Raw genomic sequence first — 72,089 nt, 5'->3', positions numbered from 1 at the left:
GAGGCTGGCGTGGGAGGAAAGGAAAATGATGGCAATACCAACTCAGTAAGTTTTTCCATGAAAGAGCACAAAAAGGGAGAGGTGGATAGAGGAAGATGTAGTCTACAGGTGTCTTTATCATTGAAATTAGTCTGAGATGGGAGAGCATGTTTGTATACCAATAGGAAGAATTCATTACAGCTGGAAACACTGGTCATGAAGGGGATAGGAGAGTATAGCTGAGAAAGAGACTCTTCAAGAACATGAAATGAAACCCAAAGTACTCTGGAAGAGGTGCCCTTTGAGAAGATCAGGGACTTTTATTTTCTGTAACAGGAGGAAGAGAACTCAAGCCACGATTCCAGAGATGTGTAATACCAGCAGAGTGATTCAGCCTATGAAATGGGATGCTCTGAGGTATTGTTGTGGGGGCTCAAAGAATTTGCCACTGGGATTCAGAGGCTTTGCTCAGTGTCCAGCAGACCCGACTTTTCACAGCATTTCTGAACACTCTCATACTTCTCCAAGTCTCCACTCTCTACTCCAATTTCTCATTGCCTTTAAAAGTGTAATTCAACATCCCTCTTTAAGAAGCAGCTTCAGCCTACGTGAATTTCTTCTTTCTCTGAATTCTAAAAGTTCCATACAGTCTACATTTGGTACTTTATTATGTACTATTTTGGTCTCTAAATGCTTCTTACCTTAAGTCTTTTTTGCACCATGGGATCAGAGTTCCATAAGACCATGATTACAGTTGGGTTTTTTGTTTGTTTGTTTTGTTTTTGTTTTGTTTTCTACATATCTGATCTCTCATGATGCCTAAATGCAGGCAAGGATGCTGTCTTGTCTGAAAACTACCTGATTGCTCGTGAACTGTAGCAAAGGTAAACAGAGGGATCAGGACAGGAATTATAGAACAGTCTTTCCAATGAATATTCATCATCACCACATCATTAACCCCAAACTCCAGTTAATTTAGGGTGAATTAATTCTGCAGGGATGTATGGTATAAGTAACAGGATGCCACAACCACCTCCACTGCTAGTTCTTTGAATACATCTGGCCAAGGCCAATTCTGCAGAGAACCCTGAGATGGGACTGTTCATTCTAAAATTATCATTTATTGAGGAAAGATTCTAACATTCATCACTGAAGGTCATGGCTCTTAAGTTTTAAAGTAGGACCTATCACCCTTATTCAATCCAGATAATAGACAGAATTGGCTAGTATATACATGCCCATATCTCGTAGTTCCCGTATTTCTAAGTGAAGAGCTCTCTGATTAAAAAATTATTTTTTTTAAAAAAGGACTATACATAATTGTCATTTCCAATAAAGGAAATATAATTTATTTTCTCAAGATCCTTAAGTATATTGCTATTAAATTATGAATGTTCCCTTATATAGTTTGAATAATATGCATCATCATGAAGTTGAGATGTACTAAAAACTACAGCTCCTTATGTCATCTCCAAGCTGTCCTTCATGACTGGTCATTTTCAGTTGGATTTAGACCATGTCAGTGTCACCTAGATCTATGGCAGTGCTGGGGATGATTTGCTATAGGAAATCAGTTGGGTATTCATTTGGTGATGGCTCCAGTAATGACAGAGTCAAGAAAGATGGAGGGGGTCAATTCCTACTAGTTAACTCCAAATCTGTTGTCCCTAAAAACAAAGAATAACAATTCAAAATAAACAAAAAGCTGATGTATCAGTGAATCACCAGCTGGATTACATTTTGCTTATTATAGCATGAAATGACAGCCAGAGATCCAGTCCCTGATTTCTTTTCAACCTACCCACCACTTTGTTCCTTTCTCTTAAATGTGCTGGTTGGACTCTTTCAGTTGTTTGTGTTTAAAGATCAAACTCTCAAAGTTATGAATGACTGACCAATATATACTAGATGCATTTGGCCCATCCACAGGATGGGTTGGGACAAGAAAATGGTAAGAAGGACTGGCAAAGAGACAAAGTGATATGGCAGTCATTCAGAAGTCATAGAAAACACAAAGGCTATCACACAGAAAGTTCTACAGAACATAAAGGTAACAGGGGAAATGCTATTGTTCCTTGTAGTGATTTTTACTGTTTTACTAATTTTTCATCACTGAGGGGTATTACTTCATATGAAAGAAATATAATTAACTTTTAAGCCCTGCTAAAGGTTTATTTAATGTTCTTGAAGCTATCTTAAAAATGTCTTCTTGTTTTTCCTTAAATTAATTCTTACCTCTGCCTTACCTTTATTCCCTAACCACAGTTCTACCCAATCCCTCTCAAATCAACTGGAAAAAAAAATCAGAAATTTCCTCTTCAGGGAAATCTACTCCACAAGAAACGATAAAATTTTGTGCCATTTGGAGTTTACGATTAATTATTTTGTTCTCTGAAAACAGATTGGAGCTGTCTAAAGAGTCTATCTAGGAAAGAAAATTTCCTTTTCTTTGAACTTCTTTTTAGATGTGAACATGAGAAAGGTTACCTTTAATGCAATTTATAAGCAGTCATTTCACTGAAGGTGCGGGAGTACATTTCTAAATTGGTTTAGGATCATTGCATCTTATATCTGCTCTAATTCCCTGAGAGACACAATTTCCAATTAACATTGGAAAGCTTGACAAATAGAAAAGGAACATTCTTTCCCGTGGTGAGCAACACCTTTCCAATGCTATTCCTTGGCCTTAAGTGACCTCTCTGCCCTAGTCCGTCTTTCTGTGTGAGCTTTAGTTGATCTACCCTTCTAGAGTCAGGCTTCCTGGGGAACCTCCCCAGACCCATTCATGCAGGGTTAATGACCCTCTCTTTTGTGTTGTTGGTGGACTTGATACACATCTGTGTGAGTTGCCCTTCCCACTTGCAGTGTCATTATTACTTTGCGTATTGAAACTCCCCACTATACCATGAGGACCCTGAGAACAGTGATTGTCTTTTACTTCTTTTCATAGTCTCATTGCACACAGCAGGTGTTTAACAAATATCTGATGAATGAATGATTCTCCCCTCTGTTAAAAACTATGTGATCCTGGATGAGTTATGCAGTCAGTCCCTCTGTGCCTCAGTTTCCTCATATGTGGCTAATGACATAAATCTTTTTGAATTGTGGACAGGATTAGAGACACTGCAAAATGCTTATCAGCATGCCAGGCCCTTTCGAGGAGCTTGTGGCAGAATACAGATTACCTCCTCCCAAACCATGCCTCTTGCTAATAAATGCTAGATGTTACTTTGGTAGGGGGCAGCAGTATGTTTTGAGAAGGTGAACCCATCCCTCAAACTCAGATAGGGAACTGTTTTGACAATGACAGGTTTAGGGGAGGGCCTAACACTTGGTCCTACTTCATACAACTGAAGGGGATTCTCTTGGGGGGTTTTTGGATTTTCCTCTTTGATAAAAACAGAGTCAGGAGGAAAATGACTGTCCCCTTTCCCTTCCATGGACATTGTTCTATGAGGTGTGACCTCCATCTTATTACCATAAGGGGAAATTTAAGAGAATTACAGAGAAGCCAACTCAAGGAACTTGACATATTTGAGTTGCTATATTAACAACCCTGAAATCACCTCTCTGTAGACATTTTAGCATGTGAGAAAATAAATGTCCCATTGTCAAGCCACTTTAATTGACTATTCTGTCACTTGAAGGGGAAAAAAATCCTAAATAATAGGATGCTTAACAAATGCTAGCTATTCATTATTATTATTAATCACTTCAGCCAGTACTAATGTCCTCTGAACAATTTCTGTTACAACAAGGAAGTAGGTCCTCGATGGAAATTACACCATACTTTCCCTACTGTTATTCAGAAAATAGGAATTCCATAAGCTAACACTTTCTTGTCTATTTGGAAAATAAGCTAAAGGTACCAGGTACTCACTGCCCCACTCACTTCCTTACTATCTCTCTAAAACCCCATGGAAACATAGTGCAAATAAAGATTGGTATGGCTTGCAAAATCTTTCAATATTTCATTGACTTTATAGGACCTGGTAGAAAACAGGTAGGTTATGCTTGTGTCAAGCCTCACTCAGAGAACTGAACTCTGACTGAATCAACTCAGTCAACAAATTCTACTTTATACTCCCAAGTAAGCTGTACCCTGTCTACCTACCCTATATCTCAGCAACTTACAGCCCACAGTAAACAGTAGATTAGCAATACAAACAGGGTGGGTTGATGTCTGCTTTGGGGGAGACTGTCTTAAGTTCTCATATTCTTCTTTATTTTATTTTTAAAAAAAATTTTTAATGTTTATTTATTTTTGACAGAGAAAGAGAGACAGAGCATGAGTGGGGGAGGGGCAGAGAGAGAGGGAGACCCAGAATTCGAAGCAGGCTCCAGGCTCTGAGCTGTCAGCACAGAGCCCGACGCGGGGCCTGAACTCACAGACTGCGAGATCATTACCTGAGCCGAAGTCGGACACTCAACCGACTGAGCCACCCAGGTGCCCCTCATATTCTTCTTTAAATATATTGGCATCTCTTGTTCTAGAACACTCTAAATAGGTTGTCAATGTTATCTACAATGTTACTTCACTTCCTCTTCACTACAACACCCACAACAGTACATCAAAGACCTCCAACAGAAATATACATACATATATAATTGGTATATATTATGTACATTATATATATAATTGCTGTACATGTTGAATGTCTTTATCTTGACAGATAACAAAAAACGAAGATTTTTGAGAGGGGAATGGTATTCTCTACCACACACATACCTTAGAGATTAGTCATCCCAACAGAAAATAAATGGCACACTCAGAACTAGACATAAGATGTGATACTTTGTGGGGGATTCATAAGAGGCTATGACAAAGGTGTAAGAGTAGGGTAATACCAAGGAATACTGCAGCAACTGGAATCAGTAACAGCCAAATCGTTACCATCCAAAGACAGATGGAAATGGGGGAAGAGTTCAATACTCTTCCATATGGTAGAGAAAGCCACCCTTGGAGTGACCTTCAGTGGATGGACACAGCCAGCTCAAAGAAATTTTTCGTGGAAGGATTTGATACTGGACTTCTCTTTCTCTTCTCTAATCTTGGGCTAAGCCTCCCCATTGACTAGATCCAATCAGAATCCAGAGGACCTGGGACCCTGTGATGAAATCTATACCCATCAGCCTGTGGGACAGAGAAAGAGGGAGAAGAGTGGATAACAGACCTGAAGAGGCATAGCCCAGGTCCAAAGCAGGGTTACCGTGAAAAGAAAAGGATTGGCTCAAAGCTGCAGAACCTTGGGAAATATATTTCATTGTACAAATCCTGGCAAGGTCTAAGGGCAGTGAGAGAAAAGGAAAACAAAATCAAAACCCTCTCACCTTTCACTCATATTTGCTTGAATATCAGGTCTCCAGATTTTTAAACATTAATAGAAATCTGGATTTGAGTGAAAGATGCTGAGCAAAACACAATCAGAGATAGAAAATTTGAAGGACAATTAGACGCCAATTTCTCTCGCTCTCTTTCTGCGGCAGCTGCAGTAACTTTGAAAAAGATATTCCTTGATTTAAGCTGTGGAGACATTTTAAACCACTCCATCTTAACTTATCCTCCACTAGATATTGACCTGGCTGTTCGCAGAGTAATGCCATCACGTTATAGAAAATCCACTTCTATGTATGTGAAGAGGGCATTATTCATTTCTGCCTCTGCTTATTTATCTACCTATCGAAGTTTTTTAGTAACTTCTTACAGAGAAAGTTGTTAATTTAGTTTTCCCCAGCATATGCCACTGAATATCAGTGAGCTTTCGCACTTAAATTGTTCAATTATATTTTGCATATTCTTAATTAATTTGTACTTAGTCAAGTAAAAACAAATTTTCTTTTCTAAAAAAATTGGGACATGACATATGTCATGAAAAAGCTCCAATCCTTCTCCTATCACCAAATATCCCAGTCTGTGGCATACCTCTTTCCAGACCATTTGCCCATGGTTTTGAATATACATCTATGAGTACGGAAATTATGTAGTATTACATAGAGTTGTACTATATATATAATTTTGCAACTTCTTTTTTTTCTTTCAATAATGTATACTGGCTACATATTGATGCTACTTTACATAGATTTAGTACATTCCTTTTAGTATTAACAAATTTACCACAGTTAATTTACGCATACAACCATTGATGAGTATTTAAATTAATTTGGGGGAGGGTATACAAACAAACTACAATGACTATTTTTATACATGTCTTCTTGAGTATAAGTGCATTCATTTTTATAAGGCAATTAGAAAGGCGTAAGATTGCCCATCCACAGATAGGAGGGGTAAATATTCTCTGAAGACGGCTACACCAATTCCTTGCACCTCCAAATAAACTTACGTAGCTCCTCACAAAGGGTGGAGTCTAATTTCCCATCTCCTTGAAAATGAGCAGATCTTACTTATTTACTTGAAAGTAGTAGAAAGAAGAAAGTTCAAGTAGAAGTTCTTGAACTTCTGAGGCCAGGTCATAAGAAGCCTTGCAGTTTCTTCCTGAGGGAAGCCAGTCACTATGTCAGAAAGTATGACTACCCTGAAACTACCATGCTGTGAGGAAGCTCAAGTTAATCATTTGGAAATGTCCTATGTAGAGAGAGAGAGGGAGGGAGGGAGGGAGGGAGAGGGATCAGTCAACTCACAACCATTCCAGATATTTAACCTGAGACACCATACATGCTATGAGTGAAAGACCCAACTTGAATGTCCAGCCCAGGTGAGTTTTTGTGTAACTATAACCCTAGCTGTCATCTGACCATAACCACATGAAAGACCTCAATGAAAATGACCCAGCTGAGCCCACTCCATCCATTGAGCCATAAGAAATAATGGCAATTTTGGGGGCGCCTGGGTGGCTCAGTTGGTTATGTCTCCGACTTCAGCTCAGGTCACAATCTTGCAGTTCGTGGGTTCAAGCCCTACATCGGGCTGTGTGCTGACAGCTCAGAGCCTGGAGCCTGCTTCAGATTCTATGTCTCCCTCTCTCTCTGCCCCACCCCTGCTCATGTTCTGTCTCTCTCAAAAATAAATAAAAACATTAAAAAAAAACTTAAAAAAAAGAAATAATGGCAATTTTTAACCACTAAATTCTGAGGTTTTTAAAATGTAGCCATAAATAACTGGAATAAAAGGTATGCTAATTTTCATTGTTAATCAGTGCTGCCCAATTGAGCTCCAAGATGGCTACACCTCTCCTACCACTAGTATATGAAAATTCCTAAGTACCTACAAACCATTGTTTTACACTAAGAAAACTTAAAGGGCATGTTTTTCGGCTGACCTTTTTACTTTAACTCCGAAGCCAATAAAACCCTTTCATGTTTTCCATTTGTAATAAGGAGATTTTGCTGTCCTCATGCTCCACACTGACAGACAGGGTCAGACAGACTCTTCTTCCTTTTCTTAAATAAACTAGTTAGAGATGTTTTTTATACTCAAAACTGTGAAAATAGCTCAAATGGTAATTGCAATCTCTGGTTATCACATGTTTGCAGACCATGATATTTAAAAGCAATGTTTGAAAATGACTCTGGATTGTTTCCTAGTGGTCAGTCCGAGGCTAACCCCAGGTCCACATATTCCTGGAGGGAGCTCATCTCAATGCAGACATGGTTCTAACTATGTAACTCCACTCCTTTCATCTCTCCAATCCAATTAAATACTAGCAACCTGTCCACTGTCAGAAAATGACTGTAGAGAATTGGGTCAATGCACCTCTGTGAGAATTTCTTCTGGGCCAATCAGAGGGTCAGTCCAATTATTTTCAGTGATTTGGAGAGTGACAGAAAGTCTATCCTTCAATCCTATCATTTAACTACCGGCAGCTAGACAGTCTCAGGGCTAAGCCTATAGAATAGGGTGTTCCCAGCATGGACAGAGTATGTATCTATGCCCAGAGAACATGTCCTTTCTATGTCATCTTCCTTTATGCACCCAGAGAAATCCACCACTCAGCCTCTCCAATCTTTTCTATAAAATAATCCCCAAAATGTCAGTATTTTATTACAAATGTAATGCATGATTGTTTTATAAAGACATACAATGCCGAATTACGTATTTCTCAAATCCTTCCCTGTTGGTCCCCCTTCCTTAATTATAGCACTTTTTTTTCATTTAAATTTTAATTAGTTAACATACAGTGCAATATTGGTTTCAGGCGTAGAATTCAGTGATTTATCATTCACATACAACACTCGGTGCTCAACAGCCAAACAATGGAGCCAGCCCAAAAGTCCATACACCAGATGAATGGATAAAGAAGATAGGGTATATACACACAATAGCACTTTTGACAGCAGGATGTTTTCTCCCAGAAACACTCCTATGCATTGTTGCATTACTATTCCTTTGTATTATTGTTGTACCAAATGGGATCATAATACTATTTTGCAACCATCATCATTTACTTAAATCATGTATAATGGACTCTTGCTATAGGTACAACAGTTTCCACCCTGTTTGTCCTTTCTAAACAGCCACACGGGATTCCACTGTCTCCTTTCTTTCTGGTGGGAACTGTGAAGGTTTACTGGAGAAAAGTGGATTCCCACCTTTTTATACCAATATCTTACCTCAAAATAGAATCAGTAAGGGCTAGACAGCAGAGTAGAACAACAAATAATTTGGAAATGGAAAAAAAGAAGCAAAGGCAAAGCAACTGGGGGCATGGATTCTGTGTGTATCCTGTGGTTTTTGACTCAGGTTAGGAAGGAAAAAGAAAGAATGACACTGTCAATGCTGATAATTTCATGTTGGCACCAGCATGTCTTAGCTGGAACTTGAGAACACTGATAAAAAATTCTTTTCTTTTAGACCATGGCAGGCTGTTATTTATAGGAATATGATGGAATCCCATTAAAACACAGGAATTATTACATATTCTCTTTCTGATACACACTCTACATTGAATTAAGTTCTCCAAAACTGAACTAAAAGAAAACAAGCAAATCTTTGTTATTAGAAGACCTGCCAGTAAGACATCTATGAGGCTTCACCGACATCACGACTATTAAAAAATACTAACAGGTAAATTCACCATTCATCTTATTAAGTCATCAAAAAAGCCTTTATTCACTTTCTGAAAGACATTTACTTAATACAGCTGGTATTAATAACAGAACGACAAGATGCCATCATGGTTTTGGGCTTGAGAGTCTTTGGACCAGTGAGGAAAGATAGATTTCTAATGGTTGGAATTTTTTAGTTATCATGAGAGAAGCAATAAATTATAAACACAGATTATCTAAGAAGCATCCCATGAGTAAATTTGGGAGCTATTCAGGAATTAGCTTGACTACTTCAGTAAACCAAAAAGAATTCAATGACTCTGAAAGTATATCTGGCTCCGCAAGTCAAATTAATCCCAACCAAAGCAAAGCAGAAGGATAATAGGAGCTGCAATGTCCCTCAATATGTATTTCCAACAAAAAGCAACACAGTGAAAGCTGACTCAGTCCCTCCAGCACCCATCTAGCAACCTCAACTGTCCAAAAGACAGACAAGAGCCAGAAAAAAAGAAACTGAAAAAAAAAAAAAAAAACCCAATTCTGAGCATCCAAAAGAGCTGCCATAAAATCAAAACATTAAATTCTGTTCAATTTATTCAGGGGCACCAAAGCCTTCAGGCAAAATTGTGCAATTTGGAGCCAATTTTTAAGAGCTTGCTTATCTGGCTTCTCAATTCATACTAGATTAGAAATGGCAATTAAAAGGCAGTGGAAAAGACTGGCTGCTAATGATAAACAAGCTGACATTAACAAGAAGTATGAGAAAAACGACAACAACAAAAATCCATGAAGGAAGACACATTAATTCTAAATCCTATCAGCTTAGGGTTGTTTAGTGCAGGCACAAACAACCTCAGAGATCTCATAGCATGGAAAAAAGTGTGCTCATATTTCTCGTCACTAGAGTCTGTGTAAGAAGGCTGAAACTTGTAGAACTCATTTTCAAAAGACTTTCATTTAAATATCATACACACACACACATACATATACACACACGCTTGGTGCTAAAGTTTGATTAGGATACAACTTCATGTGACATCTCATGGGGGGCTAACTTTCTATAGCTCATGTATTTGAAAAAAGAATGAAGGAGATTTTCATATACTTTTAAATTTATTTCACAAATAGACAAGGACCTGGAAATTTAATGAATGAGCACAGCTCAGTCCACTACGTATGAAATTTAATTCTGTCTTATGTGGCCTTTCCAGTGTAATAAGTGAAAGTATTCAAAGAACTGTAGGGCTGGGAGAGCTCTCAGCTTGTCTATTTGTGAAATAAGTTTATCACAAAGCAGTTTGGAGATGGGGTAGAATGACAGCAGTCCATAATTGAGTCTATGGGGAAAATACAGGTATTCAGGGTATGCTTTAATGGGTAGTTCTGGAACGCATAAACAGTAAACTCTTGGATTGTCCGTGTGGTGATGACACAGACCATAGCTAATTATCATTGTATTCCCAGAACTGAGAACAGTGACTAAAACATAGTAGGTGCTCAAAAAATGTCCAAATCATTTATGAGTCATAAAACAGAGTACACGGCACTCTGTTCAGGAGAATGAGAGGTGAAAATGATTGCAATGACTGCAATGAAAATAATTGGCTCCACCAATTAATCTGGCAAAGACAGGACTAATTAGGGTTTGAGCAGAAAAGATACCACTGGGATACACTGTACTTTTGGAGGAAGAGAACACTTGGAATGACTTTCTGGCTCTTTGGAAGAGTGCTGGGTAGGAATGCAAAAATACAGAAACAGGAATAAGTATGTGGTGTCAGGAGGATAAGACATCAAGCTAAAATGATGCAGAAGGGTGATGCTGGAGCCTAGTGGAAGTCCTATTGAAAAAAAAAAGCTAGGGCCGTGCATGCATGCACATGCATGTACACACACCCAGGTGGAAGGGGGCAGGGCTTGACTGCCAGTCGAGAGAGTTCAGCTTGGGCCATAAGGCCCAAGTATGTGTGAGAGGCTTCCAAGCAGGCAAATGACAGATGCAAACAAGGTTTAAGCAAAATTAACCTAGTAGAATGACAAATGGAATGGATTCAGAAGAGGCTGGAGAAAAAGGAGTACAGGGCTCGGGACATAGTAAGAATGTCTTGGGTACTTACTCAATTGATGCACGAAGCCAAGGAGATCAATGTTGAGCAATGTTGATTGGCCATGGAATATACACAGGTTCTTTGAATCAGGTGCTTTTATTTCAAGGGGTATATCCTATGGAAAAAGAGTAAAGAGGTGAGCAAACATTTACCTACCTGCCTGTGAATTTCAGTATTCTTTGGACAATGGTTAACGAAATTATGGAAAATTATACAGACTCATAAAATGATACATACCTACAATAACAAACTGGAGTTAAAATTATTTTTACAAAGAATAATCAGGCTATAAAATTCTAAAGTTGAGGATTAGGGTAAGTAAAAAGCCAGGATGTCAGGCAGGTGCCCCATAATCTCTTCTGTGTTCACTTTTTTTCCCCATGGATGTGGGAGGTAATCATCAGGGGGGAAAAAATGGTGCTGGACCTTGGTAGCTCAAGTCCAATTCTGAGAGATATGTGCACTGATGTCAGAGACTGTGCTATAAAAATTATTCTTCTTCAAGGGAAAGTTTAAAAATCAAAAAGAAAACATATAGAGAACTAAAGACTGAGATCTTGGGAAGAGATCAAAGTTGGATAAAAGAAAAGAAAGCTGAATGTATGGAGAAAAAAATCTTTAAAAAAAGGATGGTGGAAGGGTGCTGAGAGCACAAGAATTTAAAGAAACAAGAGTAGACAATGGAACCAATACTGTAGAAAGAAGTATGCAAGTTGATGAAAAGCCTCTAGATTTGAAGTCATCAGTCTTTTATGAAGTCCAAGGATCTTAAAAAGTATAATTTTCATGAAGTTGGAAGACCAAAATTTCAAAATTTTCAGCAAAGGTCAATGGTTAAAAAAAAAAAAATCTATATGCTGCCTACAAGAAACTCACTCCAGATCTTAAAACACACGGCAAGTGAAAGTAAAAAGATGGGAAAAGATACTCCACACAAAGGGAAATGGAAAGAAAGCTGGTATAGCAACACTCATACCAAACAAAACAGACTTTAAAACAAAGGCTGTGACAAAAGACAAAGAAAGACATTATATAATTACAAAGAAGTTAGTCCAAGAAGATTATACAACATTCCTAAATAATAATGCACCCAGCATGGGAGAACCTAAATACATAAAGCAAATGTTACAGACATAAAGGGAGAAATTGACAATCCAATAAATTCAAGAAGACTGAAATTAAATTAAGCATCTTTTCTGACCACCCTGGCATGAAACTAGAAATCAATTACAAGAAGAAAACTGGAAAAAAGCCACAAACACATGAGGACTAAGTAGTATGTTCCCAAACAATTAACAGTTTAACAAAGAAATCAAAGAGAAAATTTAATAAAATACCTTGAGAAAATGAAAATGGAAACACAAAATCTCTGGTACACAGCAAAAGCAGTTCTAACAGGGAAGTTCATAGCAATACATGCCTATCTCAGGAAACAAGAAAAAACCCAAATAAACAATCTAACACTATACCTCAATAAACTAGAAAAAGAACAAAGCCTAATGTCAGTAGAAGGAAGGAAAAAATATAGAGCAGAGCAGAAGTAAATGAAATGGAGACTCAAAACACAATAGAAAAGATCAATGAAACTAAAAGCTGGTTCTGTGAAAAGATAAACAAAATTGATAAACTTCTAGAAAGACCAAGAAAAAAAGAGAGAGGGCCCAAATCAAAAAATTTGAGAAAAGAAAAGGAAATGGTACAACTGACACCACAGAAATGCAAGGGTCATAAGAGATTACTACAGTTATACACTAACTGAAAAATCTAGAAGAAATGGATAGATTCTAGAAACACACATTCTAAAACTGAATCACAAAAAAATAGAAAATCTAAATAGACTGATCACAAGTAATGAAATTGAATTAGTAATTTAAAAACTCCCAAAAATCAAAACTCAAGCTTTAAGAGATGAGCTCTACCAAACATTACAAGAGTTAGTAACTATCCTTCTCCAACTAGTTAAAAAAAACTGAATAGGAAGGAAAGCTTCCAAACTCGTTTTATGAAACAGGATTATGCTGATACCAATACCAGACAAAGACACCACACACACACACACACACACACACACACACACACACATTATAGGCCAGTATCCTGGATGAGCATAGATGCAAAAGTCTTCAACCAAAGATTAGTAAGTCAAATTTACTGATTTGTGATTTATTCCAGGGATAAAAAGATGTTTCAGCATCCACAGATTAATCAATGTGATACACATTAACAAAAAGGAGAATAAAAATCATATTATCATCTCAACAGATGCAGAAAAAGCATCTGACAAAATTCAACATTCATTTATGATAAAAACTCTCAACAAAGTGGGTATGGAAGGAACATACTTCAACATAATAAAGGCTATAGATGATAATCCCACAGCTAACATAGTACTCAATGGTCAAAAGCTAAAAGCTTATCCCCTAAGATCAGGAACAAAGACAAGGATGCCAATTCTCACCACTTTTATGCAACATAGTACTGGAAGTTCTAGCCACAGAAATTAGGCAAGAAAAAGAAACAGGCATCCATATTTGTAAGGAAGAAGTAAAACTGTCATTCTTTGAAGATGACATGATATTATATATATAGAAAACCCTAAAGACTCCACAGAGAAACTATTAGAACTAATAAATGAACTCAGGAAAGTCACAGGATATAAAATTAACAGACAGAAATCAGTTGTGTGTCTATATACAAACAATGAGCTATCAGGATGAGAAATTAAGGCAACAATCCCATTTACAACTGCATAAAAATGAATAAAATACCTAGGAATAAAGGATATGAAAGATCCAAGGATATGAAAGAACTGTACTCTGAAAACTGTAAGAACATTATGAAAGAAATTGAAGGTGACACAAATACAAGCATACCTCGGAGATATTACAAATTTGTTTCCAGACACCACAAAAAAGCAAACACCATAATTAAGCTAGTCAAATGAATTTTTGGTTTCCCAATGTATATAAAAGTTATGTTTACACTTTAATGTAGCCTCTTAAGTGTGCAATAGTATTATGCCTAAAGAAAGCAATGTACATACTTTAAAAAATACTTTATCACTAAAAAATGCTAACCATCGTAAGAGCTTTCAGCAAGTGGTAATTACTGATCACAAACCACCGTAACAAATATAAGAAGAAGAAAAGTTTGAAATGTTGCAGGAATTACAAAAATGTGACACAGAGACATGCTATTGGAAAAAGTGGTGCTGACAGACTCACTCGATGTAGGATTTGCCACAAGCCTTCAACTTAAAAAAAAAAACACACAATTACATGTGAAGTGCAATATGGTGACATACAATAAAGTGAGGTATGCGTATAAATGGAAAAAATATTCCATGTACATGAATTGGAAAAATTAATATTGTTAAAATGTCCATACTACCCAAAGCAATCTACAGATTCAATGCAATCCCCATCAAAATACCAATGGCATTTTTTCACAGAACTAAAAAAAAGAAAAATTTGTATGGAACCACAAAAGGCCCCTAATAGCTAAAGCAATCTTGAGAAAGAACAGAGCTAGAGGTATCATGCTCTTGGGTTTCAAACTATACTACAAACATATAATAATCAAAACGGTATGATATTGGCACAAAAACAGATACATAGATCACTGGAATAGAATAAAGAGCTCAGAAATAAACCCATACGTATATGGTCAATTAATCTATGACAAAGGAGGCAAGAGTATACAATGGGGAAAAGACAGTCTCTTCAGTAAATAGTGTAGGGAAATCTGAACAGCTACCTGCCAAATAATGAAACTGGACCACTCTCTTACACCATATACAAAACACATTCAAAATGGATTACAAATTTGAATGTAGGACCTGAAAGCATAAAACTTCTACAAGAAAACATAGGCAATAAGTACTTGGACATCAATCTTAGCAATATTTTTGGGATCAGTCTCCTCAGGCAAGAGCAACAAAAGCTAAAAAAAAAATGGTATTACATCAACCTACAGCTTTTACACAGGGAAGAAAAAAAACGAAGAACATGGGGGATCAACAAAACGAAAAGGCAAACTAGTGAATGGGAGAAGATATTTGCACCTCATACATCCAATAAAGAGTCAGTATCCAAAATATATCACTTAACATCAAACAACCTGATTAAAAAATGGGCAGAGGACTTGAATTATTTTTCTAAAGAAGACATAACAGATGGCCAACAGGCACATTAAAAGATGTTCAACATCACCAATCATCAGGGAAATGCAAATTAAAACTACAATGAGATATCACCTCACACTTGTCAGAAGGGCTAAAATCAAAAAGACAAGAAATCACAAGTGTTGGCAAGGACGTGGAGAAAAGGGACGCTTATACACTGCTGGTGGGAATGTAAATTGGTAAAGCCTCTATGGGAAACAGTATGGAGGTTCCTCAAAAAGTTAAAAATAGAACTATAATACAATCCAGCAATTCCATTTCTGGGCATCTATACAAAGAAAACAAAAATACCAATTTGAAGAAATACATGCACCCCTATGTTTATTTTGCTATTATTTACAAAAGCCAGAATATGGAAGTAACCTACGTGTCCATCAATAGATGATTGGATAGTGTGTGTGTGTGTGTGTGTGTGTGTGCGCGCGCGCGCGCGCGCGTGTGTGTGCGTACACACTGGAATATTACTCAGCTTTAAAAAAAAGTGAAATCTTGCCATTTACAACACTTGGATGGACTAGAGGTTACTATGCTAAGTGAAATCAAGTGAAAGACAAACACTGTATGATTTCCCTTGTATGTGGAATCTAAAAAAATGGACAACAGAACAAAACAACCTCACAGATACAGAAAACTGTTGGTTAGCAGAGTGGGGAGGTGGTGGGGTCCAGGCAAAATAGGTGGAAGGGATTAAGAGCCACAAACTTCCATTTACAAAATAAACGAGTTAAGGAGCTATAATGTATAGCATGGGGAATATAGTCAATAATACTGTAATAAGTTTGTATGGTGACTACACTTACAAAGATCATTTGAAATGTGTAAGAGATCCAGTCAGTATGGGGTATACCTTAACCTAGTAAGATACTCTATGTCAACTGTATTTCAATTTAAAAAGAAAAGAAAAGAAATAGATGCAGAAGAAGAGAGAACCAGATTTGAGCTGCTGGAGGCAGGAGGATGTCAGGAGGTAATGATGATTGTAAAAGCTCACAGCCCTGCTGCTGAGGGACACCCTGCAGTTGTCCTGAAGGTACCGTCACATCATCCTACCGGACCTTCACAGCAGAAAATATAAAGGCAGTCGTATTAGACCAGATGAACTGAGGATTACTTAGGTGTCTTACAAATGAGGAAACTGAAGCTCTGTTAAAATTAAGTCATTAGTTAAAAAAACTCTGCCCAGTGAGGGATCCTCGATCAGATAGGTAAAGGGTTTTAGCTATAAAAACCCTTAATTTTCTGTGTGACTTGCAAGAGAAGTCATAGACTATCTCACAGCAGTGGTTCTCAACCAGGGTATGAGTTTGTCTCTCAGGGGACATCTGGCACTCTGCAGATTTTTGGTTGTCACAACTGGCAGCTAGGGTGCTACTGACCTCTGGTGAAGATAGCCTAGGATGCTGCTAGACTTCCTATGATGCACAGGATAGTTCCCCACAGGAAAAAAAAATTACCCAACCTAAAATACCCATAGTAACAAGATTAAGAAACTGTTCTGGAATATTATGTGAGCATCCATAATAAAATCTGATTTCTAATTTTAATAAAACTTAATTGTGAGGCTAATCTGCAGCAAGTTTGACTTTGACATTAGTCCATCATTTCAGTATATTTACTTTTCTGAAATCTCATTTTGTCTATTTTTGGAATCTCAAATGTCTAGAGTGAAGTCCTATGGAGAAAGACAAACTCCCCGATAAAGTATGTATTAATTGAAGAAAGGCCCCCGGGAGTTGGGCTTATACTTACAAAATTGCACACCATTGAAAACTGAGATTTACCAAGGACAAAAGTCACTGCACAAATCAATAATCTCCTAGGGTAAAAAATGCTCGGCTCTGCATGGATGTTCTGTTTTCACCTTAAGATTCATAATTGTTTGCCATGTTGATCACCTCCGTAGGGAAGGAGGAGGGGGAAAATCTATTGTGTCAAAAGAAGTCATAGAGTTTTCTAGCTGACTTGAACAACACTGGGGTGGAAGCAATAGTAAAAGTGTATTTCGCTGGTACAGATGGAGGACAGAAGATTACAAAGGACGTGCCATCCTTAACCAAAGTCTGGGTTTGTTCGACTTCACGTGGTTTTCTTCATAATGTCTCCCTGTTCTTCTTAATACCCCGTTATTAATCTCAGCGTGCTAAGGAGAATTTTCTTTTTCCTCTTTTCATTTTGCTCTCATTTTTAGTTGCAGGAAAAGACATTGTTTATCGTATTAATTCTGACAGGAGTATACATTTAAATGCCACATTGGGGCTTATGTACATTTATATTCACACTGCATATACGCACAGGGGTGAATATCCTAGAACTATGTTAGTGGCAACATATCATTCTTCTCTATTAATAATTTCAGAGGAAATCTTAGATCTATTAAATACTCTGGTTTGGACTTCATAGATACTTAACAGAAAATTTAGTTATAATCATTGATAAATGCTTGTTTAAGATGCATACTTTGTTCTTATAGGTTCCCATAGATTTTTCGAGTCTCCTCCCCTTATTAAATTAGACCATCGGCCATCCCTAAAATATTCTTACTGAGGTAACATTTAATGATGTCACCTATGTTTTCGTAAGATCACTAGAACAACTAGGTGTTTGAACAATTTATAAGTCAAGGCATCATTCCCTATGTCACCTAACATCCTTCCTTTATACTGATGTCTGATAAACCTATCTTTATGTTATAAGTGACTATTATGCAACATTGGCCCAGGTTATGAAATGCTAGTTTTTCAAATTCAATTTTAATAAACCTACATGTGATTGTAAAATACCTATGTAAATAGGTGAACAGAAAGAGGACAAGGAAAATAAACAGAACAGGCAGGGAAGGAAAGGGGCTTTTAAGGATGAATTAGGAGATCATGGCTTGTTACCAAAAGATCTCTAACTGCTTGAAACTTAAGACAACTCTGAAAGCTCATTTGTTTTCTAAATAAGGACAATTGTGTAAAATAAAACAAAAATGGGAATTTAGACCTGTGAAGAAAGTCACAACGAAAGTTAGTTCGCCAAAGTTATGTCCACAGTACAAAGATGCAAAGAAAGCATGTCTAGCTCACGCTACCCATGAGAAAAACTTAACTGGTTTAAGGGAGAAATGAAACACTGGAAACTTCTCTAATCCTGACCCAAAAAAGGCAGGTAGGGTAGGTAGTAGAGCTCATTAACAGAACTGCAAGGAGCCTGAGTGAATGTTGAGACGATTTTAGAGAAAAATTTTAATATTAATGAAGTAGGAAACAATTTTAGTTTTTTTTAATGTTTTTCATTCCCTCATATTTTTATATCAGTTTATTATTTATTAATCATTATATAAAGATGCATTTTGGAATCATAAGTACACGATGCAATTTTGTACATAACTGGACAATATCTTAATCATTGCCTTGAATTATTTCCAAGAACTGATTTCACCTTAATTATTCAAGCATCTATGTTGCAGTCACAGCTCAGAATCCTGTCACCATGGTGGTAGTGTTCCTCGTTGAATTTTCATAATCAGGCCATATCAAGTTTCTTAACATACAAATTATGATCCTTTGCAAGGTGTTTTACTCAAAGTTCTAAATCAGGGATTCACAACTGATGAAAACGTGACCATGTAATCCAAGATGACTTCTTTAATTTCTTTAGCCACTTTTTATTTACAGTCAAACTCTGCCTAATTGAGATAACTCTCTTACCATGTGCCTAATATCATCTACTCCTGCTTCCTTGAGCCTTCTTGGATCTACTTTTTTTTTTTTATGTTTATTTATTTTTGAGAGAGAGAGAGCACACGTGACTGGGTGAGGGGCAGAGAGAGAGCAGAAGACTGGAAGCAGGCTCTGCACTGACAGAAGAGAGCCTGATGTGGGGCTTGATTTGAGGAACAGTGAGATCATGACTTGAGCCGAAGTCGGAGTCTTAACCATCCATCCAGGCAGCGCCTTCTTGGATTTACTTTTAATTGTTATATCTAAGTGTATAAACTGCCTCATGTAGAAAATAAACAAAATAAATACCGCGTTTGATGTTTTCAAGGAAGCAACTATACTCAGATTAACATCTATAAGTGATGAATAATTCAGACATAATCAATATTTCCATTCATATTAATGCAAATTAGCCATGCAGATTAATAAACCCGGCAGGATGAGGATGCAAAAGAAATTGGTTACACTTAAAAATATTATACCCTGAAAGTAGAGGATCATCAGTAATAATTGAAATTGTGACCCAAATCAGTAATATTATAATTATCTGGGCTCTTAATATTTCCTTCCACAGGATACATTAAAATGTGGATAAACTAGGTAAACGTGGGAAGTCTGAAAAATTCATGCACTGCTTAAATTATTTTGCAGAACAATGGATTTTTAAAATGTATTTGCAAGTTTCTACATGTTTACATGTACTAGAATTTCACAAACTCAACCACGTTAATGTGGAAGATGTACCTCAATTAGCAAAAGCATATATACTGTAAAGATGCTTAAATGAGCGCACCAGAGTATATATGGTAACTACAACCAGAATAACAATGAGCTGTCTTTTAGAAGTCCCAAGGGAGACCTATTTTTAATGACTAGGAGAGAGAGATTCGCAATTAGCATATTCATTATGTGTATGTAAATGCCTGATTCCAACAGCTGCTTAAGGGTGTTAAACAATTTGTTCTATTAAGCAGTTTAAATATTCTTCTTAAAATCTTGTTTACCTGTTTCATTTGCTGAACAATGTCTTCCTTCAGAGGACTGGGGGGGGGGGGGGGGAGGAAGATGTAGATTGCCTCTCCTGCTGTCATTTCTTCTCTGGTGAGATTCTTAAGCAAAAAGTGAGAGGTAGAGGCCACAGCTCAACGGTAATATTTTGGTGATTTGCTATGTTCTTTCATTATTGCAGCGGCATTTTTTCTCTCTGGCAGGGATATATTTTGCAGTGGTAAAGATCAGTGCTCTATACTGCGCCACCTCTCTTCTAGTCATGGATGTCTGGTAAAGCTCAGAGGAAAAAAGGTGGAGAATTTAAGACAAAGTACCTCTTTTTTTCCTCCAGGATGCTTGCTAAACAATCACCGGTGACCTTCCTCCTGGCATCCGATCAGCTCAAGTCTCAAAATGGATGCTGTGAGAGTACTGAAGGCTTTGAGGCCGGTCCCCTACTCTAGGATTCCAATTACATTTTATTCTTAAGCAAACAGAAGTGCGAGTCTTGAACAGAAAGCCCAGCTGTAGGCCCCAGTATCTGCTCTAAGCTCCCTCATCTCCCTGTTCCTCTCCCTGCGGGAAAACCAGGGCAAACCACCCCTTCTGCCAGTCCCTGTCAACCTGTGAAAGCAAACCAGTGTTAAGTCTCATTCTCAGGATAAGGACAGAAATCCTTTAACTTCCACCCAACACCCATTCCCTTCCCTCTACCTGTAGTCCTTTGATGTAGCCCAGGGCTTTTCAGACTTCACTGTGGCCTTGTTAAAATGCAGATTTTGAATCAGGAGGAGGCGTGGGGCCTGACATTCTGCATTTCTAACAAGCTCCCAGGAAGGAGGTCTGGTGGATGGACCAAACCTGAATGAGTAGCAAAGGGGCTAGCGCTGAATCCCAAGTCCCCTGATTTTATAATAGTAAATATAACAGTAGCCATTAACACATATATTAAATACATATACAGCACTTAGTTTGCTATTTTCTCCATGAATGTGGTAACTGAGGCAAAGACTGATCAATAATATGAGTAAAACCACACGACGAAAGACAGAGTCAGGTTTCAAACCGAAGCAGTCCAGCCCCAGATCTGCTACATGGTGGGTCCAGATCTGCCAAACTGTAAGACTTTCTGGTTTTCCTTTCAGCCTCTGGACTTCAGCTTTCCTAAGGTTTGCTGTTTCCCTTGTGCCTCTGGCCCCAGCATCAGCTAGTTCTATGGCAAAATATACCTAATCAACCTTCTGGAACCATTGGACAACTACTCCAAGGAGATGGGGAAATAACAAAAAAGAAAAGGTGCGGACTCCCTTCAGTTTAGACTGAAACATTTGATAAACTTTTGGGACCTCTGAACATGTACTTCTCACTAGTACTAATCAGACATAAATGATATAGAGGCAATCAACAACTCTGTTCTTTCTACCCCAAAGCTACATTAGCCCTCTCTGCACACCAAGTCTGGGATTTATTGGATAATATACTGTGGGATCCCAACATGTCCAATGGCTGGCAGAGTCCTTTAATGGCATTGACAGTTGTGATGGCCCAAGAAGAAGACTTTAACAGAATGACTGCCACCTAATCTGTGCTATTAAAGAAGATGCCATCAGTGATACTTCGATGGACACTATAACCTATGGCAGATGGATAAATATGGTGACACAAAAGTAAATAGCACCAGTCAACAGTCACCAAGTCATGGAAAATGTACATCCCACCATATCCAGTTGTGTTCAGGCTGGGGAAGCCAATCACCATGATCTGTATGCTGATTCTAGGATGTAGATTGAAGCTCTAATGCAGGGTCACCTTGAGAACTGTATTCTTTTTTCAGAAATCATAATTAAGGAGTTGTAGCACTTCTCTCATAAGATACTCTTTGACCTTGAGTATTTCTGTGACAGTGGAGGAACATACTACTCAAAATCTCCAGGGGAAGATGCCTCAGGTACTGGCATATTTGCAACAGGGTTCATAAGAATACCTCCTGTGCAAGACAGAAAGGGTCTCTCGTTTTTGGTATAAAAATAGCCAGCAAAAATGCTTCATGTATTATTTTTCTACAGGGTCCTTTGCCCGTTGTCCTAATTCTAATGGACTATGTTTATTGTCCCCCATCTGTTTCTAGCATTCCCAGTGTATAGCCACACCATTATTTATGCCCAGAGAAATATGTTTGCAAACCTCAACTTTGACAATGCTTCTCCATTGCTATTTGAAAAATGCTGTTCCATCACATACCCAAAGACTCAACTTTTCAGTTTGAAATGTATATTGCCCCTGAAATATTCCAATGGTTCGTGTTCTTTTTCAAAAGAATCCCAAGACTGATACCGTGTTTTGATGATGTCCTGAATGTGAATGCAACAGAAAGGGAACTGAAGGAAAAATTTTAAACAGCCCACATTGTTTCCAGCCGTCTCAGAAAGAAGAAAAAGAAAAAGATGAAGGGAGAGAGGGACTGAGGGGAGGGAAAATGAATAGGATCTTCTAGAGCTGTCTTCCTAAACAGCACTGCTGATATTGGGACAAACTGTCTAACATATTTGCAGTGCGTTCCTTCACTCAGTAAATATTTACTGAAAACATTCTACTTGCCAGACCGTTTCAGGTGCTAAGGATACTGCAGTGAACAGGGCAGACGTGATCCTTGCCCGTAGGAAGCGTATAGAATAGCAATTCATGCAATCCATCTTCAATGTACGATGAAACCACTTCAAACATGTTTTTAAACTAGTTTAGTTCTTCTAGGGTTTTTATTTCCTGCCACCATTTTCTTTTCGGAGACAGTTGTTCTGTAGATCCTTTCAAAAGTCTAGTGAATACTGAATACCACATTTGCACAAAATCATTCTTATTAAACCTATCCTATTTGGGGGCACTTAGCAAAGAAACAAGCTGGGAGCCCTTGAAGTTGGTGAGGCAGAGTTAGAATGGCAAAGCTGAAAACAGAAAATGGGCCAACATGATATACTTAAAACAAGAACGACAATAATGGCTGATTATAGCATATTACATACAATATTTTTTAACTCCCATTACAACCCCTATGCAAGCACCTTCATTAAAACCACTTTTGAGCAATACAAGAGGATTCTCAGGGTGAATAATTTCACGATATTTTACGATAGTAAAACAAAAGCCAAGGCTTAGATCAAGCCCAAGTGCTCTAGTCCAAAGACAAAAATCTCAAATGACATGATATGCTGGCCTCTCAGAACCTGGCGTACGGTGAGAGAAAAGTAGAACAGGGACCAAAGTCATCTCTTAGTCAATTAAAAGAAGATGCCAAGTTCAAGAATAATAGAGATTAATAAATCAGATGCCAAAAGCTAATCTAAAATTGTAGATGGTAGGGGTTGGAAATGAAGTAAGGCGAACAGCAAGCCACAAAACCCAGACAAACTTTCTTGGGTTAACATTCTCTGACAGGGTCCCTTCAGAAATCTATGGTGTTACCCCTGAGCGTGTACTCCAATCTCCAAAGCTGTGCCTTCCCACCCCAGTATCTGGTAAATCCACAATTTCTTACCACTAATGCTTCCCTATAAGATATAGCCACTGAGCTTAGTCACAAAGTAGTGTTAGTGAAGTGGCCACTACTTTTCCAAAGTCACTTATAAAATACAATGGGACACAAAAGGACTTTTCTATTGTGGTGAAAGCTAAAGGAGTCCCTCATAAACTCTACAACTCCTTTTAAATCTCTACCAATGCTAAGTCTATAATAACTGGAAAAGGGGGAGGCGGTAATTCCTTACCCTTAAGTATGTCACAGCATTTGCAGGCCTGAGGACTTTCCCAGGTGCTTTGGATAATGCAATTCTCTGTGACGTGGGAGATAAATATAACCCAGAATCATCTAGGGCACTTCCTCTAGCAACTTTAATATATAGACACACACCCCCTTCCCCAATACCTTTTTCTCATTGAGCAAATGATATAAATAACTATTTGGGATCTTAGATAGGCCTTGAATTATTTGTGGAAAGGGTGACCAATAGTGGAATTTACTGAGAAATTCAAGAAAATGTACAAAGCATCAACATGAGTTATCTGTCTATAAGGATACCTGCCAAAGAAAAATCACATTATTCCAGAAAACTTTATCTTGGTCATATTAGATGCTGTATATCCAGAAATAGGCCACACAAAAACACTGACACACAACAAGGTTTTCTGATTAGAAATTAATGAACAGAAAGTCTTTCTGATTCCAAACCCCTTACTTTTAGCCTTTATACTGGACTGAATAGACTGATCTGACAAAATGAGAAATACAGGCTGTATTTTATTGAGGTAGATAGAGTGAGCAGTATTTTAAGGTAAAGGGTAAAATAATGGAGCTGATTTTAGGTAAATGTGTATGTAACTCTAGAAGTAGAGAAGATTACTCTATGGGAGAAGGGAATGGAGACAAGATTTGGAGCTATTGCAAAGATATAATATCTTAATCTATAGTTTCCTTTTAGTTTAGATTTTCCTACCAGCTTATTCTCAGCCCAAGTCCTTCACTACCTAGCCTCCTGAAAACTCTTTTTATCCCTTCCAACCAGTTTCTAATTAGCCTCAGATTTGTCTGTCAAAGAATCCCCATCACTCAGTTGCAGGTATTTTCTCTGTTGGTCTTGCCTTAAGGCAAAGGACAACGATATGGTTATAAGGTGCTCCAGGTAACAAAGTACCCCAAATTTGTTTTCCTTCATGATTCTGTGGGTCAGGAGTGTGGGCAGGGCTTGGATAGCTCTTCTGTTCCTTGGGATATTAACTGGGGCCACTCAGCAGTACTCAGGGGGTGGCTATGATGGTCTGGAGAATCCAAAATGGCTTCACATACTGAATGTGTGCCTTGGCAGGGATGGTTAGAAGGTGGACTCAGCTAGGACGACTGACAGGAGCCTCTAGTATGGGTTTCCCAACATGAAAGTTTCAGGGTAGTCAGACTTCTACCATGGCAACTGGCTTTCCCCAGAGCATGTGTCCCGAGAGAATCAGGCAGAAGCTGCATGGCCTTTAGGTCTTTCCTGATCTAGCCTTGGAAATCATGCATTGTCACTTCTGCCATATTCTATTGGCTACAAGAGAGTCATAGGCCAGCCTAGATTCAAGGGGAGGAGAAACAGACACCACCTCTTGATGGCTGATTGGCCAGGTCACATTGTAGAAGAGCTAGTAAGATAGGAGATGATGTCGTGACCATCTTTGGAAAATACCCTCTGCCGCAAAAACAAAGAATTGAAGTCAGGCAGGCCTGAGCTCAAATCCTACTTCTTTCCCTTAATTGTGCAACTCTTGGAGAGTCACATAATCTCACAGTTTACATCTTGTCCTACAGAATGGGATTTAGAAAATGCTACCTCTCATGGTCAGATGATTAAATTAAATGAGAAGATATACACAAAGCAGCCTGACTGTAATAAATGCTCAATTGTGTATGTTTTGTTTCCTCCCTGCCCTAGAGCCTATAACACTGCACAAGACAATCCCAAATAATCCTTCTAGGACAGAGGTCTTCATTGCTTTCTTACATCCAGTGATTTCTACCAGCTGACTCATTTCTACTCTTTCTCTCTTTTGATTTCCCCTTCTTTTCTATACATTTGTTCAGAACCTCATCACCCAGGATGCTGACAAATGGGTTGTTCGCTACAAATCAGCCCGCACAAACACATCCATTTCCTCAGGAAATTGTGAGCAATCGTGAGCCGATGGAAAAAGTAATATTCAAAAACTTATATATAGAATAAGGAATCTGTTTATCCCTTGACAGGGAGCAAAATTTCAGACAAGCCCCTGTCTAACTCATCACAAATTCTAAACGTATAGGTGCATATTCCAAAAGTATACATTATGGTGCTAGTTCTCCAGTATGTGGTAAAAGGACAAATTCCAGTTTTAATACTGAATGTAATTATTGAATCATAGTATAAGATTCTGTGCAGAATTTCAAATCCAGCCCTTCAAAAGCACTGACAGTAAACTTGTTAGTGTAGGTTTATGAATCTTGTACAATAAAAGCACCATGCTCATTTCTTTCTATTGTATATTGACAAAGTACTTTGATTCTTCCTTCCTTCCAATCTTCCTTCTTTCTCTCACTTTTCTTGCTTGCGACAAGATGCCTCATTGTCAGCGATGTATTTATATTTACTCATTCTCTGGAGCACATCAAATTGTGATGAAACACAAAATCTGGGCCAGCCCAACATGGGGCAACCCTAGACTCATTTTTCTTTTATTTGAATAATACAGCAAGGAGCGCTGATGGAAGTCAGTCTCCTGTAGCTTGGCTCTCTAAATGTTCTGCGACATGGTGGGAAACCTGAGTGAAATGATGCAGATCAATACAACTGTCCTAGGAAAGTGTTGTGATGTTTTCTTGCCGTCACCCATGAAACAAGCTTAAAATCATTGATGATTCTTTTTGCTGGAGACATGAAGCCACATTTGGTCACTTTAAAGAAACCAGAGAAAACTCACTAGGACAGTGGCCGAGATATCTTGAGCCTTATTCTTCATAAAACAGTATGAGCTCTGAATACCAATCAGATCAAAAGATGACTTCGCCAGCGGGGGTCTCGAGCCCAGAAATGCTCAATGCGATCAAGAACAACACCGAACGGTGCTCTCCGGGGCACATGCCACGAACAGTCACATAAACATATATAGTCTCCACCATCTTTGTGTTTTTCTTCGAAGAAAGGCAAAGATAACCATACTCCTTTCAATGGCTTGTCTGCATTCTGTCCCATCAAAGTGTGCTGGCAGTCCTGTTGGAGCAGAAATGTTGTGGCCTCAGACCAGGAATAATTGGAAACTAATTTACCATGGAAATCTTAATGATATTTGAAATCACAGATGAGTGCTTTAGGGAGATAACAGAAGGAATATTCAGAGCAGACAGCAGAGACACCAGTGACTATCAGAGTTTTTTTCCCTTATGAGCTACAAATGGCCCCCGTCACTCTCTCCTGTGCTCAAACTTCTTCCAAAATGACTGATGTAATTTTTTTTAACTAAGTTTATTTTCATTGTACATGCATATGGAAAGGGAATTAGGTAGTGCTGAACAACAGGAATACTTCTGTTCTCTTTACCTTTTGTTCACCAGGTCTGGCCTGCAGCCATTTGTTGACGGAGAAATGGGTACAAAAGGCTGTCCTGTTACATTTCATAGACTGATAGGCTTAGAAGGGCCTCACAAGCTGGGCTGGTACAGAGAGGACCATCTTGAGGCTTAGTTGTTGTTGTTGTTTTTCCTCACCTAACAGCGTGCCACAGAGGCAGGTCTCGAACTGCTCGGGGCCATCTTGCAGAAGAGCAAAATGGAGACCAGATCCAAGTCTTCCTGTTTCCCCCCCAGCCCACATAGATTCGCCATCATAATGACTCCACATTGAATCCATTCACTCTGAAACCCAGAACCATCTTTTTCTTCTCAGTTTGCTTAAGTTCCGTATCTCAGCATTGGAGGAAGGACAAATAACCCTGACATTTGATGTTAAATCTCAAATGTAGCCTTCTACAACACTTCTCTCCTGCTCTGCACTTTTCTTACTCCACGAAAATACAAATTAGGAACAGGGGCTGCACTTTCTCATCGAGGCCCTTCTTTCTCCTTGGGTCTAGTGGAAGAGGTCCAGATGCGAGTTTCTGAGAAATGTGATGCTGTATGTTTCTATTTTTCTGTTAAGTAGATGCTAAGATGCTTGAAAAGTACTCATTAGTGATATAGAAGAGACAGTTTACTTGATATAGCAGCATTGTCAATGGTTAGGAGCCTCGGCCTTGAATCTGGCCTGCCTGAACTCAAATCTGGGTTCTCCTACTTCCGCTGACCAGCTATTTCAACTGACTTGTCTCCGTTTCCTTATTTCTAAAATCAGGATAATAATATTGCCTTGAGGGGTTATTGACAGCATTGACTGAAAATGTGTATAAAATCTTGTCAGAGTGAATAGCACATGATATGTGCTCAATAAATTTTCTTTTTATCCGAAGTGAGTACACAGTGCATTTTATTGGGTGTGACAAATGCATGAGCACAGTACATAAGATTGCACAGAAAATGAGGTTCCTCAGTTACTAAATACTAAGAAAAGGTGTGTGTTGAAATTGGAAGGGCGAAGTGAGGGGTCGGGGGGTGGTGAATGCAAGAATGAAGGCTGACCTCCAGAGAGTTCAGCCAGATACATCATAGCGTGTTGTCACACGTCACCATTGGACCAGTGCCCCAAGTCTCTCCTGGAGAAGATACATGACACACAAAAGGGACACATGAAAATACTACCCCAGAAATACACCAAAGCCTTAAAATGGTCAGAACTAAATCCAGCAGGACATAATCCACCACAAGGGAAATTCCGCCCAGTCACAGACTTTCAAAGAGAAATGTTCATGCAACAAATACTTGGTTAATTCTCCCACCTAGATTCAACACATGGTCTCACAACCAGCAAGGGCTTCCTGAAAGGGACAGGAGATTTCACATTTCATCTACTCTCATCTGTGAAGTCGTTCTACCACGTGTGGCATGAAGGGTGGGAATGGAGAAGAGGAGGCTTCTTCTTAACCTCCCTAATAGGAGAGAGGAAGGATACATTTTGCCTTAACATTAAAGATATAAAAAACGTATCAAGGACAACCAGGGAAAATTGCTATGTAATGGCGTAATATTTTAAGCTACATTTAAGTTTCTTTGCTACTTTACCTAAGTCAAACAATTAAAAGAAAATAAAAATAACCCTTACCTTAGCTGTCTTGTCTATGCAACTAATGAGTGCACGGACACCCATCGTAGTTGTCTTAGCTTTTGCCCATCTACAAACAAGTGATTCATTCATATACTTTTTTTTCCTCTGGTGCCAAGAAGACATCCTCAAACTGTACTTTCTGGAATGTATGCAGTCAGGGGTGCCTGGGTGGCTCAGTCGGTTAAGCATCCAACTTCGGCTCAGGTCATGATTTCATGGTTCGTGAGTTTGAACCCCTCATCCAGCTCTGTGCTGACAGCTCAGAGACTAGAGTCTGCTAAGGATTCTGTGTCTCCCTCTGTCTCTGTCCCTCCCCCCTCATGCTCTGTCTCTCTCTCTCAAAAATAAACAAACATTTTAAACAGCTAAAAAAAATTAAAGAAAAGAATATGTGCATTCAGACGTTTCTAATATAATGCTAGCTAACAACTACAGCAGGAAAGAACAAAAGACAATTCTTTATTCGCTCTGTTCATATTTCTACTTTTAAAGCTAATTCTAAACCTACCAAACTACCCTTATTACAGTCGTTTTGAATACAAAAAATTGTATTCTCCAGTGTTACACCAGTGCCCTGCAAACCAAGGTGATCGATTATTTCCAAGTGGTAATAATATTACTGGTAAAAATAGGCTTTAATTTGACAAATAATTAGCTTTGCATTCAGAAATGGATAATAAAGCACCACACTAAAAGGCAAACTGTTCTTTTTTCTTTCCCTGCTGTGGATATTAGGAATATTTCTTTAGTCGTATGAAACAATACACAAATCACTTATTTTATTACTTTCCCAAGACAGGGGGTCTCAATGATTGAAATACTCTTAAGCTAAGAATTTGCCTACCTAATTGGTGATTCAGAACTGACTCTGTTTTTCTGAATGTTAATGTTGGGAGTCCTTCTAAAGACCAACCTGCTTTGTACCTTTTAATATCCTTCCTGATCTGGCTTCTGACTCCCTTTTTAGTCTCCTATCTTACCTTTCTGCTTCTTGTGTTTCCTGCTTTGCCGTCTTAGCCTTCTTTTGGGTTCCTGGGACAAGAAATGCTCACTTCTGCCATGAGGCCCGTGCACATACTTCCTCCCTCTTTCTGAATCAGTTGCCTTTACCACAGACCCCTCGTTGGTGATGGTGAAATCTTCCCTTAGCCTCCAGACCAGTAGTCTTTGTTTAGCATTTTATTTTAGATGTGGCATCTAACGTGGTGCTCAATACGCATACGAGAAACTCAATAAATACCTGCTGAATGAATAAATGTCTTTCATTTGGGGGGAAACTCATCAATCGTCTGGCATTTTTCCAGATAGGGATCCAATCAATGCCATTCTAGCTATACCAGCCTTAGCAAACACCGAACAGATTACAAATTAATATCTATTAAGTCCTATGAGGCAATATATCACGTCCACCCAATTTCATCTCCCCTGCTAAACGTATCTTTTGTTTAATGATGCAAATTTGATGGGGACATGGGATCAGGGTTCGTCAGTAGCCTATTGCAAGCAATGCACTAATAGAATTAGCTCTTCTGTAGGTTGTTAACTTCTGTAATAATGTTACCACAAGACAGAATGTAATGCAGAAATGGGCAGAGATGAATCACTTTATATGTTCACTGATTCTCAGGGCACTCTATCCACTCTGGGGAACTCTAAGTGCAATATCCGACAGAGTCCTAGGAAAAGAGAAGGTATTCTGCCACCTAAAACTCTCTCTCCGACCCTGTGGTTCCTAAAGAAACTTCCACAAATAGTAAAAATTGTCAACTCATGATCCAGCATTTTTGGAAGACCTACCTCCTCACACAAAAGCAGAATGTATGAAAAACCTTCATTAAGTTCACCCCACATACACACAAAATTTTCCCATGGTCTTAAAACAGCTGTCAAACTCCTCTGTACTCTTTTCTCCTACCACAAAATGAGACTAACATCCACTAACCTTAAAGGAATATTTCTAAAGTATGAATCAACAGAATTGAGAAATTATATATACGTGTTATTATAGAAATGTCTAAAATGATTAAGAAGGAATTTGTTTCAGCTTCACAAATCTTTGCAGCTTTCCAACATCATGGAAAAGTTAGCAGAAATAAAATACTTCATGACATTTCTCAGAAAATAAAAGAGAAGAACATAAATTTCAGAGAAATAAGAAAGTGTCACCAAGAAAAATGCAGAGCAAAGATTTAAAATAGAACTTCTGAAACTTAAAAACAAACCCTTTGGATGCCTTGGTAACAGTAATGATAATATTCAAAATGATTAATAATAGAGCCAGTACTCAAATAATGTGAGTACAAGCAAGGCATTCATGGATAATGTCACAATAATAGTAGAGTCACAACTTAATCTGGGATAGAAGGCTTTTTTTTTTTTTTTTTAAGAGTAAAGCCTATTAGGAAAACCAATCTTGGGTCTTGTCAGGGCAATTGTGCTCTCTTTTTCTTCTCAGCTTTATTTATTGTAAACAATGGAAAAATGAAGCAGCATATTATTAGATTGTTTTCATTTTTCTTCGTTGAATTTTGTCTCCTCGTGGCTAGTACATAATTTAATTCAAACCTTCACATAGACATAATTTTTAAGGTATGCTTTTCCAAGTATATAGTTTTGGTTCCTTGGACGTCTGAATCAAATACTTGGACAACATTCTTAGGAAATTTAGTCATAGGTTTGAAATTGTGACCTACAGTCCACATCAGGCATGTAAACCATGACCTGTCTGCTCATATTTATCTAAGACGGCAGAATCGTCATCAATCACAGAGGATTATCTATTTTCTTCAAACAAGTTATGCAAGGTAGAATATACCCATTTTGCATGTGTGAAGATTCACATTGAATTTAGCATTCCCAAACCGAGGATATAGATTGTTGATCAGGTTCCTACTTTATACTTTAAGTAAATTTTCTCATCTCATCATAATCAAACTCCTCCTAAATGCAGGGAGAGGCCTTGATTTCCAGGTTAAGAGCCGTCTTCTCTTCTTGGCAAAGTATGACTCTCTCTCTTTTTAATTTTATTTCAGAGAGAGAGAGTGCAAGTGGGGAAGACAGTGGCGGGGGTGGGGGAGGGAAAAGAGGGAGAGAGAGAAAGAGAGAGAGAGAGAGAGAGAGAGAGGGAGAGAGAATCCCAAGCAGGCTCCACACTCAGCATGGAGACCGATGCAGGGCTCAATCCCACAACACTGGGATCATGACTTGAGCCAAAGTGAAGAGTTGAATACTCAACTGACTCAGCCACCCAGGTGCCCCTTGGCAAAATCTCTTTATCCTTGGTGAGAGGTTCTTAATGAGCTAACTTACATGTTTAGAACTCTTGGGAAAAGAGGAAAAGAACATTTAAAGGTTAGAAGGCAATTCTTTGGCCTGAAATGACACAGATGGTAACTCCAATACACAAGAAGAAATGAAGAACCGGAAACATAGGTAAATATGGAATGTTTTAAATGCATATTTTTTCACATTTCTTCCCTTAACTTCTTTAAAAGACATAAGGTTATATGAAGCAATAAATGTAACACTGTATTGTTAGATTGATAACCATAGATGTAATAAACGTAACAATAATAGCAGAAAGAAGGGGAAAGAATAGAGCCACATTGCAGTGAAGTTTCTGTATTTTACCAAAATTAAGTTAAAAAATAAAACTAAAAGTTAGTTCTTTGAAAAGTTCAATAAAATTGACAGATCCTAACTAGACTAACCAATAAAAAGTGGGTGGATAGAGGACATCAGCTACCACCTTCAGGTCAGAGAAGAAATCATAAGGTAAATTCAAAACATTTTCTATTGAATGAAAATAAAAACACAGTACACCAAAATTTCTGGCACGAAGCTAAAGCAGTATTTACAGAGAGATTTACAGCTTTAAAGGCATATATCAGAAAAGAAGAAAATTCTGCAATCAATAATCTATGCTTCTACTTTTTTTTTAAATTTTTTTTTAACATTTATTTATTTTTGAGACAGAGAAAGACAGAGCATGAGCAGGGGAGGGGCAGAGAGAGAGGGAGACACAGAATCCGAAACAGGCTCCAGGCTCTGAGCTGTCAGCCCAGAGCCTGACACGGGGCTTGAACTCACGGACCACGAGATCATGACCTGAGCCAAAGTCGGACGCCCAACCGACTGAGCCACCCAGGCGCCCCTCTATGCTTCTACTTTAAGAGCCTAGTAAAAGAAGAGCAAACTAAACCTGACGTAAACAGAAGAAACAAAATAATAAAGGTTAGAACTGAAGTCAATAAAATAGAAAACAAAATGAAGAGGAAAAAGGCAATCTTGATCTTTCAAAAGATCAACAAGATTGACAAATCTTTAATTGAACTGAGGGAAAAAAGAGTGAAAATACAAGTTACCCAATTTAGGAATGAAGGAAGAAACATCACTACCAATGCTACAGAAACTGAAAAGATTTATGAAGAAAATTATAAACAGCTATGCCAAAAAATAAAACAAATGAGATGAAACGGACAACTTCCTAGAAAATAATGAGCAACATGTTTAAATAGATATTACACAAAAGATAAACAAGTGGCCAATGCACATACGAAGGAAGATATGTTTAGTTTCATTGGGCATTTGGGAAATACAAATTAGTTAAAATACAAATTACTACAAACACAATTAAAGTCACAATGAGATAGAACACCTACTAGAATGGCTCTAATCAGAAAGACGGTCCAAAGTGTAGGCAAAGATGTGGAGAAATTGGAACTCTTATTTATTGCTAGTGGGAAGGTAAAATGATACAGCCGCTTTACAAAACATTTTGGCAGTTTCTTATGAAGTTAAATATAAACTTACCATATGATCCAGCAATTTCACTTTTTGGAACCCATCCAAGAGTAATGAAAACATATGTCCACACAAATATTTGTAAATGAATGTTTTGTTTATAGCAGGATTACTCAAAATAGCCAAAACTGGAAACTATCCAAGTGTTCACCAAATGATGAGTAAATAAAAGTGGCACATCCATACAATGGAATACTGTTCAGCAATAAAAAAGGCACAAAGTACCAATACATGCTACAGCTTAGATGAATCCCTAAATATTATAATAACTAAAAGGAGCCTGATCCAAAAGAATGCATATTCTTTTATTTCATTTATATGAAATATCCAGAAAAGGTAAATTTGAAGAGAAATCATTAACATGCTTTCTTAGGTCAGGTGCGGAATAGAGGATTTTCTGAAAATGGTCAGAAGACATCGTGAAGTACTGAAAATGTTCCAGAACTAGACTGTGTTCATATCATAGCAAATTTACACACACACACACACACACACACACACACAACACACTGAATTGCACATTTACAATGGGGAAAATTGTATACCATGTAAATTGTCTCTCAATAAAGCTATATTTGTTTTAATGGCTAATAAATAATATGTAAAAGGAACACAAATGGCTCTGTTTGGATGAAAATGCCTGATTTCTTTATAAAGAATTATATATCAAAAGCATAATGAGATACAGTTTTTACAACTCAGGTTACTAAGATTAAAAAGTTTACAACACACCCAACTGATAATGATATGGAGAATAGGCAGTCTTATTTATGGCTGGGAGGAATATTAATTTGGTATATCCTCTATGGAGAGCAATTTTGCTTTATCTATCAAAATTGAAAATTACATGTTCCTTGACTCAGTAATTACGTTCCTACTCCCACTGATGCCAAGTGATGATGTACATTATATTTGGTACAAGCAAGAGATTGCAAACAATCCAAAAGTCCATCAATAGAAGACTAAGATAAATTGTAATAGAACCAATGAGTGGAATCTAATGCAGCTGTAGAAATAAACAGCTCTATTTGACCTATTAGGAAATGATCTGTACTCTTAGTGCTAAAAAGTAAAAGCAGAACGACGTGTAAACTGTATGTTACCATTGTGAGTATGAACAAATATAGTAATACATAGTAAAAACATTAAAGATATGTTCTGTGCTTGCTTGCTTTCTGGGAATAGAGGTGAGTTCCTTAAAAAATACGGAAATGACAGAGGTTTATTTTCTCTGTCTACTTTTTTATACTTTTTCAGTTTTGATCATGTGCAAAATTCAAAAACAATACCATGTAAAGTATCTTTAAAAGAGGGCTTTGAAGCTGTAATCATCAAAACAGTATGGTATTGGCACAAAAACAGATACATAGACCAATGGAATAAAACTGAGAACCCAGAATTGGACCCACAAGTGTATGGCCTATTAATCTTTGACAAAGCAGGAAAGAGTATCCAATGAAAAAAAGACAGTCTCTTTAGCGAATGGGAGAACTGGACAGCAGCATGCAGAAGAATGAAATTGGACTACTTTCTTATACCATACACAAAAATAAGCTCAAGATGGATAAAAGACCTAAATGTGAGACAGGTAACCATCAAAACCCTAGAGGAGAAAACAGGCAACAACCTCTCTGACCTCAGCTGTGGCAGCTTCTTACTCGGCATGTCTCTGAAGGCAAGGGAAATGAAAGCAAAAATGAACTACTGGGACCTCATCAAGATAAAAAGCTTCAGCACTGCAAAGGAAACAATCAACAAAACTAAATGCCTTTAGTTTCAAGCCAATGGAATGGGAGAAGATATTTGCAAATGACATATCAGACAAAGGGTTAGTATCCAAAATCTATAAAGAACTTCTCAAACTCAACACCCAAAAAATAGACAATCCAGTGAAGAAATGGGCAGAAGACATGAACAGATACTTTTCCGAAGAAGACATCCAGATGGCCAACAGACACATGAAAAGGTGCTCAACATCACTCATCATCAGGGAAATAGAAATCAAAACCACACTGAGATACTACCTCATACTGGTCAGAGTGGCTAAAATTAATAACTCGGAAAACAACAGATGTTGACAAGGATGTGGAGAAACGGGAACCCTCTTGCACTGCTGTTGGGAATGCAAACTAATGCAGCCAGTCTGGAAAACCGTGTGGAGGTTCCTCAAAAAAATTAAAAATAGAACTATCCTAGAACCCAGCAATAGCACTACTAGGAATTTATCCAAAGGATACAGGAGTGCTGATTCATACGGGCACATGTACCACAATGTTTATAGCAATACTATCAACAATAGCCAAATTATGGAAAGAGCCCAAATGTCCATCAACTGATGAATGGATAAAGAAAATGTGGTTTATATATACAATGGAATACTACTAGGCAATGAGAAAGAATGAAATGCTGCCATTTGCAACAATGTGGATGGAACTGGAGGGTATTATGCTAAGTAAAAGTCAGAGAAAGACAGACATCATGTTTTCACTCATATGTGGAATTTGAGAAACTTAATAGAAGACCACGGGGGAAGGGAAGGGGAAAAAGTAGTTTCAAACAGAGAGAGAGGAAAGCCATAAGAGACTTTTAAATACAGAGAACAAACTGAGGGTTGATGGGCAGGGGAGGAGGGGAAAATGGGTGATGGGCATTGAGGAGGGCACTTGTTGGGATGACGCTGGGTGTTGTATGTAAGCAATGAAATCATGGGAAATCTACTCCCGAAGCCAAGAACACACTGTATACACTGTATGTTAGCTAACTTGACAATAAATTATATTAAAAAAAAAAAAGGGCTTTGAATAAGTGTAAGAGGGATATGGAGAGAGAGTACAGGGCTCATATTAAATGAAATGATCTTTCCATCTGATTATAAATATGAAACATTGAGACATTCATTAATATAATGGTTACAAATTCTTATTTGTCCCTAAAGCAATAACTACAAATTTGACTTTAAAATGCTTATATTTGGGAGAAATTTCTATTTAATTGGAGGAATGTTAGTTAATTTGAAGTTGATTTTTTGCATAGTATAAACTGGTTTTAAAAAATTAAGCATGGCATTTTAAAGTAAATTTCCTTTTAAATTAAGGATTTATTCCTATAATTTTTAATGATTTTTTAAAAAATCAGCCACTCAGAGTATTATTTGAAAATGCTGGGAGTTTAGACAATAATTACACTAACGACTAAAAATGAGTCTTTGACACAAGCTTTGAGAGCAGAAATAAACGATTAATGGTAATTCAGCATACCTGAAGCAAGGATTTCCCCCTGGATAATCTCATATAGACATATGTTCCTTTTTGAACTTTATTACACATAAATATCTCAAGGTCTCAAGCTTTTTTTGGTTGTCCTTTCTTTCTTGCCCAAAATGTTTTACTTTGCTATCCATGTTGCCCCTCCAATCAACTTTATCTCCTTGTAACTTGAACCTTTCTGATTAGCTTAACAAAACCTCCAACACGGCAATACTAACAAGCTGAAGAATGGCAGAGAAAATAAAATGCCAAAACTCACACAGAGTAGATGGGAAGAAAAGCTGGTATCACCATCTCTCGGAAGGGCCTTTTCTACCGCAGAAGGTCCCCACTGTCTCCTAAAGATCGAAGACTAACCATTGACTCTGAGCCTCAAATGTTTTTCTCTTGTAAATACAGCCGAATTCACTTAGAATTTTCTCCCATGCCATTTAGCAAACATTAGTCAAGGGTCTGTATGTCAGAGATAGTGTACTTAGCATTAAAGATGGGAAAACAAATAAGATCCAGTCCCAAAGTGCCAGGAACTGAGAGTCCAATAGGGAAGTCAAACATGTACACACATGATTATAATAAACTGCTATTTGGGCAGTAACAGAAATGTGCACACAGTAGAGGGCATGCAAATAAGGTGATTAATTCTGGATGCAGAGGGAAGGTGCATGCATAGGGCTGATGATGTGCGAATAGGTTTTAAAAGATGAGTAGAAATACGTTAGGTGCTCAGTGCAGAAAAGCACTCGCTGGCGGCAAGCAGGAAGCTGTGAAGCAGTATGATGTGTCAAAGGAAATGCCAAATAGTGATGCACTGATGAAAAATAAACATGGTTACAACGGCAGCCATGGGAATGGGGGCCTAACCCCTCCTTAGGTCCACTGAGCTAGCTTCTCTTCACTTACCTATGAAGCTGTGTGTTTCAGAGCCAGGAGAACTTTACAGAACTTGGGGAAATCCAGATGTTATATTTATATTTATAGGTAGCTTATAGGCTATAAATTAATATACCAACATCCCTTGCAGGATCGCCTGCCATGGCAAAGGGTGAAAACAACCTAGATGTTCATCATTTGGGGTCTGATTAAATAAATCATGGCAGCTTCATAAAATCCAGTAGCATGAGGTTATTTTTTTAATTTTTTTAATGTTTATTTTTGAGAGAGGGAGAGAGACAGAGCGTGAGTGGGGGAGGGGCAGAGAGAGAGGGAAACATAGAATCTGAAGCAGGCTCCAGACTCTGAGCTGTCAGCACAGAGCCCGACGCAGGGCCTGAACTCACAGACTGTGAGATCATGACCTGAGCCGAGGTGGGATACCCAACCACCCTGAGCCACCTAGGCACCCATGCATGAAGTTATTTTTTAAAATAAGACTGTGTTACATGTATTCAAATGAATCTCACTCCAGTATATAATACTCAGTGGAAAAACAGAAAACAAGGGGCTGATCAGGCATCAAGCAAGGCACTTACTGTCTTTAAGTGGTTTCTGAAAATACATACACATTACTAGACTGTGATCTATTAAAAAAACAGCCCAGGAATTGATTCTCTCCCCCTATTCCCTTTCTTTCATCTGTGGAAATGAACAAGATACTAAGCGGGACAGTGGGAGGAGAAGAGATAATGCAATCAAGAATTCATACTCAATTACAGATTGTCCCACAGAATTAAATATGGTCAACAAAAATACTCCATGTAACACTTCGGTTAGAGTTTGTACCAGCACACTGTTCTTTTGATCAACAAATAAGACCTTACTTTCACTTCTTCTGGGAATACACACAATTGTGGTGGTGTTGGAGCCACGGGCAGGGGTCAAGGGGAATGTCAGGCTGGAAGACTGTATGTCTCCTGGAACATGGAGGCTCGGCCCTCCAAATAGAAGAGTCTGACATCAGGGAATCAAGTGGTTCCATTTAACAAAAGCCTGATGCTAAAGGAGGGCAAAATGAATAGTGTGGACGTTTTTATAGATGCTGTAAGATTCTGCCGTACTGTGGATGTAGACTGTGTTACAATTATTCCTGTCTCGGCTAGTGTCGTTTTGAATTCTGTGCTAGCAAAACATCCTAAAATTTGGTATCTGTCATGTACCAAAAAGCTTGAGTCCACTGGGTAAAATCATCATCCTAGCTTTCAACACTAACACTTTTAGACATTTGACCTATTCTAAATTAATCCTGAATCTAACTGTACATATCCATGGAAATAAGCTGAATTTAAGGAGGAAAAAAAATGTCTTATGGGCACAAGGGCAGGACCTGACTACATAATACCCAGAAGTAATTTGCAAGTGCACCAAGTTAATGTCCAGAGCTCTGTAGTCTGCTGTGAAAGAACCAAGAAAAGAAATATACTGTGCCCATCTCACTATACGCCATTTCATAAAACACAGCTGTAAATGCTATAAAGAGTTATGGGCCAAAACGGCATGGTCAGTTCCACCTATGCACTTTGAAGTTGGAGAGCTGGGCTCTGTAGATGCGTCGAGGAGAGGCGGTAATGGAGGACACGGCCTCTGCCTTGGCCTGACGAGGCTCTTCCCAGGCCCGTTGGGATGCCAGCTGCATCTGCCTGCTCTTCAGCAGGAAGCCACAGGTGAAGTTCCTCGTTCTATAGACATCCTAGGTGCTAATGACCTCACTCTTTCTGATTAGTGACTTTCATTTCCAAGTTTCAGGGGCCATATGGAATTTTTCCTGCTTTAACTCCTTTAAATAACAGTTCCTGCCTGAGGCGCCTGGGTGGCTCAGTCAGTTGAGCATCCAACTTCGGCTCAGGTCATGATCTCGCAGTTCATGAGTTCGAAGGTCATGACCTTGGGTTCGCGAGTTCCAGCCCCACGTCGGGCTCTGTGCTGAGAGCTGGAACCTGGAGCTGCTTCAGATTCTGTGTCTCCCTCTCTCTCTGTCCCTCCCCTGCATGCACTCTGTCTTCCAAAAGTAAATAAATATCAAAAAAGAAAAAACAGTTCCTGCCCTAGTGGACTCCAGCATCCAGAAGGAGCCTAACACCACTCATTTGTCTATTTGTACCTCCCTCCTTCTAACAGATTCCTCATTCTCATTATATAGTCCTCAATTCACTCTCTGAACCAATTTCTGTTCAAGTCCTTAGCTTGAAGATTCAACTGGCCGCCTCGCAGAAGTCCATTTCTTATCTCTTCTGAGGTTAGGTGTGATCTAAACTAGGAAATGTCAGGGCCTTTGTCTGGGTGACTTTAAGGTCATAGACACTTGAGTCTTCCTGTGTAGATGATCTTTTTTTTTTCAATTTTTTTTTTTTTACATTTATTTATTTTTGAGAGACAGAGAGAGAGCACAAGTGGCGGAGGGGCAGAAAGAGAAGGAGACACAGAATCCGAAGCAGGCTCCAGGATCTGAGCTGTCAGCGCAGAGCCCGACGCGGGGCTCAAACCCACAAACTGCGAGATCATGACCTGAGCGGAAGTCAGACACTCAACCGACCGAGCCGCCCAGGCGCCCCTAGATGATCTTTTTATATTTGTTCAACACTGTAGGCCATACAAGGACATGAAATACCATCATACCTTGAGCTTCTCCTTTGCTGTTTAAGCTTTAAACTTGCGATCATCCTCATATCTCAGCCCAAACGGTTTATGAAGACAAACTTCAAACACAAAAGGGGACTTTAGATGACTCCTTCTGATTAAGTTCCCTGGAAAGCAGTCTCTGAGACAAACACTAGCCTGTGGGGTGTTTATTACAGAATGCTTTTGGAATCAGCACCTGTGGAAGGGGAAGGAAGGAACAAGATTGGACAATGGGAGAGGCTGGGCTGTGATGCAGTCCCAGCAAAGGGCTCAGTCAATTCAACCTGGTGGGAACTCAGGAACTGGAAGAGCCCCTGAGAGTTGTTCTCACTTGGGGCAAGTGGACAGAGCCTTCACACTCCTGCCCCTGTTAGTCACCGAAGAGGACAGACCGCTGAGGGACTGGGGGAAGAAGTCCTTGATTACCAAAGGGAATGCTGGGCAGCAGTATGGCGTCTAAAATGGGACCATTTGGGATCCTTCCCTTTGCCTCTTCTATTTCATCTGTTTCCTACCTCTGTTGCTTTGTCTCTTCTGGTTACAGACTTTCACACGTGCCTCTGCACCCTTCATGTCTGGCAAGTCTCTGCCAACCCCTCGCCCACATACATCCTGCCTATGGCTTCTTGGACCTTGGCACCCTGGCACAGTGGCTTTGCTCACAATCTCAGCTTTGCCATCCTGGGATTCTTTTCCTTTCTTGGGACCTCAGAATACCCCCCTGTTAAAAGGGCAATTAGGTTGTGGGTTTTGTGGATCATCTAATTCAGAGTGTGCAAGGTAAAATACCTCCTCCACTGAGAAAACAATTCTTTCAGTCATTGAAAATAAGTTACTTCTTTCACTAAATTCGGGGGTTAGACAGAGTAAGGAAGGCAGGAAAAGATCCCTTATAGATTTTTAAGGTTCTTGGAACATAGCTCACACCAAGAGACTTACAATTTGGGGGTTCTGAATATCAAATATTCCAAGAGTGAAGCATAATTTTGGGACAATCCTGAAAATCTGAAAGATAAATTAGAGAGGATGATTAACCAAGGAGAGAGAATTCACTCTAAGCCCAGGCAAAGAAAGCCTCCAGAAACGTACCTTTTCTTTTGAAAGGTCACCTGCTACTCTCTGTTACTATTTATCCTCAAACTTACTAAGATAGGTTCAATGTTTCAGCAAATATAATCATCTAGGAAAATGATATGGCCAACAGCTAGTGATGTGGCACCCCATGCACTAGTTAGAAAGGGGTAGAAACTTGGCTCTGTTGGATTCAACACAGCATCAGTCTAGAAGTCAGAGATGAACTACTATTATTAAGACTTAATTGTAAATCCAGGAGACAAAGCTACTCATATTAAAATGCAATAAACTGGAGGCATTTTGTGTAATAGGAAACACTTTACAGGCAGCAGTAGCATTGAACTATCAGGGCAAGTCCAAGAACTCATGATCATGGTGATAATCTTAAATCATCCAAAAAAAAAAAAATCACGATTTTTATTCATGCTGTTTAACAGAGAAAAAAAAAAAAACAATGTTTTGTTTTCAATCCCTATTTGGATGGGTTAAAAGAAAAGAAAATTTAAAACAAGAGACAGAGACAACTCTTCAAGGACAACTGGAAAACTGAATTTTGGGTACAGGCTAGGTGAAATATCCTGGGGTGTGAGCCAAAATGTGTGCCAGTTACTAGATGGACAAAGGTCTACTGCTCCCAAAGGAGATTCACTCTGAAGCCAGAAAGGCTGTGGCATCCAGTCCTGCTGCAGGTAAAATGAAAGAGAGCTCACATGTGACTGCCCGGTCCTTGAGCTCTATTCAGAAACGCCCTCTTGCAGTAACACAGGAGTGTCCAGACAGCCCCCAAGTTGACCAGGCACTGACAAAGAAGATGAGAACCACGGACGGTCGTGCACTTACTGGACAGGAATCAGTAGCCACATCTAGATCATGAAGCAGGCTTCTCAAACTACCTGAAATTTTGGGGGGAAATGGTGTGACCAGGGATGAGAAGGATCCCCCCATTTACAAACCCTATTCTTCATTCTCAAATTTACTCTCCACTCAGATGCTTTTCCAAGGTCTCCTGGGCCGTTGTGCTACCTCAGGGAAACTCCCCTTCCCACCTCCAACAAGGAGAACGGCCCTGGGAAATTAGGGTTACTGTGATTCTGCAAAGGTACTATTTGAATTGCTTTAACCTGCACTGATTTTCCAACACTAACAAATGCCTCTCCAGAGTATACATCTACACTGGCAACTACAGGCTCCCAAGCCAAAAAAGGTATTGTTCCTCTTATTCACAGGACGACTTTCTATTACCCTTTTGAATCGACACTCTGATTGCAATCCCCACTGCCACAATCACAGTTCAGGCCGCTACCGGCTTTTGTTGGAATCAATGCTCAGCCTCCATCCCTGGTGAAAATTCTTTATGGGTTTCCCAATGCCTTCTAAATAAAACCCAAACTCACTTATAGGACATGAGAGGCTTTCCTTTGAGTCTGTGTTATAACTGTGCACTTACTTACATGTTGGTTTCACCATTTACTTGTGAATTTCTTTGGAAAAATGGCCATGCCTTTATTCCTTTTAATCTTAATGCCCTAGCTCCTGAAACACTGAGCAGCAGCCTGAATTCGTGCCCACAGAACAACTGGCAGTCAGTCCAAGGTTCTCTGAATCCGTGGGCAAGGTGCTGAGCCTTAGGGTATAACATGGTACATTTTAGCCTCCAGAGAGACAGCAAGTGACAACCTCACTGTAAAATGTCATGGCATTTACCTACCTTACAGGCTTCTTGCAAGGACGTAATGGGATCATGCGTGTAAAGGTCCTAGGTCACTGCTGGCACATGGTATTTATTCTGTCACTGTATATATAGTCCATTTGTTTCCTTCTCTTGGCCTCAGTTTATAATCTGTAAAATTAAAAAATTAAACTAGGTGATTTCTAATGTCCCTTCTATCTCATAATGAGAGATTTTAGCACACGATTATCAGTACTTGATAGGGAAAAGAATGAAAATCAGTCAAGATAGAGAAAAGTTGGACAACACAACAAAGTTTATATAAATACTGTGAGGTGGTACGTAACCTGAGTGCCATATGCAGAATCCCACACCCAACGCCTGCAGAGAATACATTCAAGTGCGTGTGAAAAACATACCAAAACCAACCCTATGTTGGGCTAAAAATAGTATTATACACAGCAACAGAAACTGAAAGAAATATGGCCACATGCAGCAAGATAGATGAGTCCTTTAGACATTAAGCTAGTGAAAAAAAAAAAAAAAAGCCAGAGGGATGCCTGAGTGGCTCAGTTGGTTAAGCATCCTAAGCATCCGACTGGCTCAGGTCATGATCTCACGGTTTGTGAGTTCGAGCCCCGCATCGGGCTCTGTGCTTACAGCTCAAAGCCGGGAGCCTGCTTCGGATTCTGTGTCTCCCTCTCTCTCGGCCCCTCCCCCACTTGCACTCTGTTTCTCCCTCTTTCAAAAATAAACATTAAAAAAAAATTTTTTAAGCTAGATATTTACATAAAGCTAAAAACAAACAAACAAAACAGGCAAAATAGGTCCAATGGCATCAGAGGTCAGGATCGTGGTTATTGGGAAAAGAGGGCAATGAGGAAGGTTTCTGGGGTTCTATTTCTTGATCTGGATAGTGGTTAAATGGTATGTTCACTTTGCGTTAATTCAAGGGGTACACTGATGATGATGCATCAGTAGAAGTTTATCAATGACACCAAAAAGAAAAAAAAAAGTGTGGCTAACATGTCCAGCTAGAAAGTGGTGAACCTGAGATTTGAATCAGGTGCACAGGGCCTCACCCTCCTCCGGGTGTCTACAAGGGCCTTTGCGTGAAAAGCAAGCTCTGCTGTTTGTACCTCAGCCCTGGACGTTTTCTGAAAGCTCTTCTCAGCTTCTCAGGCTCTCCTCCACTGCTATAGAAGGCCCCTGTCTCAAGGGGAAAGGAGGCATCAGTTTGGGATTCATGTCCCTATGCCCTCTTTCCACTCAGGATTTTGTCTCTTTATGACTTCTCTGAAAAAGAACGGACTTGGCGACTGCCTGTTCTTTACGGCCAACAAATTATTTTGTCAATGTATCATCTAGTCCGAAGGTTCCTGCAACAAGGAATTCTACCATCACAAGAAGTGACACGAAAACTTACTCCATCTTTTCGCCCAGAGTTATTTCATTTCTTTTATACATTATTCAACAAATATTCATTGGACACCCTGTGCAACAGAGGCACAATTCTAGGATAGATGCAGTGTTGAATAACTCTTATGGTATTTGCATCAACAAAATTAAACTAATAATGCGTCTTCTTCGCTAAGATTAGATAATGTACCACACAGCTTAATGTTTGGTAGACAGGAAATGTGAAATATATTTTAGTCATTACTTGTGTGTCTTTTATAACTTAGACATCTTCATCAGTGTCCCCAGCTCAAGAGGAGAAAACTGGACTCCATTTTAATCATCTGCTGTACCTTAGCACAATATAAAAGGAAAGAGAGGAAAGAGGAAGGTATTTTTAATTTGGACCATTTGGAGTACATAAATGGTCAAAGCAATAAGACATCCTAATTCTACTCATAACAAATGATCCAGCCAAAAGCCTGTGAAGACCCTTGTCCCTACCTCCCTGCCACTCTGCAGAAATCACGGAAGGCTGAGCTATGTCTCTGGCTTCATCAGGTACTGTAGGGCCACTTAAAGATGACAAATTGGGAAACCCAGAGGGGTTGTCCCTCCAGAACCTCCGGTTGTGAATTACATAAACATGTTGCTCTACAGGGGCGATTCTCTGACTCGCCTTTATTAGATCATGTCTTTTACTCCCGGGTTACCTCAACCTCTACTGCTTGCACTTTCTTAGCAGCTAGCCTGACCCCAGGGCACCTTTGTTTTATGTTAAAAAATAACTTTGCAAGGCTGGAGTGTGTGGCCATGTAAACTCCAGGATTATCACTGCTAGAATTCAAAAGGGCTTTCCTGGCCTGCCTGCGCGGCCTGCTGTTACATGACGAGAACACAGTGCTGGGCTGGGGCTTCCCTTCTAGAAGCCGCCGCGTGTCCCCATGAGGAAACGTGTCAGAACAGAGGTTTTGCAGGCTAAAAATACACGACCAGATTTCAAAATAGCAGTCAGAAAGCATTCCACAGCAACCTATTTTGTCCACTTGGTTCCCCTAGGAAAAGAACATTCATGCCTGTGATTCGTCCCTCACTGAATTTGGATCAAATTTCTGAGCTCTGAAATATACTACTAGCATAATAAGGTTAAAGAGACACCTTGAGGATTATCTACCAGACATTAGCGAGCAGCTTTCCAAAATTATATACTGCAAGTGCTCTAGACAGAACCGCAAATTTGCATTCGTTTCCTCTATATTTGTAAATGGTCTCTGTTCAACCAACATCCATTACTCAACACATCACGGAGCCAAAAAGACATAATTATGGTCTGCTGCTTCTCCAGAGAAAGATTTCCCTTGAAAGCCAAAACAACAACAAGAAAACACTAAAAAAGGGAGACCGAAAGAGTTCAAATTCTTTTAGATCACATAAAATCTGAGAATATTCTCTGCTGTCATTACAAGTGATACATTGCTGTGCTAAAAATATGTTTGGGATGATGAATGTTACTCGTCATGATCTGATTCAAGAGGACCACGTTCAGGGTGTCCAACACCGCGAGACTATACAGAGTCCCAGGGTGGATCTGAGATTCTGGGAGGTTAACTGAGGCAAACAGCCAGAGGACAAGGCCAGTGGGGTCCCCTACTTCTGTAAGCCCTCTGACCCCAAGGACTGGGCCCTGAGCGTGCTGCGTCCCTGACATCTGTGCGATGCTCAGCTCAGGGACCGTAATGCATGGGTTTTGAACAAAGAATTAATGAATGGCAGATATTATAATAGATTATAATATCTAAAGCAGAGTTTATCAGGGCAGGGAACACATCACTGTTTTCACTTACATTATACACAAGAGTGTCTGAATACAATAACACTACCTCTGAGACTGCTGATGCCGGACGTGGGTTTTTATCCCCTACCCCAAGCAGTTCTGTGATACCAGCTGGATGTCCCACAACTGAACTCAATTCTGACACTGTCCTAGAGACAGCATCAAATCCCACAGGTTAAAGTCTTGGTCCTACAGGATTGCCCCTCCCCACCTGAGACGCTAGTTTCAAGTTCAGGCTATCACCTGTGCTTCTGAGCAAAGGACCACAGATCAGAGGTTACCATGACCCTCTCCTCAGGTTTGACTGCTTTGCTAGAGTGGCTCACAGAACTTAGGAAAATAGTTTACTTACAAGATTACTTGTTTGTTATAAAAGGAAAAAACAAAGAAGAGGCAAATGAAGAAATTCATGGGACAAGGTATGTAGGACGGGACATGGGGCTTCATGCTTTCTGAGGCGAAACTCTCCCTACATCTCCACATTTGCCAAGGAAGTTCTCCAAACCCAATCTTTGGGGTTTTTATGGAGCCCTCCTTAAGTAGGCAGGCATTGATCAAATCATTGGCCATTGGTGAGTGAACTCAGTCTCCAGCCTCTCTCCTCTCCCTTGAGGTCAGAGATGGGGCTGAAAGTTCCAACCCTCCAAACACATGGATGGTTTCACTAGTAACCAGCCCCCATTCTTAAGTTACCTAAGTAGGGGCTTTCCAAAAGTGGCCTCATTAACATAACAAAGACACCTTGCCTGCTCTTAGCACTTAGGGAATTCTAAGAGCTCTGTGCTGGGAAGTGGGAGGAAGACCAAGTATATATTTCTTATTATAAATCACCGTATCATAGTCGCTCTTAACATTTGGCTGGACAACTCTTTGTTGTAGGGGGCTCTCCTGTGTGTTGTAGGATGTTTCATAGAACCCCTGGACTGTGCCCACCTACACCAATCAGAAATGAAAATCAAAAATGTCTCCAGATATTGTCAAATGTCCCTTAGGGGGCAAACTCACCCTCAGTTGAGAACTGCTGGATATAAAGGAACAGGGTAGAATATCTAGGGAGATCCTCAGACAGGTTTGACAGCATGAACTTTCACAAGGTGGTTAAAGTTTGGGGACAAACTCTTGTCTCCAGAAAAGACTTGAGAAGTATATTAGTATCCTACCTATTAGTTGAAAGTGGCCTAACCCAAAGTGGCTTAAGCAATAAAAGATAACCTAAAAGTACCTAAAAGTGCAGAGATAGCTAACTTCAGGTATAGCGGGATCTAGAAGCTCAAACACTATCATCAGAACTCTGTTCCTCTCCCTTCTCTCTCTGCCCCTCCGCCTCTCACTGTCTCTCTCTCTCTCTCTCTCTCTGTCTCTGTCTCCCTCTCAAAAATAAATAAACACTAAAAAAAAATTAAAAAATTTAAAAAAAGGGGGGCGCCTGGGTGGCTCAGTCGGTTAAGCGTCCGACTTCAGTTCAGGTCATGATCTCGCAGTCCATGAGTTCGAGCCCCGCATCAGGCTCTGTGCTGACAGCTCAGAGCCTGGAGCCTGCTTTGGATTCTGTGACTCCTTCTCTTTCTGCCCCTCCACCTCTCATGCTCTCTCAAAAATAAATAAACATTTTTTTAAAAAAAGAAAAAAAAAAAAGAACTCCGTTCCTCTCCATTGCTGGACTCCTCTTTCCTGATGGCAAAGTGCTCACCCCTCCAGTTCTACATCTTACCAGCTTAGAAACCAACCCTGATAGGAAGAGAGCTTCTCTTTCTCAATAGTTCTAGAAAGGGAAAAAAAAAAAAAAAAAAAAAAGATGCTCCCAGTTGATGCTTTTTGGACCAATTAGGTCACGTGTCCATCTGTAACTAATCAGAGTTAGGAAATTTAGGAGTTATGGAACATGCCAAGTGGTTGGGTCTGAGTCTTGTGCCACTCCTAGATCAGGGAGCAAGGAATAGGCCAGTCCCACCCCAAGTACCTGGATTTACCTTGGGAGGCATATGGTTACCGAAAGAAACTCAACATGATGATACCCTAAGGGGTTATAGTAGGTACTGGGGAGGTAAAACAGTGTAAGTTAGTGGCCTAAATCTGGAAACACTAAGATACCAAATCAGAAACCAAAGCAAGGGCTCCTGTGCCAGTGTAAATACAGAGCCCCAGTGATGGCCTCAGGGTAGGAGCTGCTCAGTTAGGGTACTACTTATAACTATATTTTCTCTGAAACTTTCTTTCCTAGATCTGTGAGTACTTATTAAACATGAAGAGATTTATGCATTCAAATAGCAATATTTAATCTTTCCCCCTGCCTGGCCCTGTTTGTGTACCTTTGCTTTCCTTCTTGCCCTTTCTAAAGATCCCCTCCAGTAAATTCAGACTTGGAACAGCTCCCTCCAGCTGGATGACAGACACTTTCTATTTTGTGCTGCTCACAGATACTGAATTATGGGTCACGGAGTGGGATCGCCTAACTGCCAACACCAGGTTGAGGACAGAGAAGGGAGACTTGTAATATCTTGCCCTGGTAGCATCTGGAGGAGATTTCCTCTTGCCCTAGCTGGTGAGCATTTTACATCCAGAAACAGAATGATGACCTCTGATAACGCGTAGAAATTGTGGTCTCCCTGACACGACCACAGGTGCTGTTTTTGTTTGTTTCAATGCTAATCCCTTTCATAAATCTTACTGAGCATTTCTCTACAGACTATAAAGTCACATCAATCTCAGACGACATGTTATGTGGAATATGAGAAATCCAGCAACTGTCCTTTATAAACTTTTAGCTTTTTAATTTTTTTTTAATGTTTATTTTTGAGAGAGAGAGAGACAGAGCATGAGCAGGGGAGGGGCAGAGAGAGAGGGAAACACAAAATCCAAAGCAGGCTCCAGGCTCTGAGCTATCAGCATAGAGCCCGATGCTGGGCTCGAATTCACGAACCATGAGATCATGACCTGAGCCAAAGTCAGACACTTAACCGACTCAGCCACCCAGGTGCCCCAAATTTCCCCAAATTTTAATCTCATTATGTGACAACAAGCTGCAGGAATTCACCTGGAAATGTGAGGAGTCTGGGCTGTTCTCATAAATTTAAGGCAGTTATTTATTAAATTTATTAAATGGAAGTTCTTTGAGGACAGCAAATTTGTTTGCTGAGGGCATCTGAAGTCTGTGGAGGGACAGGGCTTGTGCTGACAGCAGTCCGGATCAATGGCTGCTCATCGAAGGGTTTGGCCCGCTCTGAAGACTAGAATCTTGGATCCCCAGTGTTGACCAAGATCAATATCTGTGATAAGACTTGGAAGAGATTCTTTAAATGCGTGCATTCCTAGAGGATAAAAGTAGACCTTTTAATTTATAAGCATAAGGACGGACATTCAGTGGATTCTAAGACGAGCCCAGGTTTCTCCTTTATTAGGGACCTGTTAACAACTCTGAACTTCTACTGTGATAATTGCCTCGTTTGGATTCTTCTATTTTGCAAGTTTGCTAACGCTCTTTGACATATCAAGTAAAGCCTTGTCCTGCTCTCTTCTCTATGAAGGCATTACATGGCAGTGAACTGCAAAGACTTCAGACTTGTAGAGACACACAAACCTAGTTTGGAATCTTTGTTTTTGCCTCTTGCAATTTTGTGACCTGGAGCTCATTTCACATCTATTTTCTTATCTCTGATCTGTGGGCACACCCATTTGATAGCATTGTGCTGAGATTTACTAAAGAGGCACATGTAACGTTTGGCACAAAGTAGGAGTTCATGGTGGCTATTGTATTATTTTAGGGTCTTTGCTTACTATTTGAAAATAATCCTTGGCCTCTGTGTCTGCAAGCACATCACATTCTTTTTCAGGTAATCTTTACAGAGGATTTGTCTCTCTACCACTCGCGGTAAGCTCCTGGCCACCTTTTTTATTTGTTAACTAAGGAAAAAACTGGGGTCTCCCTCCTTGGTCTGTGGCCACGTCCAACAGAGCAGTATCCCCCACGCCCAGGATCGCTCCTAACTTTGGCCAATATAGTGTTGCTGTCTGAGTAACACCTCCACCCATCCCACAAGAAAAGCATGCTAGGGATGTGGCAATCATGCCGTACCTGATACGGTATTGGTCGTGTAATTGTTTAATGTGATGCTAACAATCGTTATATACACATATATTTCAGGGGGTCAAATGCCATTTGCCCACCAAGTGAATAGAATCCACTAGTTAAAGGGATTCTAGCTAAACAATCCCTAGTTAAAGGGACCCAGACAAAGCTATGATTCTTTAGGGGCCTTGTGCATATCTTCATTACGCATGCTTGGAATTCTTAGCATCTGATTACGTAGCTTGGTTTCATGGGTGATCACCCTCATCTTTCATGTGTATATTCAACTCTAAGCTTAGTCCTCAGGGTTTTCTGTTCTGTTACAGACCTCATCCTAGGAAATTTCTAAGCAATCAACTTATTTAACAAACATATATTGAGCACTCCCTATGGGTAAGACTCTATGCTACGTGCCGAGGATACTTATATAAGTGAACCACTGCTGGAATGCAACACAGAATACACTAGTTTATATAATAAATGCGTGAGCCTCTCATGTCTGATGCTAACACTGCCATACCTAGATAAAGGCAGGGGGCATGTCCAGACAGGCATGACCTTACGTGCACAAGATTCCCCTCATGGCCAGAGAGCTGGCTGAGCAAATGGGGGAGAATGTGCTAAGGGATTCAGTTGCTAAAGGAGTCAGGAAGGACGATAGCACAGGGGTCAAAGGGTTGATTACATATTTCTTGGTTCATCTAGATCTTAGTTTCAAGGTTGTCACAAATGATTCTTCATACGTGAAAGAGATTTACGACCACTGCATTCATGATCACTACTGGATAATTCTCTGACAGGCACAGGAGACAGAGACTGAGTTCAGAAAATAACCTGACTTTGCCCTTTACCAGCCATTCCTTTCCTACCCTTTGATTTCACACCAGCATTGTCTTTGATATTGTGTTGGTTATTCTTGTTGCTTTTCTTTTTGTTAAGGAGTAAGAATTTGTCTTCTGCTTTCTTGCTTTGAAATGACAACTCCTTGTACTGTATTTAATAAGGGCTAAGTTAAATTAATGCAGGAATTGGGACAAGGAGAATTTTTTTGGAAAGCACATGTTTGGGAATCCTTAGGTAAGCTAAGGATGTAAGAAACCCTGAGACGACCCCAGAGAAAGACATGCTCCTTAAATTGACCACAGTTGAAACTCTACCAGGACTGTTTTTATAAACAGCATAAATCTCAGATAACACAATTAAGGGTTCAAAGCTGTTTGTCACTGTATTTGATGGAGACATACAACCTTCTGCTTGTAATCAGAATTTAAGAAGCAGGTACCAACAGGATTTACAGAAAGCAAGACACTATCCTGGACACCAACACAGTCTGTCTCTTTTATATCCAGTCCAGAACAGATATAGATGTGGCATCACTCTGCTTCTGTTCAACTCCAGTGCCCTCTATGTGTTACTCTTGACCCCAAATTTTGTTACACTGTCAACTAAAGTCCAAAAGGTGAGCTTTGAACTGGTCATCATCAAAAATCTTCATTATTTTGGGGGGCACCTGGGTGGCTCAGTTGCTTAAGTGTCTGAGTCTTGATTTTGACCCAGGTCATGATCTCACAGTTTGTGAGAACGAGCCCCACGTCAGGCTCTGTGCTGACAGTGCAGAACCTGCTTGGGATTCTCTTTCTCTTCCTCTCTCTCTGCCCCTCCCCTGCTCACACATTCTCATTCTCTCTCTCTCTCTCTCTCTCTCTCTCTCTCTCTTTCTCTCTCTCAAAATAAATAAATAAGCATTTAAAAATCTTTATTATTTTTATTATTTTTGTCGGGGTTTTCCCAGAAACAGATTTTGTTTGGGTTCCCTAAGATAAGAACTTGAGTGTGGAAAGCTTATTTAGGAAATGAGGGGAATACCAATAGGAAGTAGGGAAGTGATGGAGGGAGAGAAGGCAACCAATAAAAGTGTTACAGAGCCAGCTACCACAGTGGACAACCTAAGCTTAATCCTCTGGAGACACTATGGGAAATGTTGTAAAATTCACACCAAAGAATTTTCTCACATTAAGTGTTATGGGTTGAATTATGTACCCCAAACAGATATGTTGAAGTTCTAACCCCCAGTACCTCAGAATGTAAACTTATTTAAAAATAGGGTCATTGTAGATGTGATTAATTCAGTAAAGATGTGTTCATCCTGAATAAAGTAGGACCTGAATCCAACATGACTGATGTCATTATAAGAAGATGATATGAATTGGGGCACCTAGGTAGCTAAGTCAGCTGAGCATCTGTCTCTGGATTTCAGCTCAGGTCATGATCCCAGGGTCGTGGGATAGAGCCCCAGTGTCAGACTCCATGAGGAGCATGGAGCTTGCTTAAGATTCTCTCTCTCTCTCTCTCTGTCCCACTTGCTGTCTCTTTCTCTCAGAAGGGGGAGGAGGAGGAGGAGGAGGAGGAGGAGGAGGGGAAGGAGAAGGAGAAGGAGAAGGAGAAGAAGGAGAAGGAAAAGAAGAAGGAGGAAGGGGAGGAGGGGAAGGAGAAGGAGAAGGAGAGGAGGAGGAGAAGGAGAAGGAGAAGGAGAAGGAGAAGGAGAAGGAGAAGGAGAAGGAGAAGGAGAAGGAGAAGGAGAAGGAGAAGGAAAAGAAGAAGGAGGAAGGGGAGGAGGGGAAGGAGAAGGAGAAGGAGAGGAGAAGGAGAAGGAGAAGAAGAAGAAGAAGAAGAAGAAGAAGAAGAAGGGAAAGAAGAAGGAGGAAGGGGAGGAAGGGGAGGAGGGGAAGGAGAAGGAGAAGGAGAGGAGGAGGAGAAGGAGAAGGAGAAGGAGAAGGAGAAGGAGAAGGAGAAGGAGAAGGAGAAGGAGAAGGAAAAGAAGAAGGAGGAGGAGGAGGAGGAGGAGGAGGAGAAGAAGAAGAAGAAGAAGAAGAAGAAGAAGAAGAAGAAGAAGAAGAAGAAGAAGAAGAAGGAAGAAAGGGAGGAAGGAGGGGGGGAGGAGGAGGAGGAGATGTGAAGCTAAGAGGGAAGAATGTCATGTAAAGATGAAGACAGAGATGGACTCATACAGCTACAAGCCAAGGAACACCAAGGATTAATGGTGACAGCAGAAGCTAGGATAAGGCAAGGAAAGGTTCTACCCAGAGTCTCAGAGAGAGCATGGTCATGGTAACGCCCTGATTTTGGACTTCTAGCCTCCAGAAATGTGAAAGGATAAATTTCTGTTGTTTTAGGGCCAGTTTTCATACTTTGATAGGGAAGTCCTAAGAAATGAATACACTGAAGGACGTGGGATATTTATACACTACCATCAGTCACTGGTTGAGGACTGGTTGAGGACTGCTCAACCAGTGACTGATGGGAGTTCAGCCCACAGCACTTCTTGATCTTCACACACAGGCTGAGCAGCTTTTTGAGGTTCCAGAACAATCCTCAGGCATAGAGATCCAGTTACTGGCAGCTGGAAATCCACCAAGTCCCCAGGCTAGTGGCAGAAAAAGATAGAGAGATTTGAAGCCTGAGAAGGACTCAATGCATTCTCACCGGTTTGAAGACAGGGGCACTTGCCCCTAGAAATAATGAATGGCCCCCACTGACAGCCAACAAGAAACCGGCCTCTACCAACAACCTGCACGGACTTGGAAGTGGATTCCTACCCCCAAGCTTCCAGATTAATGCCAGTTAGCCTGGACTTTGGCCTTTTGAGACCTATTATGGCCGTCAAGTTCTGATGTGGTTTGTAATACACCATAGATATCTGAAACAAGGACTTTTATGCCTTTTGGTTACAGTTGAAATACTTCTCCAGATTGGTTATGTTGTATACATTATGTCTAACCTCACAAAAACATTGAAAAGTGGCTTCTGTATAATTAGCCCCATTTTGCCAATAAAAAAATTGAGTTTCACATAGGTCAAGCAACTCATATATATTTACCACCACTGTCCCCATTATTTTTACTCCTGCCTTTTAATGATAAAACAATACTCAAACCTCTACTTTTAGCAAATCATTTCCCAATCTGTGCCAAGTAAAAGAACTCTGGTGTGGTCGCTGACATGGGCTGGGCTTCTTGCCCCAGGGGAAGGGAAGTGTCACTGTTGTATGGCTTAGATGGGCACATGACCAAAAGCATGTTGACCTCTCCAGGAAATCAGTGGGAAGCAGATGCCCTATAGGGAAGCAAGGGTCCACCTACCGCTCACCATATGTCAAGCGGTGACAGGTCAGCATTTGTCTAAGAGGTAGGCATTCTGAGAGTTGTCACCTGGGAGCATATGGCAATTGGGATAGAAAAAAACAAACAAACAAACCCCCTAACATGTCAGGTGTTAAACACCAGTTGCCAAAAATATATATTGTTTATGACAGCTTTTAATTTCTGGAGAATCATGGAGAGGCATATTCCCCCAGGCAACTTTGTGGAACTACAATTATACTCAATAAGCTGCAACAACTAAATACAGCAAAATGGCCGGCCCTACGGTAGTAGGATTGTTCCATGCTTCTAAAAATATGGCCCCAAATAATTACCTAGGCCATCATATATTATCATCCAGACAAACAGAAAAGCAGACAAATGATTAGAACAGACACTTCAAAAAAGTAGGTATCCAAGTGGCAAATAGATATATGAAAAGGTGCTCAATTTCATTAGGCATCAGGGAAATACAAACTGAAACTCCACAGAGACACCATTGATAATCCAACAAAATGACTAAAATGAGAAAGACCAACAATATCAATTGTTGACCTGGGATGGGGACCGACTGGAAATTTCAAATATTGCTGCTGGAAGGAGTATAAATTAGTACTTTAGGAAAATGTTTTAGCACTATTTACTAAAGTCGAATGTCCCCTGACTATATGACCTAACAATTCCACTGTCAAGTATACCCAACAGACATGTGTGTACATGTTCCCAAATGACATATAAACGAGCGTTCAGACATTATGATGTGGTGCTTGAAAATCAACACTCCACATATGAGACCCAGTAGACAGCTTCTTGGTTCCTATCAGGTTGTAACACATGCTTTCCATTTGTAGCATACTGAGTTATCCAGCCATGAGTTAGGCAGGTAGGGATTAGAATAATGGCTGTACCATTTTATTAGCTATGTGGCTTTGAATACTTATGCATCAGCTTACCTGTCTTTAAAATGTAGGCCAGAGCAATACCTATTTCATTAGATTGTAGTAAGAACTCATGATGCTAATGTAAATATACCAGTTAGAACAGTGCTTAGCACATAGTAAATGCTCCATAAATTAGATGCCATGTATCAAGCCATCTCTCTTTCCCTATTTATACAGCTGTATGCTCAGGTATGTTTCAGACATACTCAAGCAGGTTCAGCTAAAGGTGAACTTCAGATGAGCACTTCAGTCAACGAACAGGTAAGCATCCAGTGATATCGTAAAAATCAAATCTGTTAATTGATAAATGTTGACATTAATAGGTGACAGAGGAATAACTTTATAAGGATGCATTTATTTATGAGCATATATCTTGCTAATATTTTTTATAAGATTGGAATGTTGATAACATGCTTCATTAAGCATACGTGATTTTGAACTCAATAGCGTACCTAAAATACTTATATTAATTGTATGCACATATAAACATTTGTTTCATCAAGATTTTCTTTTATTTTCAGCACTACTAATTTAACCGAAGGTTTACAAGTTTGAAGGAGTACAGAAGTTGTAGGATAACCTTGAGGTCTTAAGTTCAGATGTCAAATAGATCACAGAAATGATATAAAAGTTTGTGGCAAGGAAGATGGATACATAGCACTAAAGAAATAGGAGAAAAATTGGAAGCAAAAATGAAGGAGTAATATACTTGGATAAACCCAACAGAAACACTAAATATCAATGATCAAGCTACAATAATGTGGAAAACATAACTTTTTTTTTTTTTTTGCTTGCTTCAACTCATTCTCTCTGATAAAACATGCCCCTAATATTCATTTTCTAGCTCTTGAGTCCTTCCAGTGACTACCAACAGTGGCAGGGACAGACTTTTGATAGAATCCATTTGTACCTTCCAAGATAATGTTAATATTTTGCTCTTTCAGGAATGCCAGCATTGAAAAAACAAAGTCCCTGAATGACAGCTATGCAGCAGCCTCAGGAACAAGTCCTAGAGGGAGAAAGAGGACACAGCGCTCAGCACAGACTTCTCCAGAGAAAATGGAGTCAATAGGTTAGCTGATATGCTAGGGTATGTGGAGAAGAGCTTTACATCAAGGGCAGAGACTGGGGTGGGGAGAGAGGGAAGCACAGAACTAATGACAGCAAAAGATTAAGCAACAGAAAAGATGGAGAAATTATTAAAACACCAAGGGAAAAATAACTAAAGGAAAAAAGCAATCATATTACACAAGTTGAGTTGGCTCAGCTGGGAGTAATATTTGCATAGATATAATAATGAAAGCACAATACTGATTTAATACATTATGACAAGACTATGTCATATTAGGAGAGTCAAGGAGGAAGGCAGAGTGTGATAGGGACAAAGAGAGGACATGAATGTGTCAGTCTGGTTTAGGATATGTGGGTAAGAAAACAAAACTTTCTCTTAGCAGAAAATCAAAAGGTAGCAATATAATTATATTACATATGGAGGTACTATCCAAAGAAAATCCAAGAGTTTATAGCGGCTATATTCAGAGGTAAGAATGGCAGGATTTGAGGGAATCTTTTTCATTATTAGATTTGCAGTATTATTTCATTTCGAATCTATGTACCTATACTATTCTGACATTAAAAAAACCACTAAATGAACAAGGGGTTAATCTTTGGACTCAGTCTTGATTCTGAAAAGAACAACATGGCTAGTAGTGTTTATAATAAAATAATGCATAAATTAAATGTATTAATGTATTGTAAATAACTATTTGGTTCCACTCAGTGGCTTACATGATACTCATAAAAGCATGGTCACCAGCCTGGTCCCCAATTAGTCAAAGTCTGCCAGAATTAAGATACAAGAAAAAGGTACAACATGACTAGACTGCTATCATTTTTATTCAGGGACCAATGCTAAATTCAATATTTAAGAATATAATGGCACTTAGTACTATAATTTGACAGGATTGTTGCATTATGTTTGTTTTTCCAGAGTAGCCTCTTAGTTCTTCACCATTCTTAACAATTTTGACTTCATTTGAATATCCTATGAGATAGTCAATCCCCCTGGCTCTCTCCCCCAGTCACCCTAAGGATAGATAGAATCTATTTTATCTATTTCACTTGCAGCCTGTTGGCACACCTGCTGACACTCCCTTGACCAAATGGGGCCAAATAAGGTCCTTCAGGAACACACCTCCTTCTGCTCACCGCTGTGTCCAGGGAGCATGAGCAAGAACATGAATGAGAAAGTAATGAAAACTTGCTTTTGTTTGTCTCATTGCTTGTGTGCTCACATGGTGAAAGAAACAGAACCTAGGGGCACCTGGGTGGCTCAGTTAAGGTCCGACTTTGGCTCAGGTCATGATCTCACGGTTCACAAGTTTGAGCCCCTCGACAGGCTCTGTGCTGACAGCTCAGAGCCTGGATCCTGCTTCAGATTCTGTCTCTGTCTCTCTCTCTCTCTCTCTCTCTCTCTCTCTCTCTCTCTCTCTCTCTCCCCCCCCTTCCCCTCTGCTTGTGTTCTCTCTCTTTCTCTCTCAAAAATAAATAAACATTAAGGAAGGAAGGAAGGAAGGAAGGAAGGAAGGAAGGAAGGAAGGAAGGAAGAGAAAGAAAGAGAGACAGAGAAAGAAAGAAAGAAAGAAAGAAAGAAAGAAAGAAAGAAAGAAAGAAAGAAAGAAACCTATGTTCAGTTAAAACCAGGCATTTAGCTGATACCCAGACTAAAATGGCAGTATTCAGGATCAGCAAGGAAAAAAATCAGAAAAAAAAAAACTGCAGAGTGTGAGAAAAAATATACAAAGAGGAAAGTAAGATAATCATGAGCCTAGAGCATGTATTGTTTTTAGCTCCCTAGTACATATCTATTCTTCACGAAACCCAGCTCCAGGGCAGGATCTGATGGGTTCAACCAATCATAGAAATCCCAACTCCTTTGTCAAAGGTCATTTTCTAGATAAACCAACTAAATTTTTTTCTCTTTTTTTCCCTTTTTTTGTTTAATTTCATATTTACTGAGGTATAACGGACAAATAAAACAGTAAGATATTTAACACGTACATTGCGGTGATTTGATATACATATACATTAGGGAAGAATTTCTCCCACCTAGTTAATTAACACAACCATCACCTCATATATTTCCCTTCTTTTTTCCCTCTTGGTAAGAATATTTAAGTTCTGCTCTCTTAACAAATTTCAATTATACAATATAGTATTATTAAGGACAGTCCCAAGGTTTTACATTAGATTCTCAGGCCTTATTCGCCTTACAGCTGCAAGTCTGTACTCTTTTACTAATCTCTCCCTATTTCCCAAGCCCTGGCAACCACTTCCCTTCTCCCTGTTTCTGAGCTTGACTGTTTTGTTTTGTTTTGTTTTTTTCTTTTTTAGATTTCACATATAAGTGATACCACGTGGTATTTGTCTTTGTCTGTCTGGCTTATTTCACTCAGCATAGTGTCCTTAAGGTCCATCCATGTTGTTACAAATGGCAGGATTTCCTTCTTTCTCGTGGCTGAACATTCCATTGTGTATATACACCACGTTTTCTTTACCCATCCATCCTTTGATGGACTCTCAGGGTGTTTTCCTATACTGGCTATAGCCAACTAGGTATGTATTTACCTTAAACAAAAGATTTGCTCTAGGCCAGTCCAGTGTGCATAGTACTCAGAAAATTTGCTCAGTAATTATGGAAAACTCCAGTCTCCTGGCTTCCATCTTGTGACCATGAGGCATCAGAAAGCTGACCTAAAAAAGCAAAGTGTAGAGAAGCACAAAATAAGAAAGTAGAACCCTCCACAAACCATGTCTGAGAGTTGCCTCACCTCTAAACTTTTGGTCGTGTGACCCAATAAATCCCTTCTACTGTTGAAGACAGTTTGACTCCCATATTCTTTTACTTGCAACAGAAGCTTCTAAGTGACACTGTACCTAATGGACAAGATGCATGGAGAAGCCAAAGAGGGATAGAGTATCAGGCACCAAGACAGAGAATTGAATGCATCTGAAAATAATTCCATTCAAACTGAGTCCAGAAGACAAAGAAAAAACTCAGTGCTGGAAACTAGAAGATAATTGCTTAATTACAGTTTGGGGACAGCACTTGTAAAAGGGGAACATTTCACCCCAGTGGGACTGCAGAGAAGGAAATTACTCATTGTTCTCATACTGGTAAAACCTAAAATCCCTTGTCTAAGGATTATTGTTCTCTGTGATGGCTCCATAATATTCTGTTAACTTGCTTATAGATTTTTTTTTAAAAGGCATGTTTTCTCTGTGAGCTTTAGAGGAAATGAATAAGGACAAGGAGAAGAAGAAGAGTTGGCAGTTTAATGAAAGAAACTTAGAGCGTGTATTTTCATATACATGATGGATCTGGCAGAATCTTATATTTGCCAGTTACTTTGTTATTTTATTTTTAAATGTTTTATTTATTTTTGAGAGAGAAAAAGCATGAGCAGGGGATGGGTAGGAAGAGGGGGGACAGAGGATCCTAAGCAGGCACCACAGTGATAGCAGAGAGCATAATGCAGGGCTTGAAACCATAAACACTGAGATCATAACCTGAGCTGAAGTCGGATGCTTAACTGACTGAGCCAGGCAGGTGCCCCTGTAACAGTTATTTTAAATGTTGAAGCTTGAACTTTTAGATAAAATAATATAACAGAAATTTCTGCTGTATGGTACTGAGCAATCTCCCCACTCCAGCCTTCTTTCTGTCCAGGGAGACATTGGGTCAAATTGTGGATTGGGCCTTTGAAACCTTCCTTCCCTCAGCCCTAGTCTCCCTCGCTTAGCTCTGTAAGGATTCCACTTGCTGGCAAATGAAATTATTCTGTGGTAAGAGGACTCTTGATTTGTGTATTAAAGTTACACCTCCACAGGTTGCTTTTAACGCCCAAGTCACTACTAAATTACCCATCTCCTCTTAGATTTCTGACTCAATGACCACAGAAAGAATATAGCTCTTAAATTCACCCAAACACACATGTTCAGAACTCATGGAATATTACGTGGTTGTTTACAAAAGACAAAAACCAGATTCTAGAGAGACTAGACCCGAGGAGCACACGAAAGGTCAAAGAACTTAAGGAACGACTGCATTTCACTAAGTCTAAGATGCACTCTTTTTCTCATTTTTGATCTCAGGAATTGAGCTGTATCTGACCACTGGCTACTGTTATGATGTAGTTCTAACTGTCTGCATGCATGTGACTCTCGTCATAGATGTTCACATCGTTGGCACTTCAGCTAATATGTGAATTGTTGGCCCTTCATGTGCTGAGTTTAAGTGCCCTTTAAAATGTCCTCCTGGTTGTGTTAGTTTGCTAAGGCTACCATAACAAAGTACCATCCCAGGGTTTTTCTTCTGTGTGTCCTAATCTCCTCTTATAAAGGCACCAGTCAGATTGGAGTAAGACCCATCCTAAGGGCCTCATTTTATCTTAATCACCTCTTTTTTTTCTATTTATTTTTTTTTAACTTACATCTAAGTTAGTTAGCATATAGTGCAACGATTTCAGGAGTAGATTCCTTAATGCCCCTTACCCATTTGGCCCATCCCCCCCTCCCACAACCCCTCCAGCAACCCTCTGTTTGTTCTCCATATTTATGAGTCTCTTCTGTTTTGTTGCCCTCCCTGTTTTTATATTATTTTTGCTTCCCTTCCCTTATGTTCATCTGGTGTGTGTCTTAAAGTCCTCATATGAGTGAAGTCATATGATTTTTGTCTTTCTCTAATTTTGCCTTGCATAATACCCTCCAGTTCCATCCACCTAGTTGCAAACGGCAAGATTTCATTCTTTTTGCCTTAACCGCCTCTTTTAAGGTTCGATCTCCAAATGTAGTCACCTTCTGAGGTACCGAGGGTGAGGGCTTCAACACGTGAGTTTTGAGGGGCACATAATTCCCACAACACTGGGATGAAAAATTCTAAGATGTTAAAGCTCTATGCAGTGATTTGTGAGTTTTTCTTCCCTAGGGATAGATAAAATTATGAGACATGTTAGGATGAGTGGCATCTGTGCAGATTATTTACTTATTCCTTCCAGCAACCAACCCACCCTTATGTACTCTCTGATGCTTGTGGTAGGGTAGGAACCACAGACCCCACACCTCCCTGCCCCGTGGCTTCCTGGTGAGCTCTGCCACTGGGAGACCCAACAGGGAAACTGGAAGGTGGGAAAGGGGGATAAAGGACTTATTTTCTGTGTCAGTATTAATCCAATATCAGAGGACAGCTGTAGGTAGCTTCAGCCTCAAGATTCTTTAGGCAGTTCCAGAACCAGCCATAGAGCAGGCGCCTAGAGAAAAGACCACCCACGCTCACATCAGCCATGCGGTAGTGCCCAGAGGTTCAAGCACCAGCCACAAAGGGCCAAGCCCCCAGGTTTGGTGAACCCATCTCTTTTTATTCTCTACCACGGCAGCTGCTTACTGCAGTTTCCATATCGTGGGAACCTCAGCAGCCCCTTTTTATACTTTTGCCCTTCCAGCAGTTCCTGTATTAAATTGCTTCAATCAGAAATACCTGGTATGGTTCATCTTTCCCTATATAGACCCTGATTAATATAATGCCTTAGATTCGATGAGATAAAGTAACTCGAAAATATTTAAGTACACCTAGGGGCGACTGCGCGGCTCAGTTAGTTAAGCATCTGACTTTTGATTTTGGCTCAGGTCACGATCTCACAGTTCATGAGTTCAAGCCCTGCATGGGGCTGGGTGGTGGCAGTGGGGATCCTGCTTGAGATTCTCTTCCTCTCTCTCTCTGTTCCTCTCCCACTTGTGTGCTCTCTCTCTCCCTCTCTCTCTCTCAATCAAAACTAAATAAATAAACTTTTAAAAAAGTTTAAAAAGAAAATACTTAAGTACATCTAAATGTTCTGTTTATTTGTATGGTTTCTATAAACCACTTTATGTAGCTATTTTACCTCAATTATCCACTTCTTCAATTTGGAGTTTTAAAGTGTATTTTTCTGGGGGCGCCTGGGTGGCTCAGTCAGTTGAGCGTCTGACTTAGGCTCAAGTCATGATCTCACCGCCTGTGAGTTCAAGCCCCTTGTTGGGCTCTATGCTGACAGCTCAGAGCCTGGAGCCTGCTTCAGATTCTGTGTCACCCTCTCTCTCTGCCCCACCCCCACCCCTTGTGCTCTGTCTCTCTCTCTCAAAAATAAACATTAAAAATAAAAAAAAAATAATAACAGTGTATTTTCTGTATACTTTTCAGTCTTTACAGATTCACGCTAACAGATTAATTGGCTTTATATTGTATTTGTAGCTTCTGATTCCCACACGTACTCAAAACTTTATCTATAAAAGGTAACCATACACAAAAGAATATATACACAGGTTTGCTAAGGGCAAAATGCACCTATATTTTGTAACTGTCTGTTGAAGGTACATTTTGATAGGAATGGGAGAGATAATTTTGAAAATGTTTGTGACAAAATATTTTAATGCATGTAAATTGTCCTGGATAAATTCAACTGTCACTGAGGATAAGAGAACTTCCTAGATTTGGTATTTCTCTCTCAGAAACTTCTTAACATGTGAGTTCTGGCTTTTTCTTTTTTCTTTTTTCACTAGAAATGTCTAAATTTTATGTCTAGTACAAACAAGGCCTCTATACATCTCTGTGACCTAAAATAAGCCACTCTACAACTCTGACCTCAGTCATCCCATGAGATAAACAAGGGGTTGGACAAGATCAGTGATCCTGATCTTTAAATACCAAAGACACATTTCTCACCTGTCTCTCATAAACCCAATATTTAAACAATGTTTCTCCACCAACAAGACTGAATTTAAGTTTGGACTTCCCAATATCTATCATTTTTATTAATTTTTTTTAAAATTTCATTTATTTTGAGAGACAGAAAGAAAGAGAGAGCAAGCAGGTGAGGGGCAGAGAGAGAGAGAGAGAGAGAGAGCCCCAAGCAGGCTCCACACTGACATCGTAGAGCCTGACACAGGGCTCAAACTCATAAACCATGAGATCATGACCTGAGCTGATATCAAGAGTCAGACACTTAACTGACTGAGCCACCCAGGCTCCCCCCAATATCTATTAATCACAGACATATATAACTTTCAATTGGATATTTTGATTTTCAAATTTCTTTTTCTAAATTTACTTCAACTTTTTAAAAATGTGGAACATCATTTGGTAGCCCCATTATTATGCTCATGAACCATCTCTAGGTGTTTCAGATTCAGGGCCACTGGTCTCAGTAGTCTTTTTGCATTTATAGCCTAACCTCAGCACTCTGAGGTAAATTCCAAGGTGTGTGCCAAACATTCCCTTAACCAGAATCTTCATCCAAATGTACATCATGAGAACTAAAATAGAGTGGAACGAAATGGAATACGTTTGGCTCCTACAGGCTTACTTTATCAATCACTCTGTTAGAAAATAAAGCTGTTTTTAATTCCATAAGATTCAATCATGCTTATAAAGACCAAGTTTTGAGACTATATATTCAAAAATCACAGAGTTGAAAGGAGTCTCAGCTAATCAGTCCAACTGGATCCTTTGTTTCCAGTGGTCCTGCCCAATATTTGTCCAAATTATGCTTGAATAAATTAAACTGACAGGGAGAATCACGGTGCTGTGTAATTAAAAGCATTCAGACTTCCGTACCCTACATAGTTTTCCATTGCCTGAAACCAAAGACCCATCCACATCCTTTTCATATTCCATTACCGACACAGAGAAGGTAGTCATTAAACAATCTCCAATGCTGAAGGAAAACTCAGATCTACTCAGTGGCATTTACTGGATAGTTTTGCTTTTGTTCACCTGCATGAAAGGGAAACCATCACACCCTGTGTTTATCTGCACAGGCAAAGTTAAGGAGACAGTTAATGCAATCATCTGGATAATTCAGGTCAATGGGAAAATGCAGTCACTTCAGTGAAAGGGAGTTCAGGGTTATCTAAATGATGCAGATTGGCATTTGTTTGGTTACATCGAAATAAACTGAAATACTTAATCTGTATATGCAATCTTCCTCCCATATGCCATGTCCATTAGAAAGAACATTTATGCTTCTTTTAGCTGGCTTTTCCTGGTTTGCAACTTATATTTTTAGAATGGATTTGTATCACCCATTATTCGAGTAATTATCAGTTTCTAGCAGATCTGTTGATTTTCTTAATTAAACTTAGCTAACAAATCATTAAAAAAAGAGAGAAAAATGCAACAGTGTTTCCCAGTTCAATTAAATAACTATTCCTTATTTTATTCTGTTGCCCCTAGACTGCAAAGTAAATTGTGCATAAAACAACACTTCTAATTTTACTACTGTCATCTTAGGCTCATGGTTCCAAGTTGCAAAGAAAAAAAACATCTTAGAACACTGTTATTTATTGAGAATAACATAACCAGCTTGTGTCTCGAGGCAGATGATAAAAGGAAACTATAAAAGAGAAGCAACTTTGGAAGTTTCACAAAAGGAAAATGCAGACTTTCAGAGACATCTCAAATTATTTTCTGGAGGTGAAATTTGTTAGAATGAATATGGGAATTTTTTTGCTCTCATCTTGCTGCCTCACTTACTTTTTGACTTGAAATTGAATACTGTGACACATAAAATAAATTGTCTCTCTCTTTTCAAACGTTTGTATATGACCAAATGCTATTTCCTGTCACAATTTCCTAAACAATTAATTTTTTCTTTTGTAATATTTCTCAAGGAAATTTATTTTATTTGCTTTCACAGATAGCAATCTGATCTAGGCCTTTAATTCCTGAGCCAAGGACAATCGTAACAATCTCCGCACTGGGATCCCTGCCTCTACTCTCCTCCTGAATCTAGCACAGGACCAATGTGGGCAGTGATGTAGAGCAAAGACTCGAGCCAGGCCTGAGTTCCAATCTCAGCTCCAGCAGAGTGACCTCAGGCATGTTACTTTACCCTTCCACTCCTGTTTCTTATCTCGAAAATACCTAATTGATCCTGGAACTGTTTATACCCTGTTCTGCTCTGTAGTTCCTTCAGGCTCCCAAGTCAACTGACTTCTAGTGGGATCAGCCAGCAGGTGGCGTTAATGAGTGGAGGGTGAGAGGAAAGAAAAAGCCAGAATACTTCATGTCCTCCCTACCCCTCCTCAGACAGAGGGCCTTCCTTCTGCAACGGCCTTGCTTCCTCCACAGCTCCAGCTCTCTCATGATAAGCCTACTAAGATTACAACCTTGACCTTGACCCAGTGACCACCCCCCCCCCCCCAACCTCTGGCCTCCTCCATCACTGCCTCCTTTTGTCATCCTTCCGGCCCAGATGTGATAGCAGCTTCCTGACGCAGTGAATCTAAGGTGTTTTAACCTCCCTTGTTGGCCTCCTATCAATTCCATCACCTGTGTATTAGGTGCCCTCTGTTTGAAATATTCAAGATAAGGTTTTCCCAGTTAGAACCAGTTAAACGCTGCGTGATCCAGTACCTTACAGTGTTATTGAAAGATTTAAATGAGCTGATATACAAAACAAAACAAAACAAAACAAAACAAAACACCACTGAGAACAGTACTTGGAACTTGATAAATATTAGTGATTATTAAATGTTGTTACATACTAGTGCTCCACTAAGAAATGGGAAATCCCCTGAGCTTTATTCTTATGAGTGACACAACTGAGTTCACATTATATTAATACTCCGATTCCATAAACTTAGTTAGTTCCCTGTGGGAACTGAGAATCCAGAAATCCAGGATCCAGATCCTACTCCTCAATTTCTCAAGTCCCCAAAGGTGACTCACATATACTCATAAACAAGTTGATTCCTTCTTTTCAAAATGCATAATTTAGCACAAGACCTAGTATCCACAGTGTATTGGCTTCCTAAGGCTACCATGACAAAGTACAACAAACTGAGTTGTGTAACAGAACAGAAATTGATTCACTCAGAGTCCTGGGAGCTGGGAGTCTAAAATCAAGGAAATCAGCAGGCCCATGCTTCCTCTGAAGGCTCTAAGGAAGACTCTTTCGTTGCCTCTTCCTAGCTTCTGGTAGTTGCCAATAGCCCCCCGTGGCAATCCTTAGAATCCGTTGGCCTACAGACACCTCACTCCAGTTTCCTTGTGTATGTCTCCAAACCCCTCTCTGCTTACAAAGATACCAGTCATTGGATGAGGGCCTCCCTACTCTTAACTTGATTATACCTACAATAACCCTATTTCCAAAGAAGGTCAACATTCAAAGGTACCTGGGGTTAGAACTTCAACATCTTTTTTTTTTTTAATTTTTTAAATGTTTTTATTTATGTTTGAGAGAGAGAGAGAGAGAGAGAGCAGGGGAAGGACAGAGAGAGGGAGACACGGAAACATAAACAAGCTCCAGGCTGTCAGCACAGAGCTTGACGCAGGGCTCAAACCCACGAACTGTGAGATCATGACCTGAGCTGAAGTCAGATGCTTAACCGACTGAGCCACCCAGGTGCCCCAGGACTTCAGTATATCTTTCTGGGGAATATGATTCAACCCACAACACATATACGTTGCTCTAGACATACATCTTTCCTGTGTAATGCTAGTTAATTATTACAAAATGCCTGAAGTGTTATTATCCCCATTTTAGAAAGGGAGAAGCTGCCATTAGAGAAGTCAAGGGATCTAACCAAAGTGCAACATACAGTAATGTATTGCAAAATCAGAACCTAAAGTCAGGTTTTTTTGGAACTTAGACCACTCCTCTTCCAATTATACCATTTAACCCTTGAATTCAGAGAGAACACTGATCTTAGTACTTAATGAGGTTTAAGTTCCTGAGTATTCCACCAAACCCTATGTTGCATTTCCAGATTTAGCCAAGCAGCCATGTGAAGGCCTAGAAGATCAGTATGTTCTGTATGAGTCAGCTGTTGTTGCATAGCAACCATAACCTCATGCCCTAGATGCATGATACCTCTGGGGTCAACTGATCAATGCAGATCTGCTCCCTGTGAGGTCACTCACATTTCTGGGTTTGGCTGGCTGTTGACTCAACTGATTCAGCCTGCCACTGTTCCACATGTCATTCATCCTTCCCCTGAGACCAAGAAGCTAGCTTGGACTTGTTTTCACGGTGATGGTAGAGGTGAAGAGAGAAGGCATGCCCCAATGTGCAACGCCAAGTCAAGCCTCTTCTGCCTCCGCTGGTTGCTCATATCCCTTTGGCCAAAGCAAGTTTCACGGCTGACCCCGGTCAAGGGGCAGGGCAGCGCATGCTGCTCATATCGAGAGGGAACTACAAAATAACATGACAACGGGCATAGATAGAGGGAAGGGGGAAGAACTGGAGCCCTCACTGCAACTTTCTTTGCCACCTTAGAGTAACTCTGGTGAGTGGTTTCCTTCTTCTAGCTAGCACAAGGACCACAGAGCCGCTGAATACCTGACGCTGACTTCTCTCCTCTTCACCCAACGAGTGGTCTTCCTACAGTCCCTCAATAAATTTTCAAACTTCTTACAATTCTGTGGCTGCCTTTCACATAAGCCTTGAGCCTATTCAAAATGAAAGGGTCATCATTTCAGAAATACAGAAGTACTTGTAGAATGGAGAAACATATAAATTTTTTTACTGCAGCGGACGGAATCATTTACATTGAATCATATTTCTGTCTCTCCCCCAGTTCCAATATTCTTCTTCATATTTCAGCAGAAGGTTTAATTTTTCACTTTGACACTGTGATTCAACCTCCTCTTCAATAGCTTATATCTAAAGAAAGTGTATTTTAGAAATCTCAGCAACAGATTCTCTTTGTTCTTTAAAAACAAAATCGGACATTAACGGTATTTCAAGTGCATTCATATGCTGAGTTTTCCTCAGAAAACCTTTTTTTTCTAGATTTTACTCCATTGCATGTAGATTCATGATTGGTCCTCAATAAAAATTTGTTGAATAAATTAATGAATGAATTGACATATGCCTGAGCATCCATTATCTCAATCAATAACGTCCATACAGAAACGGTGATATTGCTTATGAAATTTGTAAACAAGATTATTTCCATCCCGAATGCAGCAACCACAAGGAACACATGGTTTAGAGGTGCCTGAGTGGCTCAGCTGGTTGAGCGTCCACCCTCGGCTCAGGTCACGATCTCACAGTTTGTGGGTTCGAGCCCCGCATCAGGCTCTGTGCTGACCGCTTGGGAGCCTGAAGCCTGCTCTGGATTCTGTCTCTCCCTCTCTCTCTTCCCCTCCCTGACTCACCCTCTGTCTCTCTCTTTCAAAAGTAAACATTGAAAAATAATAAAAATTTTAAACATAGCAATGTATGGTTTAATGCTGTTAAGCTGGACTTGTCATTTCATCTCCTATTTGGCTCAGTACGAGAATGAGTTTTCAGCTCTTCTCCCACCCAGGAAGTTGCACCCCTAATCTCTTCCACTATCCCAGTATGGCAAAGAACACATGGATGGCCCAGAGCTACACCAGGACTAGTGTGGCAGGGTAGGCAGCCATCTTTTCAGAGTACTCTATAATGTACAATCTTTCTCATAATCATTCAATTACATTTAGTTGACAAATATTTTTGACATCCTAATATTTGCCAACAACCATAGCTGCCAAGTCCAAGATGATAAGAAAAAAATTTGCTAAAGAAAAATTAAAGAAAAAGTAATAAAATCCAGTCCTATGCTCAAAGAGTTTATAGTCTACCGTAGGCATATGGTCATTAGTCAAATACTCACAAAGATAAAATATAAAATCGAACCTTGATAAATGCTTTGGGAGACGGCGACACTGTGATGTTGATGCATGCAACACAGTGGTGTGACCTAGTTACAGGGGTGTGAAGGCTAAGTAGGAATTAACCGGGGAAATCAAAGTGTGAGGGAAAGCGTGCTATGCCAAAGAAAAGCAAGTACAAAAACTGCTATGGGAAGAAGCAAAGCCTATTTATTAGAAGAACTAAAAGAGGACTGGTAGGGTTGATTGCAATCAGAGCTCAAATTTTCACACCTTCCGGTGGCCACGCCCTTCGATAGTTCCCTCCCACACTAATCCTAAACGTGGCTATGTGACTTGCTTGCCGTGGGAGTGCCGGTTCCAAGTTTGGGCCGCAAAGCACCTTGAACACTGCTGCTTGCTCTCTCAGACTGTCAACCTGCCAGGAAAACAACCTGAGCTAACCTGCTAGAGGGTGAGAGGCCACACCAAGCAGAGCTGCGTCATCCCAGCCGAGGCTCTTCAACCAGCTAGCCCTCTGATGACCTGAGCCACCGATGCAGATTAAGCAAGGACTGCATCAACCCGGCCCAGCTGAGAGCTGCAGAACCACCCAGCTGCCCTATGGACTGGTGAGAAATGCTAAATAGCTGCTGTTGTAAGACGCTACGTTCGGGGGTGGTCTGTTATGCGATCGGATTCAAGACTAACGTGGCCGGTACACAAAGCAAGGGGGAATGCTGGGCTAGACAAAGCAGGAAGAATAGGTTAGGAAACAATGTAGCGGTTCATATATCCACACAATAGTAAACATTTGTATCTCAGCCAAACCAGCACATGTGCATCCTTCTTCGAGCAAGATCTCCAGGTTTCTTGCAGGGATCTGCACTTTCCCCACTCTGAGTCCATATGGTTTAGGTGGGGTAGAATCTAGGTAAAGTATGTCATCCAGCTTTTGGCCAATCAACATAATCTGATTCACCTAATCTGGGTAATTGGTTCAGAAGAGGACACATGACCCAAGCCAGTCCAATCAAGAGGGAATCCCAGGGCTGTGGCTGAGACTGCCGGGGGCGGGGGGAAGGTTTTATCCACAGCACATAAGTTAGAGTCGCTGGCAGCAGTGTTGTGGCCAAGAGATCTCACCTGAGAGGAATCCACACAGAGGAAGCAAAGGTGGCGGAGAGAGAAAGCAGATCTTTATCAAATCTTTTATCGTCCTGAGCCTTGATTGTTGGATAGGGTTACCCAATAACATTTCCTTTTTTACTTAAGTCAGCTTGAATTGGGTCGCCTATTACTTACAATCAAAAGAGTCTAAACCCACATTAAGTACTTTTGTCTTTATCCTAGGGACACCAGGAAGACCTTGAAGGGTTTTAAACGGGGTGGGGGAATGAATGAGTAAATTTGCACTTCAGAATAAATACCCTTTGGATGCTGTGTGGGAATAGATTAGAGAAGCTGGAGGCTGAGTGGTAGAGAAGCCTTCAGATGGTTTTTTTGTAGGAGTCCAGGTGAGAGCAGATGGCCACTTGGACTAAAGTCAGGTAAAAATAAGGCCCACTTTGAGCAATCACTTAACAGAAATAAAAACTGTACTGGAAGAAAGGAACTTTCCGGGCATACCAATTCTTCCTCTGTGCCTGTAAACCAAGGCACGTAGCCCATTCCTAGAGTCACAGAGGCCATGCTGCTGGCAATGCCTGTCACACACTGCTGGGTGGCCCCTGCTCACCTCCTGTCTCTCTAGTCTCACTTCTCCTCACACCTCCAACTCTGAATACGCTCCTTCTCTCACCTAACATTGGCAGAATCCCCCAGACTCTCCTCTTTGAATTTAAAGGCCTTCAGCATTACACGTGGCTCTTGACTGTCCATCCCTACCTTCTCCCTGGTTTCAGTGCCAGAGCTTTACATCTTTCTAATCAAAATTTTAGGTCGCGGTACCAAGACTAATTCTAGGTGATAACAGATTTAGCTAAGAGCAAAAGCGGTTCATCAGAGCATTTTGGTAACAGTGAAAACTTCCACCAATAAGGAGATTGTTACATGAATATGGTAATGCGTAATGGTACATAAACTTTAAAGTGACCACGGTGAAGATATTGTAGGAAGATACAAATATTTGTGAAGCAACACATATTGTATGCCCAGTATATTTATATCTAGATAAAAATGTATGTAACACGTGTAAGTGAATGTTCATGAAATGACAGTAGTTGCGTGGTAAGATGTTTGCATAAGGGAGACCGTTTGTCCCTCGGATTTCTAAACTTTCCCTGATCTCATTTCACTTTTTAGAACTTGCAAAAAAAGAGAAAGAAGTCATAATGCAATCTCATCCTCCAGTGAGTCCCACTGGCTGGTAATCTATCCAACTCCAGTTTTATAAAGATGTATTGAATTCATTTAGACATCACATTACACTTGCTGCTAATGCTGTGCCCACTTTATGGATGTGGGAAGCAGCATCCTGGGAGAGTAAAGTTAATGGAAACGTTAGAAGGGTCCACAATCCCATATCTGCAGTTCTGAGATCCAAAAAGCTGTGAAAAAACTAAAAGCTTTTTGTAAGGCATTTGACAGCAAGACCTGACCTGAACGGACATGAGGCTACTTTTATCACTCGGTGTGAATATTCCTCAATTTCCTTGCAGCAAGATGAGTGTGTGTGTGATTAACAGGGTTCTTTCTAGTCTCTGATGTGTTGTACAATAGGCAGTATATGTACCGTATTACTTTCCTAAGATCCAAAAATTCTGATACACCTCTGGCCTCAGAGGTTTCCTATAGAAAATTGTGGAATGGATTCTTCTTCAGGTTCAACGGTGTAGAGATCATAATAATTCTCCTAATCATCATATGACTGCAGTCCCCGGAGCTAGTATTGCCACATACGTTACGTGCCAGATAACTTTCATGCTGACTCCTCGGTGCATTCTTCAGTCATTTCATCGGCACAGCAACACT

This window comes from Panthera tigris, chromosome C2 (genome assembly GCF_018350195.1).
Source record: "Panthera tigris isolate Pti1 chromosome C2, P.tigris_Pti1_mat1.1, whole genome shotgun sequence".
Taxonomy (NCBI): Eukaryota; Metazoa; Chordata; class Mammalia; order Carnivora; family Felidae; genus Panthera; species Panthera tigris.
This window is presented reverse-complemented; position numbering follows the sequence as displayed.